The 72,089-nt window shown below is 40.6% G+C and overlaps 2 long non-coding RNA genes and 1 pseudogene across 2 annotated transcripts; 2 read left to right on the top strand and 1 right to left on the bottom strand.

Annotated features, from left to right (window-relative positions):
* Nucleotides 1–11,955: 11,955 nt before the first annotated feature.
* LOC124975259 (uncharacterized) lies at nt 11,956–36,852 on the top strand. The gene is made up of 3 exons (XR_007106879.1): nt 11,956–12,294; nt 33,975–34,045; nt 34,639–36,852. It is a non-coding gene; the product is annotated as an uncharacterized LOC124975259 (long non-coding RNA).
* A 19,106-nt stretch (nt 36,853–55,958) lies between these two features.
* On the bottom strand, nt 55,959–62,014 carry LOC124975260 (uncharacterized). The gene is made up of 3 exons (XR_007106880.1): nt 61,810–62,014; nt 61,537–61,719; nt 55,959–56,003 (listed from the first exon to the last, which is right to left on the bottom strand). It is a non-coding gene; the product is annotated as an uncharacterized LOC124975260 (long non-coding RNA).
* A 3,972-nt stretch (nt 62,015–65,986) lies between these two features.
* Nucleotides 65,987–66,433, top strand: LOC124975267 (protein mago nashi homolog 2-like; annotated as a pseudogene).
* Nucleotides 66,434–72,089: the final 5,656 nt, after the last annotated feature.

Raw genomic sequence — 72,089 nt, forward strand, 5'->3', positions numbered from 1 at the left:
AAAGTAGAAAAAGATGCATTTTGTCTGGGTATGGTGGTGCATACCTATAATTCTAGCAACTCACATGGCTGAAGCAGAAATACTGCTAGTTTGAGGCCAGCTTCAGCAATGAGGTTGCTGACCCAGACAAGCAAGTGGGCAGTGTGAGTGGCCAGTGGAAATCAGCTGGTGTGCAAGGAAGAGTGATGCACACTGAGGAAGCAGGCAGTGTGAGAATCCTGGGGCAACCTGCATGTGTGTAGGAAAGACTGACCCAGTGGGACATTAAAGAAGTGTGCAGGGGGTGCAGAAATTGTTGGAGTGCAGGAAAGGCTGACCACAGTGACCAAGCAGGCAGTTTGTGGAGCATGCAGTCACCTGCTGGCTAACAGGAAATACTGACCCAGCTTATTAGGCAGGGCTTGTGTGGGGCCTGTGGACATCAGGAGTGGTGCACAGAAGACTGACATAGTTGGGCAAGGAGGCAGTGTGAGTTGTCATTGGAAATGTGCTGGCGTGCAGGGAAGACTGAACCATCATGAGTAAGCAAGAAAAATGTGTGGTGTATGGATACCTGCTGGGTGAAAAGGAAGAGTAACCCAGCTGAGCTAGTAGGGAGTGTTCTGTGAACACAGAAACCTGTTGAGGGGAAGGAAGTCATATCCAGAGTTCACAAGCAGGCAGTGTGAGGAGTCTGAGAAAACCTGCTGGGTGCAGGGAAGACTGACTCACAGTGAGCAGGATGGCACTGTAGTGGTTTGGGGAATCCTTTAGGTTGCAGGGAAATCTGAACCCCAGTGAGTCAGCTGCCATGTGTGAGGGGTGTGTGGACAAAGTTTGGGGTTCAGGCAAGACTGACTCAACTGAGAAAACAGGAAGGGTACTCAGGTGTGGGTGCCACTCACCAATCACAAGTAAGTTGGTAGTGTGTGGGGTTTGCAGACTTTGTTGGGGTGCAGCAAAGACTAACCCAGGTGAGAAAGCAAGTAATGTTAGATACTATGTAAACCAGCTGAGATGCAGAGAAGATAGATACACAGAGAGCAAGCAAGCAGTGTGTGGAGCCTTGGACAGCCTCCTTGCATGTAGGCAAGACTGATCCAGCTGAACAAAAAGGCAAAGGGAGGGGCATGCAAACATGATTTGGGGTGCTTGGAACACTGAACACAGTGAGCAAGCTGGAACATTGGGTGGCACGTGGACACTACTGGCGTACACGAAAGACTAACCTACAGTGTGCAAGCATTCATTTTTAGGGGCCCAATGCAACCTGCTGAGGTGCAGGGAAGACTGAACCAAAGTGAGAAAGCCAGCAAAGTGAGGGACATTCAGATCCCTGCTGTGGTGAAAGGAAGACTGACCCAACTGAGCAAGCAGCCTGTGTGAGGGGCCTGTGGATATGAGCTGGGGTGCAGGAAGACTGACCGGAAGTGAGCAAGCAGGTAGTGTGAGCGGTGCACATCCATCTGCTGGAGATCAGTGAAGAAAGACTCCAATGAGCAAGGAGAAAAATTTATGGGCGTGGTTTAAATGGGTGACTTTGGGAGAGAATGACCCATCTGAGCAAGCGGGCCATGTAACTACCTATGGAAAATTGCTGGTGTGATTTGAAGACTTACCCAAAGTGAACAAGCAGGCAGAGTTACGGTCTGTGGGAAACTGCTGGAGTTCAGGGAAAACTGACCCACAGTGAGTAAGCAGGCAGTTTAACTGACTCACAGAAACCCTACTGCGGTGCACAGAAGACTGATACACATTGAGCAAGCAGGCAGTTTGGGGGCATATAAGCACCTGCTGGGTAGCAGTTTGTGGGACATATGAACACCTGCTGCTGTAAAAGCAGGTCTTGTGGAGATGTGGAGACATCTGGAGTGGTGCAGGGAAGAGTAACATTTGACCAAAGAAGCAGTGTGTGTTTCCATTGGAAACCTGCTGGTGTGTAGGAAAAACTGGCCAACATGAGGAAGTAGACAACGTGAGGGGCCTGCAGAAACCTCCTAGGGTTTTAGGGAAGACTGATTCAGCTGAACCAGAGGCAGGTTTTGGAGTTTATTGCAACCTCCTGGGGTGAAGGGAAGACTGATACAGTTCAACAAGCAGGAAGTGCTGGGGATACATGCCCAGGTGTAGAAAAACTTCCCCACAGTTGTTAAGCAGGCAGTCTGATGGTAACACAAACATCTCTTGGGCATAGGGAAGACAGACCACAGTGAGCACGCAGGAAAAATTAGGTTTTGGTGGAAAACAGTGCAGTGAAGCAAGGACTGACCCAGCTGCACAAGAAGGCAGTGTTAATGACTAGTGGAAATCAGCTGGGGCAAGGAAGAGTGACCCACAGCAAGCAAGCAGGCAGTGTGTGGAACCTGTGGCAACCTGGTTGCATGCAGATAATACTGACCAATCTGAAGGAGAATGCAGTGTCAGGGGCAGGCAGGTTTCTGCTGGGGTTCAGATAAGTCTGACCCATTTAAGCAAGTTGGCAGTGTGAAGCATATGTGGAAACCAACTGGTTCAAGGGAAGCCTGGGCCGCAGTGAGCAGCAAGGTAGTGGGGAGTGGTGCCGATTCCTCCTGGGGTGCAGGAAGCAATATACAGCAGAGCAAGCAGGTAGTAAATAATGTCTGAGGAAACCTGCAGGAGGCAGGGAATACTGACCCCCAGGGAGCAAGCTGGCAGTGTGAATGGTGTGTAGACACATTTGGTGTACAGGTAAGATGGACCCAGCTGAGCAAGCAGGCAGTGTTAAGATCCTGCTGTGATGCAGTGAAGGCAGACCCACAGCATGCAAGCTGGAAGTGTGAGAGGAATGGGAAAACCTGGTAGAGTTGGAGGATGAATGACCAAATTGATCAGGCAGAGAAAATAGGTGGCATATACCCGCTGAGAAGAAAGTCCAAGGGTAAGTAAGCAGGCAGTGTCTGGGGTGTCCCAACACCTGCTGGCATCCAGGAAAGACTGAATTTGCTGAGTGTGTGGTTTGAAAAACTTCTGGGTGGAGTACAAGACTGGCCCAGAGTGAATTAGCAGGAATTTTGACAGACCAGTGGAACCCTAATGGGTGGAAGAAACTATTGACCTGGCTGAGCCAGCAGGCAGTTTTTGGAGCTTGTAGCAATCTCCTGAGGTGTGAGGAAACTGATGCAGCTGATCAAGTAGCAGTGAGATGGCCTTGCAGACAACTGCTGAAGTGCTGGAATGACTGACACAGTGAGCAAGCATGCAGTTTGAGGGGCATGGGGAAACATGCAGGGGTGCAGAAAATACTGACCTTGGTTAACAAAAAGACATTGAGAGGGACCTAGGTGAATCTGCTTGGGTGTTTGGAACAGGACCCCTAACAAGCTAGGAATTAGTGTGAGAGGTGTGGGGACACCTGCTGGATGAAGTGGAAACTGATCCACAGTGAGCAAGGAGGCAGTGTTAGGAGCATGGGAAAACTTGCTGGAGTGCAGGGAGTGACCAGTGGAAATCAGCTGGTGTTCAAGGATTAGTGACCCTCAGTGAGCAAGCAGGCAGGGTGAGAATCTTGGGGCAACCTGTTTGTGAGTAGGGAAGACTGACCCAGGGGGACAAGAATGAAGATTGCACAGGGTGTGGAAACTTGCTGGAGGGAAGAGAAAGGGACCACAGTGAACAACCCAGCAATGTGAGGGGCATGCAGATTCCTGCTGGGGTGTGGGAAAGTATGACCCCACTTAGTAATGAGTCATTGTGAAGGTCCTTTGGATATCTACAGGGGTGTAGTGAAGATCAGACCACAGTGAGTAAGCAGGCAGTCTGAAGGTCATGTATATATTTGTTGGGGTTCTGTGAAGACAGACTAATGAGCAAGGAGGAATGTTTAGGGGCATGGGGGAAATGCTGGGGTAGAGGAGATACTCACCTTACTGAGCAATTGGGTGTACAGCAATTGTGAGTGGCCTGTGGATACCAGTTGGGATGCTTGGAAGACTGAACCACATTGAGTAAGCAGGCAGTCTTAGGGTCTGTGGTAAGTTACTGTAGTGCAGAAGACTGACCAAAATTAGTAAGCAGTGTGATGAACTCAAAGAAACCTGCTGAGGTGCAGGCAAGACTAACACACAGAGAACACACACACAATTTGTTGGACATGTGACAATCTGCTGGGTAGTAAAGAATACTGAACCAGCTGAAAAAGCAGGCAATGTGGGGACATGTGGACATCTGGATGGGTTCAAGGAAGACATATTTGACCAAGGAGGCACTGTGAGTTGTCACTGGAAACCTACTAGGGTTCAGGGAAAACTGACCCAGTTGAACAAGTAGGCAATGTGTGGGGCCTGAGAACACCTACATGGGTGCAGTGAAAACTGACCCACATTGAGCAATCAGGCAGTGTGAAGGGCCTGTGGAAACCTTAGTAGGGAAGACTGAGCAGGCTGAGCCTGCAGGCATTTTTTGTAGGTTGTGACATATTGCTGGGGTGCAAGGAAGACTGATACAACCCAATAAGTAGGCATTGTGATGGCCATGTGGACAACTGCTGAGGTACAGGGAAGACTGACCCAGCTGTACAAGAGGGCTGGGGTTACATGCTTGGGTGCTGAAAAACTGACCCATCATGATTAACAAAGCAGTCTGATTCACAAGAGAACATTTGATGGGAGCTGGAAATTGGGACCACAGTGAGCATGAAAGAATGCTTTGGTTTGTGGAGAAATGCTATGGTACTGGGAAAATCTGACCCAGCTGAGCAAGCTTGCTCTATGAATGGCTGGTGGAAATCAGTTGATGTGCAAGGGAGACTGATTCACAGTAAGCAAGCAGGCATTGTTTGAAACCTGTGGCAACCTGTGTGTGTGTAAGGAAGTCTGACCCAGCTGAACAAGAATGCAGTGTGAGGGGCAGGCTGGCTTCTGCTGGGGTTCAGGTAAGACTGACCCATTTGAGTAAGATGGCACTGTGAGGGATATGTGGAAACCTTTTGGGCAAAGGGAAGACTGACCCAGAGTGAGCATTGAGAAGCAGTTGAGAGGGGTGTAGATTCCTGCTAGGGTGCAGGGAAGAATGACATAGCTGAGCAAACAGGTAGTATTTAAGTTCCAAGGAAACCTGCAGGAGGCATGGAATACTGACCCCCAGGGAGCAAGCTTGCAGTGTAAATTGTGTGTGGACCCCTTTGGGGGTGCAGGCAAGACAAACCCAGTTGAGCAAGCAGGCAATTTTAGGATCCAGTGGCTACCTTCTGAATTGCTGTGAAGATGAACCCACAGTGTCAAGATAGCAGTGTGAGAAGTATGGGGATAACTGGAAGTGTTGGAGAAGAACTGACCAATTAGAGCAAGCTAGCAGTGTCAAGGACTGGTATATACCTGCTGGGATGCAGTAAAGGGAGACCAAGTATATGTAAGCTGGCAATGTGGAGCATGTGCCAACACCTGCTGGGGTCCAGGGAAGACTGAACTGGCTGAGCAAGCAGTGAGTGTGGGGGGGCATTTGAAAAACTGGTGAGTGGATTGGAAGACTGACCCAATGTGAGCAAGCTGGCAGGGTGGTGTGTGGTTACTTGCTATGGTGCAGATAAGTCTGACATAGCTGAGCAAGTAGGCAATGTGAGGGCCCTGAAGAAACCTGCTGAGGTATATGGAAGACTGATCCCCCATGAGTAAGTTGGATGTGTTAGGGCTGTGTGTACACATTTTGGGGTTCAGGAAAGACTGACCCAGATGAGCAAGCAGAAAGTTTCAAGGGTTGTGGAATTCTGCTTCGTTGCAGGAACCACTCAGCCACATTAAGTTGTGAATTTGTGGGTTGTGCAGACACTTCTGGGGTACCAGGAAGACTAATTCCAGTGAGCAAGCAGAAAATGTCAGGGGTCTGTGGGAAGCTGGTGGGGTTTAAGGGAAGACTGAAGCACAATAAGCAATCAGGCAGTGTAAAGGGTATTAAGATTCCTGCTGTAGTTCAGGGAAGAATGAACAAACTGAGCAACTTCACAGTGTGAGGGTCCTGTGGAAACATACTGGGGTGCACCAAGCCTGGTTCACAGTGAGCAAGTAGGCATGTGATGGATGTGCTGAGACCTATTTAGGTGCTGAGAAAGCATGCAGTGGGAGGGGTTGCAAATTTCTGCTGGGGTACAGGGAAGGCTGACCAAGCTGAGCAAACGTGCAATGTTGGGTCCTGTGAACCCAACTACTCACTTTGGTGAGCAGGGAAATCTCACCCACAGTGAGTAAATAGGTACATGATTGACCTGGAAATCCTGCTGAAGTGCAGGGGCAACTGACCAATCTGTGCAAGCAGGCAATGTTAGGGGGCTGAGAAAATCCACTGTGGTTCAAGGAATAATAATGCACAGTGAGAAACTGATAATGTTAAGGGGATTGTGGAAAGTGTAGGGTATATGAAAACTGAACCAATTGAGCAAGCTCTGGAAAACTGAAAGAGAAAGGGAAAATTGACACCTGACAGCAAGATGTCAGTGTGAGTGGTATGCAGAAACCAGTGGAGAAGAGGCAATACTGATGCAACTTAGAAAGCAGTGTGGGGGTCTGTGGGAAGCTGCTGGGAAGGCACTGAAGACTGATACACGGTGTTGTCAGACAGCGCAAGGGGCCTGTGTACAACTGTTGGGGTGTAGGGAAGACCGAACAACTGTGAGTAGTCAGTGTGAGGGGCCTGTGTTCACCTGCTGGGGTCCAGGGAAAACTGACTAACACTGAGTACTCAGGAAGCATAAGTGGCCTATGTATACCAGATGGGGTACAGGGAAGAAAGACCCACAGTGAGTAGTCAGGCAGCATAAGGGGCCTGTGTACACCTGCAGGGGTTCATGGAAGACTGACCCACAGTGAGTAGTCAGGTAGTTGGAAGAGCCTGTGCATAGCAGTTGGGGTGCAGGGAAGACAGACCCACAATGAGTAGTAGGGCAGTGAGTGGGATCTGTGCACACATAAAGTTGGGCACAGAAGACTGAAAGATAGTAGGCAAGCAGGAAGCACGAGGGGACTGTGAACCCCTGCTCTGGTATACAAAGGACTCATACACAGTGAGTAGTCAGGCAGCATGAGAGGCCTATGTACACCTGCAAAGCTGCAGGAAAGACAGACCCACAGTGAGTAGTCACACATCGTGAGTGGCCAGTGTACACCTGCCCGGGGGCAGGGAAGATTGACCCACAGTAAGTGGTCAAACATGTGATGGGTCTGTGTACACCTGCAGGAGTGCAGGGATCAATGACCAATGATGAGTGTTCAGGCAGCATGGTAGACTTCTGTATACCACCTGGTGTCCATGGAAGACTGACTCAGAGTGAGTAATCAGGCAGTGTGAGGGGCCTGTGTATACCTGCTGGGGTACAGGAAAGTCTGACCAAAAGTGAGTAGACAGGCAGTCTGAAGGACTTGTGTACACCTACTAAGGTACAGGGTATATTGACTCACAGTGGGTAATCAGGCAGTGTGAGGGGCCTGTATATACCTTCTGGAGTGCAGGGATTTCTGACCCAAAGTGAGTAGTCAGGCAGTGTTAAGGACCTGTGGACACCCACTGGGGTGCAGGGAAGACTGACCCACAGTGAATAGTTAGGCAGCATGAGGGGCATGTGTATACCTGCTTGTGTGCAGGGAAGACTAACCCACAGAGAATATTCAGGCAGTATGTGAGGCCTGTGTATAACTGCTGGGATTCAGGGAAGATTGACCCACAATCAGTAGTCAGGCAGCAAGAGCCAATTTTGTACACCTGCTGGGTTGCCTGGAACATTGACCCACAGTGAGTATTCAAGCAGTGTGAGGAGCCTATGTATACCTGCTGGGATGGAGGGAAGACTGACTCACAATGAGTAGTCAGGCAGTGTGAGTGGCCTGTGTGTACATGCTGGGGTACAGGGAACACTGCACTCAGTGACACACAGTGAGTATTCAATCAGCAAGAGATGATTTTGTATACCTGCTGGGTTATGTGAAAGACATACCTGCAGTGAGTAGTCATGCTGTGTGAGGGGTCTGTGTATACCTGCTGTCTTGCATGGAAGACTGACACACAGAGAGTATTCAGGCAGTGTGGAAGCCCTGTGTACACTTGCTAATCTGCAGGAAACTCTGACCCACAGTTAGCAAGCAGGAAGCTCCGGCCTATGCATACCTGCTGGGTACAGGAAAGACTGACCACATGGTTAGTCAAGCAGTGCTGGGGCCTATAATTTCTGCTGGTGTGCAAGGAAGATTGACCCACAGTGAGTAGTCAGGCAGTGTGAAGGGCCTGTGTACACCAGCTGGGGTGCAGGGAACACTGATCCAGGGTGTGTAACCCCTCAGAATGAGGGGCCTGTATACACATGCTGGGGTGCAGGGAAGACTGACTCACTGAATAGTCAGGTAATGGGAGGAGCCTGTGCCTACCTGCAAGGGTGTACATAAGACTGACCCACAGTGCAAGGGACCTGTGTACATCTGCTGGGGTACACAGAAGACTGACCCACAGTGAGTAGTCAGACAGCATTAGGGGGTGATGTACACCTGCTCTGGAGCAGGGAAGACTGACCCACAGTGAGCAGTTAGGGAGCCAGTGGGGTCTGGGTACACCTTCTTGGGTGCAGAAAAGTCTGACCCACAGTGAGTAGTCAGGCAGTGTCACAGGCATGTATACACTTGCTGGGGTGCAGAGAATACTGACCCAAAGTGAGTTCAGGCAGTGTGAGGTGCCTGTGTACACCTGCAAGTGTATGTGGAAGACTGTTAGAGAGTTTGTTGACATGCATTATGAGGGCCTTGTGTATACTGGCTGGGGTGCAGGGAAGACTGACCTACCATCAGTAGTCAGGCAGCAAGGCACACAAGAACGTGTACAGAGGACACTCATTCTGCCTCACTACTCCTTGTGGACCAGTCTTCACTGTACACCCGCAGGTGTACACATGCCCTTCACACTGCCTGCTTGCTTACTGTGGGTCAGTCCTCCCTACACCCCAGCAGATGTACCCAGGCCCCTCACATCCTCTGACTTCTCTCTATGCATCAGACGTCTGTGAACCCTAGCATGAATACACAGGTCCATCACACTGCCTGACTACTCACTGAGGGTCAATCTTCCCTGCACCCCAGCAAAGTGTACACAGACCCCTCTTGCTGCCTGACTACTCACTATGCATTAGTCTTCTGTGCACCCCAGCAAGTGTACACAGTCCCCTCACACTGTCTGATTACTCACTGTAGGTCAGTCTTCCCTGCACCTCAACAGGTATTATACAGTCCTCTCATCCTTCCTTCTTGCTCACTCTGAGTCAGTCTTCCTTGTACCCCAGCACATATACACAGGCCCCTCACACTGTCTCACTACTCACTCTGGGTGAGTCTTCCCTGCACCCTAGCAGGTATACACTGGCCCCTCACACTGCCAAAGTACTTATTGTGGGTCAGTCTTCCCTGCATCACAACAGGTGAATACAGGCTGCCCATACTGCCTTGCTACTCACTTTGCATCGGTATCCCTGCACCCTAGCAGGTGTACACAGACCCCTTTTGCTGTCTGACTACACACAGTGGTTCTGTCTTCCATACACCCTCACAGGTGTATACAGGATCTTCTTGCTGCCTGGTGACTTACTGTGGGTTAGTCTTCCCTGTAACCCAACATGTATACACAGGGCCCTCACACTGCCTTACTCCTAACTCTGGGTCAGTCTTCCCTGCACACAAGAAGGTAAACACAGGAGCCTCATTCTGCTTCACTACTTCCTATGGGTTAGTGTTCACTGTACCACAGCAGTTGTACATAGGACCATTACACTGCCTAATTGCTTGCTGTGGTTGTTTTCCTAGCACCCCAGCAGGTGTACACAGGCAACTCTTACTGCCTGATTACTCACTGTGAGTCTGTCTTCCCTGCACCCCAGCATGTGTACACAGACCCTGTTTGCTGCCTGACTATTCAATGTGGGTCAATTTTCCCTGAACCCCAGCAATATATACAAAGGCCCTTCACACTGCCAATCTTGTCACTGTAGTTCAGCCTTCCCTGGACCCCAGAAGGTGTACTCGGACCCCTCACACTTCCTGACACTCACGCTGGGTCATTCTTCCCTGTACCCCAGCTGATGCTTATGGGCCACAAAATGCCTCATTACTCACTGTGGGTCAGTCTTTTCGGCACCCTAGCAGGTGCAAACAGGCTTCTCATGCTTCCTGACTCTTCACACTGTGGTCAGTCTTCCCTTCCTTCCTGCAGATATATATAGGTCCCTCACACTGCCTGACTACTCTCTGTGGGTCTGTCTTCCATACATACCAGAAAGTATACACAGGTCCCTCACATTGCCTGAATACTCACTGTGAGTCAGTCTTCCCTGCACCCCAGCAGGTGTACACAGGCCGCTCACACTGCCTGGATACGCATTGTGAATCAGTCTTCCTTCCACCACAGCAGGAGTACACAGGCTCTTCACACTTTCTGTCTACTCACTGTGGGTCAGTCTTCCCTGAGCCCCAAAAGGTATACAGTCCCAACACAATGACTGACCACACATGGTGGGTCAGTCTTTTTTGGACTTCAGCAGGTTTACACAGGCCCCTCACACTGTGTGACTACTCACTGTGGGTGTCTTTCAGGTAACCCAGCAGGTGTACACAAGTCCCTCTTTCTGCCTGACTACTCACTGTGTGTCAGTCTTCCCTGCACCTCAGCAGGTATACACAGGCCTCTGATGCTTCCTCCTTACTCACCTCTGGGTCAGTCTTCCTTGCACCCCAACACATACACAAAGTCCCCTCACACTGTCTCAGTACTCACTCTGGGTAAGCCTTCCCTGTACTCTAGAGGGATACATAGACCTTTCACACTGTATTGCAACAGGTGTACACATGTCCCTCACACTGCCTGACTACTCCCTGTGGGTCAGTCTTCCCTACACCCTAACAGGTGTACACAGGCCTGTCCTGCTGCCTGACTACTCACTGTGGGTCAGTCTTTTCTGCACCACAGCAGGTGTACAAGTTACCCACTTGCTCCCTGACAATTCACTGTTGTTCATCTTCCCTGAACCCCAGCAGGTATACAAAGGCCCCTACACAGTCTGAATACTCACTGTGGGTCAGTCATCTCTACAACCCAGTATATGAACACAGACCCACCAACCCACAGTGAATATTCAGGCAGTGTGAGGGACCTTTGTATATGTGCTGGGGTACAAAGAAGACTGACCCAGAGTGAGCAAGTAGGAAGCATCAGGAGCCTGTTTATACCTGCTGGGGTGCATGGAATACTGACCCTCAGTGAGTAATCAAGTGGTAAAAGGGCATATGTACACCTGCTAGGGTGCCCAGAGGACAGACCCAGTGTGAGGAGTCATGCAGCATGAGAGGTCTGCATACACCTGCTGGGGTGCAGGGATGACTGACCAACAGTGAGAAAGCAGACAGCATGAGAGTCCTGTGTACACCTGCTGGAGTGCATGGAAGAGTGAACCACAGTGAGCAAGCAGGCAGCATGTGGGCCTGTGGCAACATGCTTGTGTGCAGGTAAGAGTGACTCAGCTGGAAAATGCAATATATTGGGCATGCAAATTCACCTGTTGGATGCAAGGTAGGCTGACCCCAATGAGCAGTCAGTGTAATAAGCTGTGGAAACCAGTTGATGTAAGGGAAAGATATACCTAAATTGAGCAACCAGGAAGTGTGTGGGTGTGCAGACTCCTGCTGCAGTATTGGGAAGACTGATCCACTGTGAGCAAGCAGGTAGTGTGAAAGTCTGTGGAAACGTGTTGGGGTGCAGGGAATACTGACTCAAGTGAGGAACCAGGCCATGGGATGGGCCTGAGGAAACCTGCTTCAGTTCACAGTGTGCAAATATGCAATTTGATGGGCATGGGAAACATGCACAAGTGCAGTAAACATTAACTCAGCTGAGCAAGCATACAGTGAAAGGGGCCTGTGGAAAGCTCCTTGGGTGCAGGGAAGTAATCCACAGTGAGATTGCAGGCAGTGTGAGCATACAGGCAGTGTGAGGGGTGTGGGGACATATTTTCAGGTTCAGGGAAGACAGATTACTGAGCAAGCAGGCAGTTTGAGAGGCATGTGGAAACCTTCTGGGGCACAGGGACAACTGACCTTCAGTGATCACACGGCAGTGTGAGAGGCCTGTGGAAAATTACAGAGGTGTAGGGAAGACTGATTAAGCTGAGCCAGCAGGCTGTGTGTGAAGCTCAAGGCAAGCTACTGGGGTGAAGGCCAGACTGACATGGCTGGACATTCTGGCAATGTGAAGTGATTCCAGACATCTGTGGTGCAGGGAAGACTGAACCACCATCAAGAGGATGGCAGTGGGAGAGTTATGTTGACACCTTTTCAAGTGTAGGTAAGACTAACCCAGGTGAGCATGCAGGTAGTTTTAGGGACTGGTGACAATCAGTAGGTACAGGGAAGACAGTCAGAAAGCAGGCAGTATGAATGGTGTGCAGACTTTTCCTGGTGTCAAGGGATGAATGACCCAACTGAGCAAGTAGACAGTGAGGGGTCTGTGGAATCTTGCTGGGGTGCAGGGAAGAGTGACCCAGAGTGAGCAGGATGGCAGTGTGAGGAATGTGCTGAAATATATTGTGGTTCTTGGAAGAATGACCCACATTGAGGATATAGGAAGAGGGAGTAGGGTGTAGATTCTTTCTGGGGTGCAGGGAAGTCAGACCCATCTAAGCAAGTAATCAGTGTGAGGGGCATGTGAAATCTGCTGGGGTTTAGGGAAGACTGACACAGTTGAATAAGCAGGTGGTGTATGCTGCTTTGGAATCTTGCTGGAGTACAGGTAAAACTACCCCACAGTGATTGAGGAGGCAGTGTGAGGGGCATGGAAAAATCTGCTGGAGTGCAGGGATGACTGATCCAGCTGTGCAAGCACACATTGTGATGGGGCTGTGGATATATGCCAGAGTGCAGGAAGATTGACCCACAGTGGGTAAATAGGCAGTTTGAGGGGCTTGTGTACATCTGCTGGGGTGCAGTGAAGATGGACCACAGTTAGCAAGAAGGAATATTTAGGGGTGTGGGGAAAATGCTTGGGTGCAGGAAATATGAAACCAGCTCAGCAAAGGAAAGTGTGATTTGCCTTGTGGAAATCAGCTGGGATGCAAAGAATAACCCACAGTGAGCAAGCAGGCAGTGTGGGGGGCCTTTGAAAAACAGCTGGTGTGCAGGGAAGACTGACCCATAGTAAGCAAGTTAGCAGTGTGACTGACTTGCACACACCTGAGGTGTAGTGAAGATGGATCCACAGTGAGCAACAGGCAGTGTTGGGAATGTGTCAATCCTACTAAGATGCATGGAAGACTGACACACTACTGTGTCAGTAGTGTGATGGGCATGTGATATGGGTTCTGTGGAAATATGCTGTGGTTCAGGGAAGATTAACCCAGCTGAGCAATAAGGCATTAGGAGGGGATTGTGGAAACATGCTGTGTTGCTCTGAAGACTCATACACAGTGTACAAATATGCAGCGAGGATCCTGTTGAATGCTGCTGACATTTCAGGGAAATTGAACTACAGTGAGAAAACAGGCAGTGTGAGAGGCATGCACATTTCTGCTGGGGTGCAGGGAACACTCAACAAGCTGTGCAAGTAGGCAGAGTGAGGAGTATGTGGAAAACAACTGAGGTACAGGAAAGTATGAGCCACAGTGAGCAAACAGGCAGTGTGAGTGACCTTTGGAAACCTACTGGGGTGTAGGGAAGACTACTCAGCTGAGCCATCAGGTAATTTGTGGAGCTTGCAGAAACCTGCTGGGGTTCAAGGAAGAGTGACACACCTGGATAAGCAGTCACTTATCCAGGGATTGAGAATGCTGACCCACAGTGAGCATTTTAGCAGAGTGAGGGCCTGTGGAAATCTTCTGAGGTGCATGTAATACCCACAATGAAAAAGCAGACAGTATGAAGGGTGCACATACACCTTTTGGGTTGCAGGGAAGACTGGTCCACAGTGAGCACACAGGCATTGTGAGAGGTGTGGGGATACCTGCTGTTATACAGCAAGAATATCCCACAGGGATCAAGAGGGGTGTTTGGATTCATTTTAGAATGCAGAAAAGACTGACCCAGGTGAGCAAGAAGGCAGTTTTAGGGGCCAGTGGCAACAGTCTGAATTGCAGGGAGGTTGACCCACATGAGCAACCAGGCAGTGTGAAGGATGTGCCAAAACATACTTAGGTGTTGGGAAGACTGACCCACAGTGAACATGCCAGCACTGTGACTGGGGTGCAAATTCCTTCTGATGTGCTGGCAGGATTGACCAAGTTGAATATGCAAGATATGTGAGGGGCCTGTGGAAACCTGCTGGGGTGTAGAGAAGACTGACCTACTTGAACAGGTAGTCATTGTAAGGGGAGAGTAGACATCTTCTGGGGTTCAGGGAAGATGTGTGTTAAGGCTGCACAGGAAGGATTGACTACCCAGCCAAGAATCCACAACGTATGCGAGAGCTGTGGCCAGCAGCTTCCAGGAGCATCTAGGTGAGGACCACAAAGGAGGGATGGGTTGCATTACACAGAATCCTCAGGGGTTTGTGATGGGCATGTGATATGCAGCTTCTTGGAGATTCTGGGTGAGGGCCACCAAGGAAGGATGGGCTGTGGTACCCAGAATCATCATTGTGCTTAATGAGCATATGGACGAAGCTCCAAGTATCATCTTGTGAGCACTGAACAGGAAGGAGAGACTGCACTACCCAGATCCACAGGATGCCTATTAAGTCTATGATCTGAAACTCCCAGGATCTTCTGTGTGAGGCTGTAAAGGTGGGATGGATTACACTACCCATAATCCTCAGGGGTTTGTGGAGGGCATGAGGTATGAAACTCTTGAGATCCTCTGTTTGAGTGCCACACAGGATGAATGGATTACACCGGTAGAATCCTGAAGGGTAAGAGGTGAAAATGTAGCATGCACTTCCTCGAAGCCTCTGGAAGATGGCTGCCTGTGAAGGATTTGTTATACCATTCACAATTCTCAGAGGTGCCTTATGAGCAGGTGACATGCAACTCCCTGAAGACTATGTATGTGACCACAAAAGTAGAATGGACTGCACTATCCAGAATTTTCAGGGGTAAGCATGTGGCCAGTAGTTGTCAGGAGCCTCAATCTGAGGGGAGCACAAGAAGGTTGGATGGTACTACCCAGAATACTGAGGATGTGTAGTGAGCACGTGGCCTGCAGTTCCATGGAACCTCTGGGTAAGGACTGTACAGGAAGTATGAGAATCCTCGGAGGTGAGTGGTGAACATGTGGACTGAAGAGCCTAGGATACTCTGGGTGAGGGTCACAGAGAAGGAATGGGTTATATTACAAAGGATCCATAAGGGTATATGATAAGCATGTGGCCTGCAACTCCCAGGAACCAGTGTGTGATTACTTCCCTGAATACAGTGTGTGTGATGAACCTGTTGCCTGAAGTTCCTAGGAGACTCTGTGTCAGGACCACACATATAGTTTTGATTACGCAGCTAGAATCCTCAGGTGTATATGGTGAGCATAAGGCATTCACTTCACAATAGCATATGGATGAGGGCTACATAGGAAAAATGTGCTGTACTACCCAGAATCCTCAGGTGCCTTATAAGCATGTGACCAGTAGCTCCCAGGAACCTCTGCATTAGGACAGCACAAGAGAGATAGATTGAGCTACCAGGGTGCATGGTTAGCACGTTGCCAACAGTTCCCATAAGCCTATGGGTGAGAAATGCAAAAGAAGACTGGGCTTCACTACCCAGAATCCTCAGGGTGTCACATGAGCATGTGGTCATCAGCTCCCAGGAACCTGTGTGTTTGTTTGTACTGCACAGGTAGCATGGGTTATGTTGCCCAGAATTCCAGGGGGCCTTGTGAGATTGCAGTTTGCTGCTCCCAGGAACCTCTGGGTAAATGTCTCAAAGGAAAAATAAGTTACACTACTCAGAATACTTAGGGGTGGGTGGTGGGCATGTGTCATATAGCTCACCAAAGCCTATGGGTGAGGTCTGTACTGGAAGATTGGTTTGCTCTACTTAGAATCCTCATGGGTATGTGTCATATATACAGCAAGCATATTCTAGGACCCTACGTACGAGGGTCACATAGGAGGGATGGTTTACACTGCTATATTCCTTAGGGTAATGTCCTGAGCTTGAGATATATAGCTCCTAGGAGCCAATGGGTGAGGGCTGCACAGGAAGTATGGGCTGCAATACTCACAATCGTCTGGTGCTTTATGGGCACGTGACTTACAGCTCCCTGAGTGTGTGAGTGTGTGTGTGAGCACTGTGCATGAAATGTAGATTACATTGTCCAAAATACACAGGGTACCTCATTACTCTGTGACATACAGATCCCAGTAGTCTCAGAGTGTGATCTGGACAGGAGGAATAGGTTACACTATCCAGAATTCTCAGGTGTGTGGGGATGCATGTGGCAAGCAGCTATTAGGAGCATCTGGGTGGTGTGTGCAAAAGAATAGGGTAAACTACCCATAAACCCCAGGTTCCTGATGAGAATATGACCTGTAGCTACTGGGGGCCTCTGATTGAGAGGGTCACTGGAAGGAATGGCTACATTACCCAGAATCCTCATTGTGCTTGGTGAGCATGTGGCCTGCAGTTCCCTGGAGTCTCTGCATTAGGGGCCCCCAAAAGTATTTAGGTACATTATCCAAAACCTCAGGGTTGTGTGATGGGCATGGGACCTGTAGCTGCCTGAAATCTCTGGGTGAGGGTTGCAAGGAGTGATGGTTACACTACCCAAAATTCTCAGGGGCAAATGGTGAGCTTGTGATGTGCAGCTTCCAGGAACTGGTGTGTGAGGATTCCAAAGGGTGCCTGGTGAGCATGTGGCCTGCAGTTCCCAGGCCATGTGCTCTGTGGCCCTCATGCTGAGGTTCCAGGAAGACTTTGGGTGAGGGCCTCACAGGAAGGATGGGCTGTAGTGCCCTGAGACCTCAAGATGGGTGATAAGCTTTCAAACTTCAGAAGCCAGGAGCCCCTGGGTGGGGCCTTTAAAGGAAAAATAGTCAACATTTACCAGAATCCTCAGGGGGCTCTGTGATTATGTGGCCTGCAACTCCTGGGTACTTCTTTGTGAGTTTCTAATAGGAAGTATGGGAAGCACTAACCAGAATCCTCTGTGTGCATTTTGAGCATGTGGCCTATAGCTACCAGAAGCTCCCAGGTTTCAGCCATTCAGGACAATGGGTTACACTACCCAGAATCTTCAGGGGTGTGTGGTGAGATTTGGTGTGAGTCTCTCAGGAGCCTTTTGGTAGGGGCTGCAATAAAAGGATGTTCTGCACTATCCCGAATACTCAGGGAGTCTAATGCAACACACAAGTACCTGTGTGTGAGGGCTTTACAGGACAGACTAGTGACATTGCTAGAATACACTGGGTGCCTGATGAGCCTGTGACATACACATCCCAGAAGCCTCTGGGTAGGGTGACACAGGAAGGATTGTTTACATTATCAATAATTCTCTGGGTTGTGTGATGGGCATGTTGCATGAAGTTCCCAAGAGCCTCTGGGGAAGGCTGCACAGAAGAGACTGATTACACTACTGGAATTCTCAGCTAAATGAGAGAGATGGGTAACACTGAGAAATGGTTTGGTCACAACAAATAAATTAAGAAAGAATTCTAGGAATGAAACAGTCCCACCTCATGATTGTAGAGGTACACTATGACCAGAATATGGTTTCATGAAGCATTTTCTGTTGAATGGTTATCTTGTTCCTTAAATAATATGATGACATTTTTTGCACCAGAAGATTCATGTCCTCTTCCTCCTCACAGGAGCAAGTCAGTGCAGCTGCACATTCTTCAGTCTGTGAAGTCAGCACTTTCTGTTGAGACAATCATTGGACTGATAGACACGCTCAACTGCTTCCAAGGGGAGAATCAGTCTGTTGATGGGACCACTGTATAGTGTCCTTCAATAATGCTATTCTCTGGAATTTATTTTCATTTATTAAACCTTAATATCACAAAAGATAATGGCCTTTCAACTGGTATTTGTTATCACATTTAGTAATCTGGACATCATGATTAAATAAGGAAAAGATAAGTGAAAGCTGTTATAATTAATATGATTCATACTGTAGGTACAAAATCCATTTAATAAGTCAGACAGAATTACAAATTAGTTTTGGATGTTCCCATTTGAAATTAAGTGCATTTAGTAATGGAAACATTTACAAACTTACCTTAAAATGTCTTTGTAATTGAATTTGTGATGTGTATTGTATTGCATATTATATAGTAAATGCATTAATTTAATATATTAAAATACATGACAACAACAATAACTGAGAGCAGTGAGCAATACTTCATGAGCATCAGAAATAAAACAATTGGTGGATGATGGGGCAGCATACAAATTTCCATGGTATACCTAAATAGGAACCATAGCAAGTAGTTATTTCTTTGAACTTAATGGCAATGCAGACCTCCAAATACAGTTTCTTTCCTTTACAATGTCCAAATTTTAGGAGTGTTTTAATTGTAGTTGGGCACTTGTTTCTTCTGCAGGTATTCTGGAAACCCTTGAGTGCAATATATTCCAGCCAGCATTACCCTTCTACTACTGCCCGCCCCCAAATGAGACTCAAGTAGAGCTTATCATCTCATGGGAATTTTAAAATTGATTTTCACTAGAAAATCAATAGTGGATATTTCCATCAAAATGCCATAAGCAATCATAACCACAGGGTATTTGATGATGTGAGAAGTCTGATGTTTGGGCATGTCCATCCAGACACATCTTTGAATTCTAATAGGTCTAACTATTTTCCTGCATGGGGAACACAATATTTCAACCCTGAAAATATTACTGGCAATTGGATGTAAATAATTCTTTAGACTGGGCTCTAGCAATCTGTAAGAATTCCTGGACAATGAAGAAAGTTACAGTGATTGAGTGATTGAATCTGAAGATGTATTTCTCCTCCTATGTGTGTAGGAGGATGATCACCACAGGTCTTTGACTACCTACCAGTGCTTCCTCACTACATAGAGAAGACTCAGGGTTAGGTTGTGATGTTACTTTATTGATTGTGGAAGTGTGAGTCTTTTGAATACTGCCAAGAGTTTCCTTATGTGGTGGTACCCTGTTGGTTCTTTTAAGTTCCCCATCAGGCATTTTGTTCAAACTGGCCATAAATGAACAGAGATTTGCGGGGGCGTCCGGAATTCCATCCAGTGCTTGACAAAGATCCTCTGGAGGATGATTGCAAAGGCTCATCCTAAAAGGAATTGCCGGATGTTTTGCTCCGGAGCATGGTGTTTTCTCTGCTGTGTTTTTCTGATAATATATTACTCATTTCAGTCTGAACGGATTGCTTAAGGGGATGAAGGGAATACAACAAAAATTCTAGAAAATATTACCTACAATCTGAAAAACAATGGGTCTTTACCATTAACAAAATTAAAAATAATTTTGCAACCGTGCAATGAGTCTCTGAAAGCCTCTGGAGAAAATAGTTATAAATCTGCCTTTCTCTCCAACAGGCTGTTTAAATTTTAACAATGGTTTTGTTTATGTGTGGTAGTGAGGTAAGAGAATAAGGTTCCAAGACATTCCTTCCTTCCTACAAAGAATATGTCACCCCTATAATAAATGTTGGCACACAATATCCATTGGCACCGCTGCCTTCCTGTAACCCTTAACTCAGCAATTTAGATATTAACCAGAGGGACCTAATAGAAATGGTCACATGAGATTACTTGTCTATTGTTTTAACCACGAGAATATTAAGAATAGTCTTAGGTCACATAGAGTTTAGATATTAAGGAAGTAAATATTGTATTAGCTCATCAATGTAGTTAGATATTCTTAAAACAATTGTGATTAGGTAAGAATGATCTGTAAGGTTGTTGTTTTCTGCCTATGCTTTGGAAACCTTCTTTAATATTAACCACAAGACTGTCATTATAGCCTGAAGAAAATGTATATAAACCCAGCCTTCCCCAGAATAAAGTGGGATTGATTGCACCAGAACTAGAGTCTGTGTCTTTCATTCTCCATCCATCGCCGACGCTGTCTCCCCACGCCCCGTTTACCGGTGTGGAACCCATGGACTCCTGCTAGGGCTGGACCCCGGCAAGTGGCGCCCAACGTGGGGCACTCTGGTAAACTCCCCATTTATTATTAATTTCTTTCCTTTTCGAGACAGCTAGGATCCTGCCTGGGGTGCCGCGGACCCCTCCGTAGAGAAGGCCGAGAAAGGATAGGCAGGGATAGAAAGAACAGCTACCATGGGAGGTAGTGAAAGCAAAGAAAGAGCATTATTTATTGATATTGCTAAGCACTTATTAACTAAAAGAGGAATGCACGTAGGAACAGCTCAATTAAAAAGATTTTTTCATTTTGTGCAAGAATGTGCCCCTTGGTTTCCTGAACAAGGTACTTTAGATGTTAAAACCTGGAAAAAGGTAGGTGATGCTATGCATGCACATCATAGATTATATGGCAATGAAAGAGTCCCCATGGATGCTTTTGCATTGTGGAATCTTTTTAGGGACTGTTTAGACCCTAGACATGAAAGTGAGCAGCTAAGTAAAAGGGTAAGATCACCAGATGAAATTTCAGAAAAGGAGCCTTTGCTGACAGCCTCGGTTAAAAAATATACAGAGGAAACTCAGAGTGAAAGTGAAGGTGAATCAGACGATGATGAAGACGGCAAAAAGGAGAAAGGTCTACCTGATCAGCTCTTCCCGTCTGATGAGGAGGACTTGGAAGAAGCCGCTTTCAGATATCACAATGAGGATCCACCTTTGGTGGCTCCTGTTGTGCCGGCCCTTCCTAAACCCCCAGATAAAATAAAAAGGAAAGTCCAAAAGGTAGGATTTCTAGGTGCTGTTCATGAGGCACAAAAACAGGGAGATGTTGGTATTTGTTGCCCCATAGTATGGGCTATAGATGAGGGAGGAGAGCCTCATTGGGAGCCTCTCTCTTTTAAAATATTAAAAGAACTAAAAACAGCTGTAAAAGATTTAGGACCTACTTCCCCTTATACTCTGCAGCTAGTGGAGAATGTGAGCTCACAGTGGCTGGCGCCTTTTGATTGGCAACAAACTGCAAAGTCGTGTTTAACACCAGGGCAATATTTACTTTGGAAAACAGAATATGAAGAATTAGCAAAAGCCTCTGTACAATTACAGATGGGCAGAAGAAGAAATAGAATAACCTTAGGACAGTTAACAGGAACAGGGGATTGGCTTACTCCTGCAGAACAGATTAAACTTCCTAGAAAGGTTTTAGAGGAAATTTCTAAATTTGCTCAGTTGGCATGGAGGCGATTGCCTTCTGCTGATGCTCCTACAACCTTTCTTAGTAATATTAAACAAGGTAGCATGGAACCCTATGAAGACTTCTTAGCAAAATTAGAGGAAAATATTTCTAAAATCATTACTAATTCAGAAGCAGCTGAAATATTACTTAAGCAATTGGCCTTTGAAAATGCTAATCCTACTTGTCAGGCTCTATTAAGACCAATTAGAAGAACTGGCTCTCTTTCAGACTATATTAAAACCTGTATGGACAGTAGCCCATATTCAAGGAATGGCTATGGCTGCTGCCTTACAAGGAAAAACTTATTCACAATATCTTAAAGGTATTAATCAAAATGTTAATGCTTCTAGGACTGCTGGTTTTTCTGGCAAGCCTCAAGGTAATTGTTTTTCTTGTGGACAACTTGGGCATTTTGCTAAGGATTGTCCTAATCTTAAGAATCCAATTGTGCCAGCTCCAATGGCCCCTCAGAATACTGCTGGGGGAACTGGAGCTCCTCCTAAAACAATTTGTCCTAAATGTCAAAAAGGATTTCATTGGGCTCGTGAATGTAGATCCAGATTTCATAAAGATGGTCATTTGCTTAATGGACTAGAACAAGGAGTTTCAAGTATGCCTCCTATAAAACAGTCAAGGCAAAATTATCCGGGATTTCAAGCCAATGAATCTTATCCAAAAAACAGGATGAGGGGCCTTCCCCAGGCCCCTCTAAACAATTGGGGATCCCCCAATCCATTTGTAGGACAACAATTAATGACCTGGCCAGAGGAACCCCAGGAAGTGCAGGATTAGATCTGCCTTCCTCTCAGCATTTAATTATTACTCCAGAATCAGAGGTTACTTTAATCCCAACAGACATATTTGGCCCTTTGCCTGAGGGACATATGGGCCTAATAATAGGAAGAAGTTCTATAGCAAAAGCAGGGATCCAGGTAATACCTGGTGTAGTAGATTCAGATTATTTAGGAGAAATAAAAATTATGGTCTATCCCCCATATAAGACAAAACAGATTTTTCCTCAACAGAGAATTGCTCAGTTATTGTTAATACCCTATCTTAAACTTCCAAATCAAGTACTAGCTCCAGAAAGGAAAGGGGGTTTTGGATCAACTAATACTGTGGCCTGGGTACAAAAAATTTCAGAACAAAGACCTATGAAAGCTATAGAAATAAATGGCAAAAGATTTAAAGGACTGCTAGACACAGGAGCGGACGTAACTTGTATTGCAGCTCATGATTGGCCTCCTAGCTGGCCAACTACTAAATCCCCTTCTACTTTGGTGGGGCTAGGATTAGCCTACAATGTGGCAAAAAGCTCTGTTATGTTACATTGGAGAGACAAAGAGAAAACTGGGACTTTTCAACCATATGTTATTCCTTCTCTCCCCTTTACATTATGGAGAAGAGATTTAATGGAACAACTCTATATTACTTTAACTGATGAACAGGAGGAAAGTACACATTTTTCATAGGGGCCTCTGTTACCAAACAGGCTGACCCAATTATCTGGAAGGACAACCAACCAGTATGGGTGGAACAGTGGCCCTTATCTAAAGAAAAAGTCGAAGCAGCCACAAAATCAGTACAGGAACAATTACAGCTAGGACATATAGAGCCATCTAATAGCCCATGGAATACACCTATATTTGTTATAAAGAAAAAATCAGGAAAATGGAGATTACTGCAGGATCTAAGAGCAGTTAATAATACAATGGAGACTATGGGGGCACTTCAGCCTGGCCTCCCTTCTCCTGTGGCTGTCCCTAAAGGCTATCATATTATAGTCATTGATTTACAGGATTGCTTCTTTACTATCCCTTTGGCTAAACTAGATAGACGGCGTTTTGCTTTTAGCTTACCATTGCCTAACTTACAAAGGCCTTATCAAAGATTTCAATGGAAAGTATTACCTCAAGGAATGAAAAATAGTCCTACATTATGTCAAAAATTTGTAGATCAAGCTTTAATTAATTGTAGACAAAAGTATCCAGACTGCTATATGATTCACTATATGGATGATATATTGATTGCACATTCTCAAAGCCATTTGTTACAAATAATATTACAGGATTTGATTAAAGATTTACAGAGGTGGGGTCTGATAGTGGCTCCTGAAAAAATTCAACAGGAACCTCCTTATAATTATCTAGGAAGAACTATAAAAACAGGTTGTGTCAGCTCTCAAAAGTTACAAATTCGAAAAGACAAACTATTAACATTAAATGATTTTCAAAAATTATTGGGAGATATAAATTGGATTAGACCTTATTTAAAACTCTCAACTAATGATTTAAAACCTTTGTTTGAAATACTAAAGGGTGATTCAGATCCTAACTCAAGTAGAATATTAACTAAAGAAGGAGAACAAGCCTTACAAGTTGTTGAAACTGCAATTCAAAAACATTACTTGCAACAAGTTAATTATAACTTGCCTTGGGTTTTTATTGTGCTAAAAACGAAACATACTCCAACAGGTTGTTTATGGCAAAATGATCCACTTGAATGGATACACTTACCAGTATCAGGAAAGAAAATATTAATGTCTTATCCTACTATGGTAGCTTCTTTGGTATTAAAGGCTAGATTTAGAAGTAAAGAATTGTTTGCTTGTGAAATGCATGAAATAATTATTCCTTACACAAGAGAACAATTTGACCAATTATTACAAATTGATGATCAATGGGCTATTGCATTTCTAAATTTTACAGGAAAAATTTCTTTCCACTTGCCCAATAATCCTTTACTACATTTTTTACTTCAAACAGAAATAATATTTCCTAAATGATGCTCCTCAACTCCAATTAACAATGCTATGTTAATATTTACAGTTGGGTCATCAAATGGAAAAGCAGTTACAATAATTAATTCTCAACCCACAGTTCTATGGACACAAGAAACTTCTGCACAAAGAACTGAATTAGAAGCAGTCATCTATGCTTTCAAGACTGTTGCTCAACCCTTTAACTTGTACACAGACTCACTATACATTGTTAAACTGTTTCCAACCATAGAAACAGCAACACTCTCCTTTTCATCTAAAATTATACATAGGTTACAAGAACTTCAATATTTAATTCATAACAGAACTTCACATTTCTTTATAGGTCATATTCGGGGACATTCCGGATTACCTGGTCCCCTTGCTCAGGGGAATACCCATGCTGATCACTTAACTAAAAATTTTATTTTAACAGCTATAGAAGAAGCTATTATATCACACAAAAATCATCATCAAAATTCATCTGCCTTACAAAAACAATTTCATATTTCTAGAGAAGAAGCCAGAACTATTGTTAAAAATTGTCATATTTGTCCTAAATTTATTCCTTCTCCACAGATGGGAGTTAATCCTCGAGGACTTTTACCTAATGTCTTATGGCAAATGGATGTAACTCATATATCAGAATTTGGAAAATTGTCTTATATTCATGTTACAGTCGATACCTTTTCTCATGTTATTGTGGCCTCAGCCAGAACTGGGGAAGCCTACAAGGATGTGATTCAACATTTATTCCTTTGTTTTTCTGTTTTTAGGAATGCCTAAAAAATTAAAAACTGATAATGCTCCTGCTTATACATCAAAACCATTTAAAGATTTCTGTTCCAGGTTTAATATTTCTCATTCTACAGGAATTCCTTATAACCCACAAGGACAAGCAATTGTAGAAAGGAGCCATCAAAGATTAAAAATACAAATAAATAAGCTAAAGGAGGGAGAGCTTAAATACTCTTCCCCACATCATATATTACAACATGCTTTATTTGTTTTAAATCATCTAAGTACTGATAAGGAGGGAAATACTGCAATGATGAGACATTGGGAAAGTAAAAGGTCAAAACAAAGTTTAGTAAAATGGAAAGATTTATTATCTGGTAAATGGAGAGGACCTGATGTCTTGCTGACATCCGGTCGAGGCTATGCTTGTGTATTTCCACAGGATGCTGAAACACCTTTGTGGATTCCAGACAGATTGATACGTCACTACAATGAGCCCTATTTGAAGGAGGAAGAACAAAGAGTTTTGGATCCCTTATCAACCCAATCAGACAGACGAAAATGGGCTAGTATTTAAGATGAGATGGTTGCGTCTTGCACAATCATCTGCAACTCGCAACTCAGACCTGCCGACTTGGGGACAAGTGAAACGTCTGACTGCCGCTGCTGAACACATGGTGAACAGCTCTGGAAAACCTAAAACCCCAGAGGCTTTGTTTTTTGCATTGATTGCTCTCATTTCAACTCAGGTACTGCCTATTCATGCTTATGATAATAAAGGGAAAGCTTACTGGACCTATTTTCCAAATCCTCCCTTACTGCATCCAACTACTTGGAGCAGATCTAATATTAAAGTATTTACTAATGAGCCTCAACTACTTGGAGGGATTTCAGATTCTTTAATACCACATAAAATAGCATTTACAATTACATTTCATGGAATTACTGAAGAGACACCAATGTGCTTTAGTACAGATAATCTACATGTGCCATTGGGATGTCTCCCTTTAAGTTATAGGACTTACATTACTGATTCTCCAGGAGAAGAAGACAATGAAAGAGATATATGGTCCCTAGAGATAACCTCACTTGGATATGCTAATTATAATGATACAAATATTTCAGTAGCTTTACCGCCTCCTTTTAAACCGTGTGACGACTTTAACAGTCGTAAAGACAGCTCTTGGAATCTACTCAATTTAGAAACAGATTTCCCAAAATGGTTTGAATGTGGTTTTCATCATACTGCACTACAGTTTAAGCCACAAGGCTCTGCTACTACTATTACAGATTATTCTGTGTCTTCTCCTGATTTTGATTATAAACTTTGGTTAAAGATAAGACGAAATAAAACAGTACATTTTAATTTTAACCCTTTTCTTACCAATGAGCCTATTCATAGATGGTTTACTCCTGGATGGGTAACACCCATCTATCGGAGTGACCTTATAAATGGTAAATTCTCTTACTTTCCTGACTTGTATAAATTATTAGCAGCTACTAATGTAGTATTACTACAAAGACCTAAGTTAAGTAAACCTAATGACTTTGCAGTTCGTGCTTGTATAAATGCTCCTCATGCTATCCTTATGTCTACCATAAATAATTTCAATATCACTAAAAATAAGGAAGCTTATAACATTTATTGTCATGATTGTGTTCTTACTAATTGTATTAATTCAACCATGTCTAAAGATTTAAAGGTGTTTTTAATTGTACATCAGCCTAATTATGTTATATTGCCAGTCAATCTTACAGAATCTTGGTATGATGATCCAGGTGTTGAAATTTTAAAAACAGTTAATGAACTTTGAAGACCAAAAAGATTTGTTGCAGCTTTGATCCTAGGAATAACAGCTTTAATCAGTATAATCACTTCCTTAGCTCTCTCGACCACAGCGCTTGTACAGGAAATTCATACCGCTTCACATATAAATGATTTATCTCATAATGTCTCTGTGGCTTTAGCAGCACAAGAACAAATTGATAAAAAATTAGAAACTAGAATTAATGCCCTTGAAGAAGCTAATCTCTTTATGGGAAATGAGATTCAAAATATTCAAACTAGAATGACCACTAGATGTCATGCTAATTATAAATGGATTTGTATTACTCCTTTAATGGTTGATAATAATACTAATTGGGAACAAGTTAAAACTCATCTTAGAGGAGTTTGGAATAATACTAATATAGCACCAGATATCAATGCTTTACAACTACAAATAAGAATGTTGAGTCAGGCTCATCTCTCGGTTGTTCCAGCAGATAATTTGGCCTCCCAAATGTTTCATAATATAAAAACAACTATATTTAATAGTACATTCCTAAATACAATATTACAATATGGCTTGATTGGAGTATGTATTTTAATTTTAATTCTTTGTCTTCCAGTCGTCCTCCGAGTAATCCTCAGACTAGTCAAGAAAATAAAAATTCAAGAAGGCCTCTTCACATTACAAAATAAGAAAGGGAGCTGCGGGGGCATCTGGAATTCCATCCAGTGCTTGACAAAGATCCTCTGGAGGATGATTGCAAAGGCTCATCCTAAAAGGAATTGCCAGATGTTTTGCTCCGGAGCATGGTGTTTTCTCTGCTGTGTTTTTCTGATAATATATTACTCATTTCAGTCTGAACGGATTGCTTAAGGGGATGAAGGGAATACAACAAAAATTCTAGAAAATATTACCTACAATCTGAAAAACAATGGGTCTTTACCATTAACAAAATTAAAAATAATTTTGCAACCGTGCAATGAGTCTCTGAAAGCCTCTGGAGAAAATAGTTATAAATCTGCCTTTCTCTCCAACAGGCTGTTTAAATTTTAACAATGGTTTTGTTTATGTGTGTTAGTGAGGTAAGAGAATAAGGTTCCAAGACATTCCTTCCTTCCTACAAGGAATATGTCACCCCTATAATAAATGTTGGCACACAATATCCATTGGCACTGCTGCCTTCCTGTAACCCTTAACTCAGCAATTTAGATATTAACCAGAGGGACCTAATAGAAATGGTCACATGAGATTACTTGTCTATTGTTTTAACCACGAGAATATTAAGAATAGTCTTAGGTCACATAGAGTTTAGATATTAAGGAAGTAAATATTGTATTAGCTCATCAATGTAGTTAGATATTCTTAAAACAATTGTGATTAGGTAAGAATGATCTGTAAGGTTGTTGTTTTCTGCCTATGCTTTGGAAACCTTCTTTAATATTAACCACAAGACTGTCATTATAGCCTGAAGAAAATGTATATAAACCCAGCCTTCCCCAGAATAAAGTGGGATTGATTGCACCAGAACTAGAGTCTGTGTCTTTCATTCTCCATCCATCGCAGACGCTGTCTCCCCACGCCCCGTTTACCGGTGTGGAACCCATGGACTCCTGCTAGGGCTGGACCCCGGCAGAGATTAAGTCAGGAAACTATATGCCTGGGAACTCTAAATCAGGCAGTCCTGAGTTGAAGCTAACAATACTGTACATTAGTGTTTTTTAAGTAATTAATAGGCATGGTAGTACATACCTATTAATTCCAGGAATTCTACTAATTTGGGAGGCTGATTATTGAGGAACTAAGTTTGAGGGCAAGCCTGGACAACTTAGAAATACCCTGCCTCAAAATTTAAAAATAAAAAAATTGGGCTGGGAATGTTGCTCATTGTTAGCACACCACTTGATTCAATTCCTAGTACAAAAAAGGTGCTTTATTGAATATGATTTTGTTCAGTTTTTAAATGTGAAGACTGTGTCAAAGACTGTATGAAATGTAAAATTGTGTTGACTTGATTTTCTTTTAATGAGATCACCTTCTGTGGCACATAAAAAATTTTCAGCCCATGTATTCCACCCACTGTATGTGCTGCAGTTGCTTACATGTTTTGTGAATTAATAAAATTATATGATTTTATGATTCATGCTTCATACTATTTTGTTGAAAGAATTCTCACATCAGGCAAAAGTGTTTGTCCACCATAGGCTATAAGTTTAATGTTTTCACCTTTCTGTTGATCTAAGAAATTCTAATATATTCATCCTCTGGGAATGAGGAAAAGGAAATTCTTTCCCACACTCAGGACAAGGACTCAGGACTCATTTTTTAGTGAAGACAGTAAAGTTGGCCTTTTCTCTTTACCTTCAATTTCCTTAACATTTTTAAACCACTTTTATATTAACAGAAATATTGATAAGAAAAACAAAATATGTGTACTCTCTCCTCTCCCTACATACAAGTGTATAGCCTCTCTCTTTATCAATATTTCCCCATCAGAATTATACATATATTTTAACCCATGAACCTAATTTGATAAGCACTATGTGGATACTGTATACTTAAAATATAATAACAAGAGAAGTTTGATTCTGTGTTCTTCCTCCCAGAACCTATAATTCTAGTCTATTCAAGAGAAAAATTCAACATACCAAAATTGAGGTACATTTTACAAAAGATGCAGCAAGTATTCCTGAAAATTGTGAAGATCATAAAAAATCTAGAAAAATTCTTTCAAACGAAACCAAAGGAAACATGAAGGTGAATTCATTGATGCATTTTAGTTTGGATCCCATGTAAAAACTTGAGAGATCTAAAAATATCTGACTTCAATCAATGTATCTCCTCATCATACACAACCCCAAGAATGGGAAGGTATTCTCCAAGTATGTATGATATGTCAAAATACATCTACTGTCTTGTATAATTAAAAAGATCAAATTTTTAAAAAGTTCTAAGATTTTGAAAATTATATTACCTTTGAGCAATATTATTTTAAAGACATATTCAATAAAATCAATAACAAAGCTAGAGAAAAACTGAGGATCCACAATGTTTAAAAATTTGTAGACATCACACTCCTAAGGATGGCAGCTGATACAGCCTGAAGGTCACTGAGAGTTCACTCTTTTGCTTTTTATAAATTATGGGCATTCCATAACACTGATACTTTTTCCTCAATTGTATCTTTTCAACATGACTATTTCTAATTCAGTGGTCACACTGATGTCCACAGCATGAAAGAATGTTGATTGAAAACCCACAAGGAGCAATCCTGAAAGTGGTGGGAAGACATGCAGAAGAAGGGGACATGACTAGTTTTGAAACTGCATCTTACAACTTCAAGGGAAACATTTGGGAGAGGCAATCCTTAATTAGATTTACCTTAACAGCATCCAAGTTGTTCAGTGTTGACTTTGGATGCCATGGCTGATGAGATAATGTGTGATGAGGCTGTGGGATGGATGTTTTTCCCACCACATAACAAGAGAGCTGTCCTGTGGAGATGAAGTGCTGAGCTCCAGGTGTAGTGACATGGCCTCCACAGAGATTTGGCTGCCTGCATTTTCCATGACCTGGATATGTTTTCTTCTGGAGGGACAAACTTCACTACTTACAATAAATTTTAATTTAAAATTGGTTGTTTAATCTTACTTCAGGTACTGGGTGGCAGAGTCTTTGAGGTTAAGTTAGGTTGTTGTGGAATTGGAATTTCTGAATTTATATGTCACTGGTCATATTTGACCAATGACTAGGGAAGACTGATGCTCCCAGTATAGCTGCCTGGATAAGCAGACACACTAGAAGTCAGGTGTGTGTGTGTGTGTGTGTGTGTGTGTGTGTGTGTGAATTGTTGGTCCAGGGTGGTATCTTTTGAAGTGAGTAAATGATGATAAATCTTGGTGTTAAAGATGATGAAATTTGGGGACTGAAGGACACAAGTTCTGTTCAGTGAACCCTGTTCGTGTGGCACAATATAGACATGGGAAGATATTCTATGAACAGGAGAAGAGGAGAAGGCTGTGATTACTGGAAGAGACTGATTACATTTATCAGAAATGTTCATTCATGGCAATGCCTGCGAGAGAATTCTCCCCTCAAGGGGAAATAAGAATAGAAGTAACAGCTGGACTGTAAAGTTGAACCATGTAACCTTGTCATGTCACTAAGGTCTCCTGTTCCCATATTCTCCTCATTAAAGCAGTTAAGGGATCAGAATCAGCAGGGTTGTTGCAAGTACTATGTAAGTCTATGTAAGTCTGAAAGCAGAGGTTCATATTATATAAAACCTTTTATATCTGAACCCTAGATACTTCTGGATCTGTGCACAGACAGACCCACACCAGCCTCAGGAGTTGGGGAACAGCACTTGGGACCTCACCATGGAGTAAATCCCCATGCACCACCTGTCAATGGAGAATTAGCAGGAGCCCACACAGTTACATCAGGAACAAATTCCAGTTTTGACTCATCCACCCGTAAGCAACCTCAACTAGCAACTCAGGAGGAACTGAGGAGGAACAAGTTAGAGTAGCTCAGAGAATGAGCATCATAGAGCAGCCTAAAGAAGCTTATGACCCAGCAGTAGGTGAATCAAAAGTAAAGGAGCCCAGAGTGTGTGATCAGCTGGACAGACCTTATTTGCAGGGACTCCCACCAACATATGCCATGCAAACATATGTACCAGCAGGACTGCATAGACAAGTGACTAATGAAGTCCTCCATGTGCCCCCTGAGCAACTACAAAGGAATTCCTTTTTGGGGGGAAGTTTCCATGTTTTTGTCACTGAGAGAAAAGAGCTAGTGTTTAGGAATTATGAAAATGAGTACAAATTACTTAAAATTCCTGAATGGATACAGATATTGGTATATGGAAAGTTATATTTTAAAACTTGGGAGGAAATCCCAAAGCCCATAAGAAGAATAAGCAGCTACTTCCCTTTCCTTGTGTCCTTCTCTTCAGAGAAATCTGTGAGTTTGTTACTTTGGCTCTTACATTAAATCTTTCAGCTTCCTATTCCTTTTCCTGTTCTTCAATACATTGCTAGTAGACAATAAATCCAAACCCCTACATAGTAAGAGGTACAGATGTTTGTATATAGAAAGTGACATTTTAAAAATTTATGTCACCATTTGCAGTGGCACATAATTATAATGCCAGTGACATAGGAGGCTAAGGCAGGAGGACTGTAGGTTTAAGGTCAACCCCAACAAATTAGGGAGACACTGTTTCAAAATAAGAAATAAAAATCTGGGGATGTAACTCAATGGTAGAGTTCCCTGGCTTCAATCCCTTGTACCAAAAAAATAAATAAAATAAAATGAAAAAATCTTATGGAAAAAATAATGTAATATGTAAAACCTTGGCCCAATATCTGTAAGTATAGTGTGACTAGGTTGTGCTTTTGCTCTAGTGCATCAGAATTGTGCATTTTCAGAGCAGTTTTATGTAACTAAATAATTTTTCTACCAAAGTAATTACTTTAATAGTATTAATGTCTTTGATTTCCCCATTTCCTTCATCCTTCATACTACTGTTAACATGATTCATATTCTACTTTTTGTTGCAAGAGAGTTTACAGAGAAAATCTACAAGATGGCAGCTCCATCTTGATCCATTCAAATGGGATAACTCACTGAATTCATTAAGCACATCATGAGATGGTTTCAAGTCACTTAGTTGATGCTTTTATCCATGTGGGACAAACCTAGAAGTCAGGTTTTGGAGTAACATTCCAGGAGACCCCTGTAAAGGACCAAAAATGGCCCAGGACAAGTGTACCCAGAGGATAGGATGATGGGCAGACATCATGAGAGGCTATAGAGAGCCTGGATGAATGAAGGTGAAGATGGCTTATGATCAAAGCAGTAATGAGCAAATATTAGAAGTCCTGTGCTTGTCAAAGGTGTAGGCCCACACCCCCATGGCGAGAGTCAGAGACCTCCATGTTTTGGAATCCTGGTGGGAATTGAGTTTGTCAACACATTGGGCTAATAAAAATATCAAGCTCTAGTTTTTACATTCCTTTATACAAAATGAAGGAGCTTATATCCTTACTGCAGCAAGGGACACAGACTTACTCTGCCCTGGGACTGGAGTGTTATTCCTGTTCTGATCCTTCATATGTCACGTGTGGTTTGGGTAGGAGTCATCACCAGACCAAGGGTCAGGTTTTCATACAGGTGGATGACTTTCATACAGGAAGACCAGGGACTCCTTGCACATGTCCAGCTCTGCCTCCTGAGTTCCTGGACTGCAGGATTCTCCCTTTAGGTAGAAAGCTGGAAGCTGAGCTATGACAGTACAAACACTGGCAGCAGGGCTTTCCTGGTGCTACTGATTTTGTATCTCTGCTGGGTTCACAAATGAGCAGGTGTGTAGGTGTGTTCTGGGAGCACCCAGAAGCAATTAAGGACTTGAGCTCCAATTAAGACACTCCAGGACTCCAGATGGGTCATGCTGGGTTTGGGACACACTGAAATATAATCTTCTACCAACATTACTCTGCGGTTTTCTGGCCTGTGTATTCATGGTGATAGGGTTTGTTTTTCCCATTCAGTCCATGCCCTCTTGACAAAAGAATTTACTCAATAACCATGTCATTGGCTCTAATGGGTTTAGAACTCTGTGAGCACACATTATTGAGATGAGCAGGCAGGAGGTCAGTACCAATGGGAAGAAGGGTCTTTCTCCAAGGAACACAGATGACCCAGCACTGCAGGTACTGTGGAAGGCATGTATGTTGAGGGGAAAGAGCTTGGGCCAGAGAAGAAAATGAGGAATCATTTATTTATCTTTCCCTATTTCAAACTTATTAATTTTTTTAATAGAATATATGTTTGCCTTTTGAAAATTCTAAAAAATGGTGAATTTTCACTTTTGCTCATGTCCTCAAACATGAATTTTTCCCTTTTATAACTTGGTAACTGGGGTGGGAGACATAGCTCAGTAATAGAGCACTGACTAGTATGTGTGAAGCCCAGGATTCAGTCTTCAGTAATGGAAAAAATAACTGGAGGAAATGTATAAAGGGAGTATATAGAGGACTTATTTGTTTCCTTGTTTGTTTTTAACCATAAATACAGAGAAAAGATAAAGAAATGAAGAGATGGTGATGAATGGTGTCTGCAATTTCCAGAGACCTGAATAAGGGGGCCCTATGAAGGCAGGAAGGGCCAGGCAAACACTGTCCTCTATGGCACCAGACTTAAGCCCTGGCTTGTTCTGCCTGGAGAGTTAACCTGATGTACTCAGTGATCACCTGTGTGCAGAGGTCAGGGGCTGCTAAACTAATGCCAAGTCCTGTACAAATGTGTTCAGTCAGCAGAATCCTGGATAGCGCTTGAATACTGTCTGTCATTTATTGAAAATATACTTGTCTGACTTGTACTTAAGAAAAGTATGATAGGGAGCCCAGTATACATTAACTCATTGACTCTTTTGGAGATCATAACATGTTGCTAAACCATTTCACAGGTAATCAGACTGAGGTCCATCTCCAGGGGAGGTTTTTCCTGCAGTGGTGACTGGGATGTGGAAGACCATGGGTACTGCATGCCTGCATCATGCTGCAGATTCAGTTGAGACTGGTGGAACTTACTTACATTCTCTCACATGTACCTTACAGTGATGATCACGCCATGATTGCAAATGTACTGAGGCCTTCTAGATCATGCATGTCAGACCTCATGTGAGAGTCTGTGGTTAATGAAGTCCCATGTATTTAGGGTATACAAGTTGTTATGGTTTAGATATGAGGGGTCTCCCAAGAGCTCATGTGTGACAAAAAACAAGAAATTTAGAGGTTAAATGTTTGGGTTAGAAGTGTCTTAACCTAATTAGTGAATTACTCCCCTGATATGGATTAATGTGGTGGTAATTACAAGCAAACTGGGTGTGGCTAAAGGAGGTAGGTAACTGGAAGCATGCCTTTGAGGTTTATATTTGTAACTCTTTAGTGAAGTTCTTTCTAGTCTTCCTGTTGCCACTTACCCAGCTGCTTTCCTCCTCCACGCACTCTGTCATGATATTTGTCTCACCCCAGGTTCAGAGTAATGTAGTTGAGAACCTATGGACTGAGACCTCTGAAACTATAACCCCCAAATAAACCTCCTCCTCCAATTGTTTATTTTTTTCACAGAAGTGAAAAGACTGACTACATCAAAAGTCATTGATCACTTCCAGAACCTGGATGCCAGATCTGCACTGAGTGGGAGGCAGATGGATCAGCACTTGAGGTCCAGGGCACACAACCTGAGCTAAGGGCTCAGCTTGGCCACTTTGCTCAGAAAGCAGAAGATGCAGCCCTGTCTGAAGCAGAATTTCCACAGTTCTTTGGAACCTGTTATTTTTACCAATGCAGCTGCACTGATGAGTGGATGGGTCCCTCCTGGACACATCCCAAAGAAAGCTGTTTTCAGAGATGTGATGCTGGACATCAGTATAACCTCTTTGGTCTCCCTTCACTCACTCACTTGACAGATGTGTAGGGTCATGCCCCATTCCTAACTCTGAGTTTGTCATATCTCTCACAACTACCACAGAGCAACATGCTGGTTCACCTCTGACTTGTGTAATTTTTCATCCTGCTAGAATGCAGTTCTCATGACCACAACTTCACACCTCTTGCTACTCAATCTACACCACTCAGAACAGTGCTGGTTATTCAATATATGCAGGGATAATTGAATATTAATTTTTAAAAAGTAGTCCTTCTGCTGCAAAGACTGTGGTTATCTTAGACCTTAGGAATGGAAACAATGTCATATTCTTCCCCATGTAGAACCTGGATTCTGATATGAAAGACTTCAGGTAGGTTTCATGTCAGAAAATTGAATCTGGTAAAATTCTAAACATGATTGAGGCACATTTCAGGAAAGAAGCCAAATTTTGACCAAAGACTTGCAATTTTAATGGGCATATGGTACTAAGGCTCAATTGTGTTGTTATTTGGGAGTATTGAATGCACATTTTGAAAAAAGTAATAAGAGCTAAAATGAAACTCAATCCATTATTCCTAACTAGTACATAAGCAGTAAATTTTGCTAAAAATAAATTTTCTTGTCAAGTTTTAATATTTTATTCAGTACTAAACACATATTTAGGCCAATCAGAAAATAACTTAGTGTAATGTAAAGAATTTAGAAAACTGAATCTCACACCTAACTTTGATAACAATGGTATATGTGTAAATTGCAATGTTGAAAACCAAAGGTGGATTATAAAAAAAATCCCTTTATGAGTAAGACCTGATAACATATGCATAAATGTCATCCTTTTAGAATGCCATTAAATATTAGAATAAAACATTAGTAATTCGGAATGAATTTATTTAATTTTAAGAAGAAGTTAGTTCTGAATGACTTTGGGTACATCAGGAAGAAAATTTCCCAGAAACTATGGAGCAGATACTCCCTACAATGGATGTCTTTTGCAAAGAGTGATGTGGGGGCCCTGACCCTGGAAACTGACTTGAGGGTTTAGCAATTACATGTGAAACCTGGTGAGAATATTGGCTATCATTTATTCAGAGTTGATGATATCATCAGCCAGTCCCTGAATCCATTTTCATAGAAACTTTTGATAAATAACTCAAACTAAGAAGGCACACTGCCAAGAAGTTACATGGGGGGGGCACATTCTCACAAGTTAATGTTTATGAACTTGAGTCTATATGCTGAATCAGTGTTTCTGGACTTGATGATTCATTACATAGCTAGTTCCCTACCCTGGCTATACACTGAGAACATAACTTAGTTCACTGGACATCTCCAGGTGAGAATCTAACTACAGACATGTTTGGACCTGCCTAACACCAAGCAGCTCTTGTCACCAGGATAGAGCAGTCAACAGGAACCAAAGAGCACACAGAAGACTGAAGGTTGTTGGGGGTCCTACTTTGAGAGTGCCTTAGCACTTAAACTAAGTGACGCACATCAGTGATAACTTACCTTGACTCCTGGAAATTGCTATTTGGCAAAGAAGTGAGAGCAGGTGACAGAGAACCTGATCATCTCTATTTCCCAGTCACCTCAGTCATGAATCCCAACTCACAAGCCCCTCTCAGAAACACAGGCAGAGGCTGAGGAGCACAGGTGTATTTCTTCTGTGCTTGGATGCATAGAAGTTTGCATGCATTTGGCAATAGGAACCCTGTATCACACAGGGAAACAAAGAACTGAATGTGCTTTTATCATTTCTGTAAGAGTTATTTTGCTGAATGCAGTGGTGCTTGACTGTAATCCCAGTGGTTTGGGAGGCTGAGGCAGAAAGACCACAAATTTAATGTGAACCTCAGCAACTTAGTGAGGCCTTAAGCAACTTAGTAGGACCCTGTCTCTAAATAAAAAGTGACTGATGATGTTGCTCTGTGGTTAAACATCTCTGAGTTCAATCCTAGGTATAAAGAAAGGAGGAATTTTGCAGTGTCTCCTTTATTTCCCCAATTGACTACTTATAAATTGACATCTCACTTTACTGTGTCTTCAATTTCACTCATTTTGTCTTTGCTACTAACGTGCAGTCTTCTATGACCTTCCACATTGATTAAACAATGAGTTTCCCAAGCTGGCATGACCGAATTTCTCTAACTTATTTCTACCAATTAACTCAATTTTATGTAACACATATACAATAATTACAAATCTCTTTGATCCCAACTCTAGCAATTCCTCTGCATTGTCAGTGATGCCTCTTCTTTCTTTGTTTCAACATCACTTAGCCTGCTGCATTGCACAGACCACATTTTTAACTGCAGGGCAGTCACTGGCTTAAAGTCAACAACTGAGGAAAGAATCCCTGCACCTGAGGCAGAGAGCCAGGAAACATGGCTTCCTTGGGTAAAGCAGTTGCCAGACTTTCTGCTTGGGTGGCAATTCTTATTCAAATCAATCTGTTTTGCATGCCCTGAGGTCTGCTCTTCCGTGTCTCTGCAGGCATCTTCATGCAGTTGGAAATGGAAGGTGAAGCAGAGACTCTATAGTCTCCCCTTTGCAACTCGCACATGAGGTTCTGAAGGGAAACCTGTGACCATGTTATACCTACTGGTGCTTACCTCTGAACAGTGTCTATTTGGTTTCTGAATGCCTATCATATTGCTTATTTCCTCACTTATGTCAGTCTTCCATGCACCATGCAGGCTTCCACAAGTCCCTCACACTGCCTGCCTGCTCACTCTGGGTCAGTTTTCTCTGCACCTCAGCACTCAACAAGTTTGCCCATGCTCTTCACAGTGTCTCACTGCTCACTGTGGTTCATTCTTCCCACAACCCCAACTTCCCACAGACCCCTCTAACTGCCCTATTTCTCTGTTGATCAGTCTTCCTGACCCCCTAGTGAGAGTTTGCTTGCCCTGCACACTGCTTTCTTGGTCACTATGGGTTGGTCTACCTATGCCTTAGCAGGTTTAGACCTGATGGTCACACTACCTGCTTGTATACTCTGTGAGACACTGTGGAGTTCACACTTTGAAATGAAAATGTTGAGAGATAAAAAGCAGCCTGAGTTTGTGTTAGAATGCTGTCACCTACCCTTCATCTCTTTGTGTTCACATGGTTCAGGTGATGGGCTCTAGTGCTTTCAGCTATGAGGATTCCTCTGTACCAAGTCATAGATCTATTTTCTACAGATACAGTTACAGTCTCAAAAGAGATATTCAGAGGGAGTAATACCACTCTGTACAATGTAAAAATTGGTAGCAAAGTTTCCTGTTTAGGAACTGTATTCAATATAAAAAAGGTATTGATTATTTAACATAGTAGAATTCATACTGGTGAGAAGTCCCACAAATGTGTAGAATGTGACAAAGTTTTTAATCAAACATCAAATCTTATTACCCACAGCAGAATTCATACTGCAGAAAAGCCCTACAAATGGAAAGAATGTGGCAAATATTTTACTCAAAATCAAACCTTATTCGATATCAGGGAATTCATCCTGGAGAGAAGCCCAACAAATGGAAAGAGTGTAACATAGCTTTTAATGAAAAATCAACTTATTCATCACCAGTTAATTCATCCCAGAGAAAATCCCTACAAATGTAATGAATGTGAAAAAATTTTTATCAAAGATCATACATTATCAACACCAGAGAACTCTTACTGGTGAGAAGCCCTACACAGGTAAAAAACTTGGCATATCTTTTCATAAAAAAAAATGCCATAATCACCACCAGGAAAATCATACTGGAGAGAAGCCCTACAAATGTAAAAAATGTGTCAAAGCTTTTAGTCAAAAATCAAAATTTACTCACAACCAGAGAATTCATACAGAGAGAAGCACTACAAATGCAAAGAATGTAGTAAATTTTTTAGTAAAAAATCAGGCCTTATTTACCACAGCAGAATTCACACTGGGGAGAAGTGCAGTAAATGTGAATTATGTAATAAAACAATTAAAGAAAGTCAAACCTTATTAACCACAGCAGAATTCACACTGGAAAGAAGCTCTATAAATGGAAAGAATATGGCAAGGCTTTTTGTCAAAATCACTCCCTTTCAGCACTAGTGTATTCATAGTGGAGAGAAGCCCTACAAATGTAAAATATGTGACAAAGCTTTTTCTGGAAGATCACTATGTGCTCAACACCATACAATTCAGTCAAAAGAGGAGTCCTACAAAAGTAATATTTGTGGCAAAGCATTTAGTCAAAATTCAAGCCTTATTTAACACAGCAGAATCCATACTGAAGAGAAGCCCTCAAATATAAAGAATATGGAAAAGCTTTTGCTCTAAAATCAAAACTTATTCACCTCCAGAGAATTCATACTACAGAGAAGCCCTAAATACAAAGAATGTAGCAAAAATTTCAATGAAAATCAAGCCATATTCACCACAAGATAATTCATACTGGGAAGAACCCATGAACCAAACACAGACACTTCTGTTATGAGTAGGCATAGTTATTTCCAATTTTTTTTCTGTGAAAGGCAAGGTGGTTTAGTTTTATATTGGCAGCACACACATTTCTTTGAGATCTGAATCAAAAATACTGAAATAGAATATTTTCTCACAAACCAGTATTGTTTTCTAGTGAAACTACATTTAGTTTTCTCTTTCAAAATTTTGTAAATGTCTTTGTAGTCTAATTCCCTACAAAAGGAAATCACATGGCAAGACTGAAACATTTAACTTTCAAGATAATGACAACAAAGCACATGATCTGTAACAAAATGCTACTTTCAATGAACAGAATATCATTTTTAAGTCATACACATAGGTGCTGCAGGACAATATATTTTGTGTATTTACCAAGAAGAAAGAATCAATGTTATAAATCTACCAGGTTATTTTATACACCAGGGTACTCTGGTGGAAAAGAACCAACAATATATGTTTAAAAAAGGCAAGGTATTAGCTTAGTTCACATGATTGGAATTTGAATAGTCCCATAATGTTCTTCACAATAGAAAGATGGAAGAACCAGTAGTTCCTCAGCCCAAAGAGCTAAAGCCTCAGAAAAAGAAGGACAAAAGTGGCAGCACCAGGTTATTGCTGAATGCTGGAAGACTAACTGGACCACCACAGGTGGGGGGTCCCTATTGGAAGAGTGAGGAAGCTGGAGTGAAATAATCATGAGCAATTATTGCAAATTTTATACCCACTCTACTGTGGTCAATGAGCTTTTATTTTTTCTTTATAAGCTTTATCACATTCCTCACATTTGTAGTGTTTCTCTTCAGTGTGAATTCTGCTGAGGTAAATAAGGCTTAATTGTCAACTAAAAGCTTTGCTACATTTTTTACATTCATAGGGCTTCTCTTTAGTCTGAAACATCTGGTGTTGAATAAAAAGTGATCTTTCATAAAAAGCTTTGCCACATTCTTAACACTTGTAGGGCTTTTCTCCAGTATAAATTCTCTGATGATGATTAAGATTTGGATTTGATTAAAAACTTTGCCTACATTCTTCACATTTGTAGGGCTTCATTCCAGTGCAAATTCTGCCTAGATAAAAATGTTTTAATTTTCCACTAAATGCATTCTCACGTTTTTTTTTTGTTGTTGTTGTTTTTTACTTTCGTAGGACTCCTCTTTAGTTTGACTTGTCTGATGTTGAGTAAGGAGTGATATTTTATAAAAAAAAAATTTGCATCATTCTTAACATTCTCAGCACTTCTCTCCAGTGTGAATTCTGCTGATGTAAAGGTTTGGTTTTCGACTAAAAGCTGTGTTGAGTAAGGAGTCATCTCTAAGAAAAAGCTTTACCACATTCTTTACATTTGTAGGACCTCTCTCCAGTATTTCTCTAGTGATGAATAAGGCATTTTTAAAAATTTAATACTTTGTCACATTTTTCACATTATGAATTCTCTGCTGTTGAGTTAGCTACCAAATTTGAGAAAAGTGTTGCCACACTCTTTACATTTGTAGGGATTCTCTCCAGTATGAATTCTTTGGTGATGATTAAGGTTTGCATTTTCAGTAAAACTTTGCTACATTCTTTAGCTTCGTATGGATACTCTTCAGTGTTAGTTCTCTTGTGGTAAATAAGGGTCAATTTTTGACCAAAAACTTTACCACATACTTTACATTAGTAAGGCTTCTCTTCAGTATGATTTCTCTGGTGGTGAATATGCCAAATTTTTTAATGAGTTTTGCCACATTATCCATATTTGTAGGGCTTCTCTGCAGTGTGATTTCTGTGCTGTTAAGTAAGGTATAATCTTTGATAAAATGTTTGTCACAACCTTTCCATTTGTAGGGATTCTCTCCAGTATGAATTATCTGGTGGTGAATAAATATTCATTTTTCATTAAAAAATTTACACTCTTTACATTTGTAAGCTATGTTATATTCTTCATATTTATAGGGTTTCTCTTCAGTTTGAATTCTCTAGTGGCAAATAAGGTTTGATACTTTATTAAAAGCTTTCCTACATTCTTCACATTTGTAGGGTTTCTCTGCACTATGAATTATGTAGTAAATAAAACCTGATTTTCAACTAAAAGTTTTTCCACAGTTTTTATATACATAGGGCTTCTCTTTTGTCTGAATTTTTTGGTGCTGACTAAGGCATGATCATTGATAAAAAGCTTTCACACATCATTGCATCTGTAGGGATTCTCTCCAATAAGAATTATCTGGGACCAGAACAAGCTCCGAGTCCAGAGCCAGTGCAGCTCAGCGTACTCTGGCACGCAAGCAGATTCAGGGTCCAGACAGGGCAGCCAGAGACTTCCCCAAGTAGTCTGGACCCCTGCGGTGGGAGGTGCCGTTCAAGGCTAGCCTCTCGGAGCTGACCGCCCAGTGAGAGACTTTCTACATAGAACCAGCCACAAGCCCCTGAACCAACGGAGAGCCTCGATCCGCAAACAGCCTCTGGGATCAGGGCAGGGAAGCCAGACACCTCTTCAGGCGGCTCTGCCCACTCCGGCTGCAGGCTCTCTTCTTGGGGTGATCCAAGATGGCGGCCTAGATGGAGACTGCACCCCCTGTTGCTCCAGAACCCAGGAGTTAAGAAGGGGAGGCATTGAGAGACTGGGACTGAAATAGAGCCACAGGTGAGTCTGCCCACTGGGTAAAGCTCGGCCCGGGTGGCAGGCCCAGATAGAGGTGGCTTATCGGAGCCAGGCAGGGCAGCTAGAGTCTTCCCAAGGTAGCCTTCCACACTCCGGCAGTGAGCTCCTCCCACACGGCCAGCTGCACGGTGCAGGCCCACAGTGAGAGCATTTCAGCACAGAGCCAGTTCCAAATCGTGGAACCAGTAGGGGGCTAGGGGCAGTTTTCTTCGGATACACTGCTTTATCAGATTCCTCCAAGACATCAGGCTACTGAAGGCTGGAAGGTGATACACTGGAAATCTACTGGGACACTATAAGCCAATAGCGGAAAACTGCAATATCTCAGGGTCCCACTGACAACTGACCAATATGAGAAAACAAGGGAAGAAAATGTCCCAAACAAACCTAGATACTACATCAATAAAACCCAATGGCAGCACAGCAGAAGAAATGTCAGAAAGGGAGTTCAGAATGTACGTAATTAAAACGATCAGGGAAGCAAATGAGGAGATGAAAGAGCAAATGCAGGCATTGAAGGAGGAGATGAAAGAGCAAATGCAGGCATTAAATGATCGCACCAATCAACAGTTAAAAGACCAAATACGGGAAGCAAGAGATCATTTCAATAAAGAGTTAGAGATACTGAAAAAAAACCAACTGAAATACTTGAAATGAAGGAAACAATAAACCAAGTTAAAAACTCCATAGAAAGCATAACCAATAGAATGGAGCACCTGGAAGACAGAACCTCAGACATTGAAGACAAATTATTTAATCTTGAAAGCAAAGTTGGCCAAACAGAAAAGATGGTAAGAAATCATGAACAGAATCTACAAGAATTATGGGATATCATGAAAAGGCAAAATTTAAGAATTATTGGGATTGAGGAAGGCTTAGAGAAACAAACCAAAGGAATGAACAACCTATTCAATGAAATAATATCAGAAAATTTCCCAAATCTGAAGAATGAAATGGAAAACCAAATACAAGAGGCTTATAGAACTCCAAACATACAAAATTACAACAGACCCACACCAAGGCACATTATTATGAAAATACCTAACATACAAAACAAAGACAGAATATTAAAGGCCGCGAGAGAAAAGAATCAAATTACATTCAGAGGGAAACCAATAAGAATATCAGCAGATTTTTCAATCCAGACCCTAAAAGCCAGAAGGGCCTGGAACAACATTTACCAAGCCCTGAAAGAAAACGGATGCCAACCAAGAATCTTATACCCAGAAAAACTTACCTTCAAATTTGACGATGAAATAAGATCCTTCCCTGATAAACAAAAGCTAAAGGAATTTACAAAAAGAAAGCCAGCATTACAGAACATTCTCAGCAAAATATTCCATGAGGAAGAGATGAAAAACAACGATGCAAATCAGCAACAGGAGGCGCTAGCCTAAAGGAATAGCCAAATAAAGGAGAAACCAAATCATGCCAAAAACAAATATGAGTCAATTGACTGGGAATACAAATCATATCACAATAATAACCCTGAATTTTAATGGCCTGAATTCATCAATCAAAAGACACAGACTGGCAGATTGGATTAAAAAGAAAAATCCAACAATATGCTACCTGCAAGAGACTCACCTCATAGAAAGAGACAGCCATAGACTAAAGGTCAAAGGATGGGGAAAAACATACCATGCACACGGACACAGCAAAAAAGCTGGAGTATCCATCCTCATCTCAGATAATGTGGACTTCAAACCAAAACTAGTCAGAAGGGATAAAGAAGGACATTACATGCTGCTTAAGGGAAGCATAAATCAGCAAGACATAACAATCATAAATATCTATGCCCCGAACATTGGCTCATCCACGTACATCAAACAAATCCTTCTCAATTACAGAAATCAAATAGACCACAACACAATCATACTAGGCAATTTTAACACACCTCTCTCACCACTGGATAGATCGTCCAAACAAAAATTGAATAAAGAAACTATAGATCTCAACAACACAATCAGCAATTTAGACTTAACGGACATATATAGAATATACCATCCAACAAAGAACGAATACACTTTCTTCTCAACAGCACATGGATCCTTCTCTAAAATAGACCATATTTTATGCCACAAAGCTACTGTTAGCAAATACAAGAAGATAGAGATACTACCTTGTACTCTATCAGATCATAATGGATTGAAATTAGAAATAAATGACAGAATAAAAAACAGAAACTTCTCCAATACTTGGAGACTAAATAATACACTATTATACGATGAATGGATAACAGAAGACATCAGGAGGGAAATCAAAAAATTCTTAGAAGTAAACGAGAACAAAGACACATCATATCAAAATCTCTGGGACACTATGAAAGCAGTACTTAGAGGAAGATTTATTTCATGGGGTGCATTCAAAAAAAGAAGTAGAAATCAACAAATAAATGACTTAACACTACAGCTCAAAGCGCTAGAAAAAGAAGAGCACACCAATACCAAAAGTAGTAGAAGACAGGAAATAGTTAAAATCAGAGCCGAAATCAACGAAATCGAAACAAAAGAAACAATTGGAAAAATTAACAAAATAAATAGTTGGTTCTTTGAAAAAATAAATAAAATTGATAAACCTTAGCCACACTAACAAAGAGAAAGAGGGAGAAAACTCAAATTACTAAAATTCGGAATGAACAAGAAAACATCACAACAAACACGAGTGAAATACAAAACATAATTAGAAGCTATTTCGAAAATCTATACTCCAACAAAACAGAAAACCTCGAAGACATCAACAAATTTCTAGAGACATATGAATTACCTAAACTGAACGAGGAGGACATACACAACCTAAATAAACCAATTTCAAGCAATGAAATAAAAGAGGTCATCAAAAGCCTACCAACAAAGAAAAGTCCAGGATCAGATGGGTTCTCAGCCGAGTTCTACAAAACCTTTAAAGAAGAGCTCATTCCAATACTCCTCAAACTATTCCATGAAATAGAAGAGGAGGGAACCCTCCCAAACTCGTTCTATGAAGCCAATATCACCCTGATACCTAAACCAGACAGAGACACATCGAGGAAGGAAAATTTTAGACCAATATTCTTAATGAACATCGATGCAAAAATTCTCAACAAAATTTTAGCAAATCGCATACAAATATATATTAAAAAGATAGTGCACCACGATCAAGTGGGTTTTATCCCAGGGATGCAAGGTTGGTTCAACATTCGGAAATCAATAAATGTCATTCACCATATCAACAGACTTAAAGTTAACAATCACATGATTATTTCAATAGATGCAGAAAAAGCATTTGATAAAATACAGCATCCCTTCATGCTCAAAACACTAGAAAAAATTGGGGTAGTGGGAACATTCCTAAACATTATAAAGGCAATCTACGCTAAGCCCATGGCTAATATCATTCTAAATGGTGAAAAACTGAAAGCGTTCCCCCTAAAAACTGGAACAAGGCAGGGATGCCCTCTTTCACCGCTTCTATTCAACATCGTCCTTGAGACTCTAGCCAGAGCAATCAGACAAACCAAAGAAATTAAAGGGATACGAATAGGAAAAGAAGAACTCAAACTATCCCTGTTCGCTGATGACATGATTATATTTTAGAGGAACCTGGAAATTCCACCAGAAAACTTTTAGAACTCATAAGTGAATTCAGTAAAGTAGCAGGTTACAAGATCAATGCTCATAAATCCAATGCATTTTTATACATAAGTGATGAATCTTCAGAAAGAGAAATTAGGAAAACTACCCCATTCACAATAGCATCGAAAAAAATAAAATACTTGGGAATCAATCTCACAAAAGAGGTGAAAGACCTCTACAATGAGAACTACAGAACACTAAAGAAAGAAATTCAAGAAAACCTTAGAAGATGGAAAGATCTCCCATGTTCCTGGATAGGCAGAATTAATATCGTCAAAATGGCTATACTACCTAAAGTACTATACAGATTCAATGCAATTCCAATTAAAATCCCAATGATGTACCTTGCAGAAATAGAGCAAGCAATTATGAAATTCATCTGGAAGAATAAAAAACCTAGAATAGCTAAAGCAATCCTCAGTAGCAAGAGCGAAGCAGGGGGTATTGCAATACCATATCTTCAACTCTACTACAAAGCAATAGTAACAAAAACGGCATGGTATTGGTACCAAAATAGACAGGTAGATCAATGGTACAGAATAGAGGACATGGACACAAATAAATACAATTTTCTCATACTAGACAAAGGTTCCAACAATATGCAATGGAGAAAAGATAGCCTCTTCAACAAATGGTGCTGGGAAAGCTGGAAAACCATATGCAATAGAATGAAATTAAACCCCTATCTCTCACCCTACACAAAACTCAACTCAAAATGGATCAAGGACCTTGGAATCAGACCGAGACCCTGCATCTTATAGAAGAAAAAGTAGGTACAAATCTTCAACTTGTTGGCTTAGGATCAGACTTCCTTAACAGGACTCCCATATCACAAGAAATAAAAGCAAGAATCAACAACTGGGATAGATTCAAACTAAAAAGCTTTCTCTCAGCAAAGGAAACTATCAGAAATGTGAAGAGAGAGCCTACAGAGTGGGAGAATATCTTTGCCAACCATACCTCAGATAGAGCGCTAATTTCCAGAATCTATAAAGAACTCAAAAAACTCTACATGAAGAATACAAATAATCCAATCAACAAATGGGCTAAGGAAATGAACAGACACTTCACAGAAGAAGATGTACAAGTAATCAACAGATATATGAAAAAATGTTCAACATCCCTAGTAATAAGAGAAATGCAAATCAAAACTACCCTAAGATTTCATCTCACCCCAATTAGAATGGCGATTATCAAGAACACAAGCAACAATAGGTGTTGGCGAGGATGTGGTGAAAAAGGAACACTCATACATTTCTGGTGGGGTTGCAAATTAGTGCAGCCACTCTGGAAAGCAGTGTGGAGATTCCTCAGAAAGCTTGGAATGGAAACACCATTTGACCCAGCTATCCCACTCCTTGGTCTATACCCAAAGGACTTAAAATCAGCATACTACAGAGATACAGCCACATCAATGTTCATTGCTGCTCAATTCACCATAAGCAGATTGTGGAACCAACCTAGATGCCCTTCAGTTGATGAATGGATAAAGAAACTGTGGCATATTTATACAATGGAATATTACTCCGCAATGAAGAATGATAAAATTATGGCATTTGTAGGCAAATGGTCGAAATTGGAGAATATCATGCTAAGTGAGATAAGCCAATCTCAAAAAACTAAAGGACGAATGATCTCGCTGATAAGCGGATGAGGACATATAATGGGGGTGGGAGGGATTAGCATTAGGTTTAGGGTAGGTTTAGAGTTAGGCTAAGGAGAGCGGTAAGAATGAAGGAAAGAAGGTCTGTATAAAGGGAAAAGGGTGGGAGGGGTGGGGGGGAAGGGAAAAAAAAGAAACATCATTACCCTATGTAAACGTAAAAAAAAAAAAAGTAATTGAAAAAAAAAATAAAATCCACAAAAAAAACCCAAAAAAAAAAAAAAAGAATTATCTGTTGGTGAATAAGTATTGATTTTTCATTAAAAGATTTACTACATTCTTTATATTTGTATGGTTTCTCTCCAGTATGAATTATCTAGTGAAATAAAAGGTTTCTTTTTTTATTACATCTTTGCCACTTTCTCTACTTTATAGAGATTCTGTCCTGTATGATTTATGTGATGTTAAGAGGTGACCTTTGAGGAAGTGTGTTGCCACCACAAGGGAAGGTAGTAAACTTTCCCTGAATATGGGTAGGTGGGCAGACTGATCCAGGTAGAAGATGGACTGAACTGTTTGTCTCACCCTTTCCAAGAAGAACACTTTGCTCTGGATCTTTACAAGTGTCTTCTCAGAATAGGTAACATCCTGCTACTTAAGCACATCTCAAATTCAAGGGGAGAATTTTCCTATTATTGACCCATTTTAATTTTTCTAAAGCTTGCTACTCCTCAGTCAGGGTCCTTATCTAGAAATGACCACAACACACATAATTCATGGGGACAGATTTGGAGAGAGACCTGGAGAAAATATTGATGAAAGAATAGAGAATTTCCCTTGAGGTTTCATGCATCTGTCATCCCCTGAACCATTCCTCCCCAAACAACTCTTACCCTGTCACATGGTTGTGTGAGTCAGAACATTGAGGTTACAACTGTCTGTAACAAAGCTAACCCCCACTTTTTCCAGTCTGTCACATTCTAGGCTGTGATTTAGATTGCATCAACCTGAAATTTAGAGAAGAAACTCTTTCCATTATAGGAACATAACTTTTGGTTGTAATGAATGCACTTCCCCTTATCATGTTCTTATCATGTTAGAGGATGAAGGAAGAGGATCCAGAGTGTTTACTACTCATGGACAAATGTCATTTTAAATTGAAAATAAACTTGGCTGTTGACTTTTTAAAAATCATTGAGATATAATTCACATACCACACAATTCAACAATTTAAGTTGTAAAATTCAAGAGTTTATAGTATATTGTCATAAAAAATTATTTCACAGTTTTGAAATATTGCCATTACCCCCAAAAGAAACCTTATGTAATGGTCTAATTTCTCCCCAACATTTCATACCCTCCCTATCAGTCCTAATTTATAATTAGCTTCTTTTTGTATCTTAATATTTGCTTTTCTAGGAAATTCATGCATATGAAAACATACAATTTGTGATCTTTGAGGTTGTCTTCTTTCACTTAGAATAATGTTTTCCAGGTCCATGCATGTCATAGCATATACTAGTACTTCACGTTTTATGACCAAATAATATTACACTACATGAACACATACCATATTTTCTTTTTTCATTAATTAGTTAGTTAGCATTTCAGTTGTTTCTAACTTTTGAATGTTATTAATAATGCTGTTGTGAACTTATTCTACTTGGTTTTATGTGTAATTTCCTTGGGAAATATACATATATATGGAAATATATGTACATATATATATATATATATATATATGGAATTCTGAGGTCATATGTAAACCCCTTGTTTAACTTAATGAATAACTGTGGGAGTGTTCTGTAAAGTGAACCATTTTATATCCCCACCATTAGGGTATAAGGATATCAATATCTCAACACCCTCACTAATACTAACTGTTGTCTCTTTCTGAATAGAATCAACCTATTAGGAAATAAAATGGTATCTTACTGTGGTTTTGATTTGCATATCCCTAATGACTAAAGATATTGAGCCTCTTTTCATGTCATGGCCATTTGTATGTCTTGTGTGAACGACTGCCTATTTAAATCTTTTGCCCATTTTTGAAAATCAAGTTATTTGCATTTTATTTAACACCTCAGCTTCCACTGCAATACCACAAATTTAATTCTATCCATCCCCCTTTCTGCCTCATTGTAATTTACCTCCAACATTAAAAATGGTCCCTCTTATTATGCACCACATATTTTTTTCAATCCTAGGACTTAAAAAAATAATTTCAGAATTTGTAACTCCTGTAAACTGGGAGAAAAATTTACAAATTAGAGTGTATATAGTTCTTATTGTATATATATTGTATATAGTTGTATATATATTGTATATAGTTCTTTTAGTATTTAGACTTGTAGTGTACAACAAATGCTACAGTACTTTCTAAACATCCTCAGCTTACTTCTTTTCTTCCTACATCCTTCAGTGTAGTTAAGTCATTAACCTATGAGACAGTTAGGCTCACATTTTTTAACTGCTTGCACTTCCACTTTTAGTTCTCACCATATCATGGTTAGCTTTAAATGTTTATTTATTTTGAAAAATGTGAAATAGTATCATGGTTCTGAGAGTTAGTTATACAAAACCTTTACACTTTGAGAAGTTTCAGTACCCCAATCTCTACTACTTGCTTTACATTTTCCTTTGTTTCCACTCTGCTCTCATCTATCTCTCATAGAAAACAATCTATTTGCCTTCTGTTTTATACTTATTGCATTTATTTTGCAAAATACACATTGACAGGATATTTTGTTTTTCATTTTTTTTTGTTATTTGCAGGAAGGTTATGTAATTATACTTTTGACCCTCCCCATTTTAACAGGAGGGAGATTTCTTATACTGGTTCACAAAATACCCTTGTTTAACTTAATGAATAACTGTGGGAGTGTTCTGTAAAGTGAACCATTTTATATCCCCACCATTAGGGTATAAGGATATCAATATCTCAACACCCTCACTAATACTAACTGTTGTCTCTTTCTGAATAGAATCAACCTATTAGGAAATAAAATGGTATCTTACTGTGGTTTTGATTTGCATATCCCTAATGACTAAAGATATTGAGCCTCTTTTCATGTCATGGCCATTTTTATGTCTTGTGTGGTTATATTATAAGGTATTCAATCCCTTTTCTATAAATGGATATTTATCTTGTTTCCAATAATTTATAATTACAAAATAATCCACAACAAATTGCCATGTATATTTGGATTTTCATATAATTGAAACTTTTACTCAAAGTTGATTAAAATCACCATTTAAGAAAATGTGCTCAAGTAATGGCTATTAAGAAAGCATCAAGAAAAAGTGATAGGGCTGAGGATAAAGCTCAGTTGGTATAGTACTTGTGTCACATGCACAAGGCCCTGAGTTCAATCCCAGTACCAAACAAAAAGAGAAATAGTGACACTCTGTACCACAGTGAGCACAGCAGCATCTAGACCTTCTTTTCTAAATATCACTGCTCTGGGGGTGGACCTCGGTAGGAGGGTGTGACACTGTTATTTGCCTCAACTTGGGCTATGATGCTGACCTTGGTTCATCCCTTTCTCCCCCTTCCCCCCCCACTCCTTCCCACTAGCACCACAGCAACATCCTCAGAACGTGAGCCAATGGTGCCCAGGTTGAGCACTGAGAACCTCCCATCTCCAGCAACCTGCAGTCAGAGGGAAGACAGGGAGCAAGTTAGCAGCACCTTGTCTCCACTATCCCACCAACCTCCATGACCAAGACCAGCAGGGACAGAAACAGTTGGGTAACAATTGGTAACATCTGAAACCTACATGGATCTGGCCCCCCGCCTTCTGCATCTGGAGGCAAGCAGGGCCCAGGACTGATCAGTGCCAGCACTCGCAGCTGGTAGAGGGCCACTGCTGAGCTCCCCTCAGGAATGATGACCAAGCAGTGCTCAGGCAGGCAGGGAAGAGCAAGTACAGTGATGTGCCACCATTCACAGCCCCAACCACTCTGCTGCTCCAAATCTGATTCTGGCCAATGTGTGGGCACAGGTTGTGAGTCCTTTTGCCTTGGGCTCCAGATTTCTAGCAGGCAGAGTGTGTAACTCCCCAGCATTTTAGGAACCAAAACCCTCAAAGATCTTTTATTATCTAAACCAGTGTGGATCCCAAGCCTCTGTGGCACGGTGGATAGAAAAACAAGTTCATTAAGCTTATGAATTGTTACTTTTCTAAAAGTTTGCACCCACTAGGAGTTCATGGTCACTTAATTCTATTTCTGTGTTTAAGTGAGATGTCTTCTGTAACAATATAATCAACTTGGTCATTTCAGTTTACTATTATCAAAAGACCATCCATCATCTTGCTTTTGATGGTTCAGATGGCCACAGGATCAACTTCACCATAAGTGGTCAAGGTTTGCTTTGTGGAGGTTACCTGCAGCTTGTGATAGATGTGGATAGTTAGTTGGAACAGGGAGGTCTGACATTATTTGAATGAATTTAAGAGAACAAAGTTCAACTTTTTGAGATCACCCAGTCCTAATTTTGGTAGGTGTGACATGTGAGAAACAGTTTATTTTGCTTCTTTAAAAATCTTGATAAATATTTTCAGGGTGTTCCCTTTCCTTTGGTCTCTAGAATAGGAATTTCTTGATCACTTACCATTAAGGTGCATATGTTCAGGTTAGTTATGGTCTTGATTTCATCAACCCCACCCTGTTAAGAGACAGGCACATGAAACTCTTCTGAGGATTAACATCTTTCTTGTTTGTAAAGCTTTGAATCATTATTCTTCAATATTAAGTTAAGATGTTCTTACACAGTGGATTTTTTCCCTAGATTTTCCTTTTCTCTTGGGAATGTGGTTCTTAAATAGGATTTGTATAAAAATCACATTGGGGACTTATTAGAAATGTAGATTCACACATCTTCCAACCAGAGATTTTGAATCTATAAATCTGTACTCTAGGTTCCAGGAATCTGTCTTTAAGTTACCATAATAGGTGCTTGAGAAGCAGATGGTCTGTGGATTTTATTTGAGAGACACTATGTTAGCTCACTTATGTTTGATGGAAGCATACTTTGGTTTACTCAGTAGTCATTGGGGCAATTTCAGCTCAAGTGACAGATTAGGAAAAGAAATGCCAGCCACTATGTGCTCACTGGAAGTTTTCACAGAAAAGAAATAGTAAAATTGTAGAGTCTTTTCTTGATGTTTTATGCAAAAGATTTACTAATTAGAATTTTATTTGCTTTGAATATGGATGGCAAAAATGATTTGGAAAATTTAGAATATGGAGTAGGAGTTAGTTAGAAATTTTAGCAAAGATGTTAGCCAGGTCTATCCTAATTCCATTTTATTATCAGCACTTAGTAAAATGCCTAACAAACAATATGTATTTAATGACAGCAACAGAAACTGACATTGAACTATTTTTATGGAATAAGTACTCTAACACTCATTTTACACACCAAAAGTAGAGTTAGTAATCGATAAAGCCAAGAATGCATTTGTCAGTGGAGTTGAGATTCTTTTGTCTTTATCACTATTCCATACTGCCTCTTTATGGAATTTGTAATACTCTTTACATAGCATAGAACTACAGTTGTTAAGACACATTCACCTGCATGATTGCATGTGTCCTTAGTCTCTTAAATAATTATATAATCTTAGCACATATTATTCCTTTTTTGTGTGAAAAAAATCTAAGTTTTAGGTAGGATAAATGACTTGATGAAAGCCAGATATTTAGTAAGTGTGAGGATTGAGGTTAGAATCTAGGGATTTACCACCCTAATGTATTTTCTATAACATGATATTGTGGAATATTTTTATAAAAATGGATTGGGCTCTGAGGCTAATAGAGAAAACAGACCCTCATAGTAGCCATCAATCTCTGATGAGAAAACAGAATAACTTAAGAAAGATGATGGCAAATTGCCATTATCATTCTAGATAAGGAAATGATTTTCAGAAAAGTTTCAAAGAAAAAGGCAGGGAGTTAACATAGACAATCCAGTATTGGAAAATAGTGCTTTTCCCTAGAAAAGAGAAAACAAGATGTCTGAAGTATCTGAACAAGAAAGTTAAGATTTGGACAAAGACCTTGTATGACCACAGAACAGGCATTATTTTTAATGAGTGGTCAGAGACCTGTTAGTTCTTGCCAGGATCATGGAAGTTAGAAAGCAGAAAAACATCTCTGCTGTCCACCATAGTTTGGGAGTCGTATTTAGTATCACACTCAGAGACACACCGGGAAGCAGTTCTGGGAATATAACCAAGATCTCACCGCCTGTACCTAAATCTACATTTAAGAAGTCTGAATATCTTTACACACTTAATAGTCAACTCTTCTAACATAGGTATCTTTTTCTTGTTTTAATGTATTAGGAACCTGAGATTCAGAGAACATAAAGAACTTGCCAGAGGCACCACAATTTATATCTCAAATTTAAATTCAGAATCAGCTGCTTCCAGCATCCACATAATGAGGACAGAAAATTACAATAACATAACAAAAGGTGTCACCACAAGCCAATTTAGGTTTGAGATGTTTTAAAAAATTACTGCTCTATAAACTTGATCACTCTGAACTGAAAAGTAGGCAAAGAATGTGCTAAAGTGGGAAATAAATGGGACAGATGAGTATCAGAAGCACTAGCCCAGAAGGCAGTCTTTCAAGGCTGTACAAGAACTTACTATAAGAAATAAAAAGAAACACATACTTTTTTATTTCTTTCTGTTAATTAAAGTTGGTAACAACGTGTGATACCACATGGGAATTTGAGTTTTCTACAATTTACAGAAACCAATGGTGCATTATTTCTTTAGAAGAATGTTTTCACTAAAAATATCAGCTTTGCCTGCTTTAAAGAAAAAAAAAAGGCAAACTTAGCTTAGATTCACAACAAAAGGCATTTGAGGAAATTAATTTTTAGGTTTCTGGGGGTTTCCTAAAGAGAGGTTAAAAACAATCTGGAGAATAATATATTTGACTCTGTTTTTTTTTTTTTATTTATTTATTTTGAAGTGTTGGGGATTGAACCCAGGGCCTTTTGAGAGGCAAGCACTCTACCATCTGAGCTATACCCCTGGCCCCTAAATTTAATTATTAATCTTCTTCCTTTTCTAATTGGCTATGTTCTGTTTTTATTAAAATTAGGCTATTTAATGTTCTTTTTCCTTATCTAAATTTCTTAATACCTTATTGCCCTAAAACAAAATGGAATTTCTATCAGCTCCTACACTTACTGTGTGACAAATATTTTATGTGTGACATTGACTGTGGATCTCCCTCTTCCACATTTTTTCTCAATAATTTTCCTTCCCTGAATATTCTTTTTTAATGCATTTATTATGTACATTGTGTGTGTCAGTGTATGGGTTTTTGTGTGTAATCCACACTTGCTTATACTTTGCCTTGGTGACTCCTGGATTATACCTATACTACATTCCCATATTCTACAACCTTAATAAAAGTTTAGAAGAAAACTAGAATAAGCTAGTACCTGTGATCATTGGGAAAAAGATAAAAAAATTTTAGTTTTGGAGGATTTTATTCTTTTACATAAAAATTCTTATGAATCATATCTATATACAAAAGAACATATAAAATAGTCATTTTCAGTTTAAAAAAAGTAATAATGTCCCCAACTCTGCAGTTGAACAAATAGAGCCTTATCAATACTTCCCTCACTCTTTCTGTGACCTTCCATGGCAACCTTGCCTCACCCTTCCAAATGAAGGCACATTAAAAAATTTGGTATTCTCACCCCTGTCCTGACCCGCGGGACATCAACACAGGATGGCAAACCTAAGAGAGAAGGAATGAAGAGACAAAAGACACCGGGAGTGACAGCAAGACAGGAATTCTGATCAAGCTGTAAATTTTTATTGTTCTCACAGGTATTTATGCTGCAGGAATGAGGGGTATGATGAGACGCAGGCTGGTTGGCTGTGTTTTTCTTTTGGGCTCCTGATAAGGTGCAAGTTCACGCCAGCGGGAAGGTGAAATCCCAGAAGAGAAGCAGGGTCAGGCCATAGGCAGAACTATCAGCCAGGAGTGGGAGGGGCGTGCTCTGGGAATCTGTCAGCCTTCAGCTGCAGGGTGCCTGACTCAGCTGCAGGGTGTTTGTGCAGGGGAGGCAACTGCAAAATGCTCCCTGGGCTGCTGCTTATCGTAAAGGCCAGAACGTTCTCAGAATGAGAACTTCTTCTTGGTCCCTGACATTTCCCCCTTTCTTATATAAAATTATTGACCATATCCTGATAGCCATATTTTAAGGAGGTGATAGAGGCTATGTGGCGAGGCGGGGTCGTGGCCTGCCCAAACAGGTACAGAACTGGAGTGACAATCCCTCAGGAACTGCGCCTGCCTTAGGTTGTCCGTGACAGAGTGACATCCTTACCTGTCATTGGATAATGAGGCTCTAGCCCTCATTTCCTGTCAGGTTGGTATGAGCTCTCACGAATCTTACCTGTCATTGACTGTCCAGTTCAGCTCACAGGGGTGATGGTCTTTTAAGATCACCATCGCGATCCATCATCTCCAGTCGATGGTAATGGACCTGAATAGGTTTCACCAGTATAGCCTCAATATGAGCTCTAAGAAAAGCCATGATCTTGTTGAATATCAAAGGACCTATAGATACGATAAGAAGCAAGCAAAGGAGGGGACCTTAGCAGGGTCCTCAAATCCTGCGTGGCTGTTGGAGAGCAGTGAACAGGCAGCCATTATCCAGAGATGGTGTGCAGTGGTGTGCAGTCACAGGGTTTGCCACTCAGGGGATTTTTCGCATAGATTGTCAGCTGCATCTGTAAGAGAGGAAGATTCATCCTCTTGGGGAAGGTTTCTGTCCCTGGGTTGTGGTAAATCATTGACCTGTTTGACCAGGAGTTCTGGTAACCATCTTGGGGATGCTTGTTCTTGATCTAAAATGCAAGCTGAGCCTTGTCCCCAAATGAGGAGGGGATCTGTGCCTTTCCATTTATTTGTTAAAGGATTGTGCCACATAACAGATGGGTGAGCAGAATTAGAAGAGGGATGCCAATGTCTGTCCATGGCCGAATGTCCTTCATTGTCTAGGGTAAGAAAATTAAAAGCAAATAATGCATGATTAAGGTGATCCCTGGGAGTGGTAAATGCAAGGGAAGAGGCCTTAAGGCAGGTAAGCCAGGTTTTTAAGGTGAGTTGTGCACGTTCCACAATGCCTTTACCTTGAGGGTTATATGGAATTCCAGTAGTACGAGAGATTTGAAGAGTGGCACAAAACTGTTTGAACTTGGTACTGGTATATGCAGGGCCATTATCTGTCTTAATATGTGCTGGCTTTCCCATTATAGAAAAGGCTGAGACAAAATGAGAAAGGACATCCTTGGTAGCTTCTCTGGAATGTGGTGATGCAAAAATAAAGCCACTAAATGTATCTATGGAAACATGTTTGTACTTTGCTTTTCCAAATTCAGGAAAGTGAGTAACATCCATCTGCCAAATCTGATTGGGCAGTAATCCTCGAGGGTTAACACCCAGATGTTGTATAGGAAGGGAGACAATGCAAGCAGGACACGCTTTTACAATTTCCCTTGGTTGTTGCCTGGTAATTATACAAAGTAATGGAAGGCTCTGAGAATTTAAGTGGTGAAGGTTATGTAAATCTGTGGCCTCTTGGATGGATCCAATAAGAACTGGGAAAAGGGACCTAGTGGCTGCATCAGCCTGAGCATTACCCCATGATAGGGGACCGGGAAGATCAGAATGTGCTCTAATGTGTCCTAAGAAAAATGGATGTTTTCTAGTCTGAATTAGTTGTTGAAGCTGGTTAAACAAAAAGGCTGCATTGGAGGAAGCCTTAATGGCAGGTGAAATCTCCAATAGGGGCACAGAATGGGCAAATTAAGCACTGTCTGTATAAATATTAACAGGTTTATCAAAAAATGCCATAAAGATTTGTGTTATAGCAAACAATTCTACAAGCTGTGCTGATGGATAAGCAATGTCAAAGGTGGTGGGCTGATTATCAACAACAAAGGCTGCATGGCCATTGCTGGAGCCATCTGTAAAACAGTAAGGGCTTGTGGAATAGGAGCCTTCCGAGTAACCTGAAGAAAAATAAATGGATGTAATTGAGCACAATGCAAAAGGGGGTCATTGGGAAGGTGGTTATCAATTGTTCCCAAAAAGCCTGATAGGGCAATACCCCATTCATCCCTTGTCTGTAGTAAAAATTGGGTCTGATCCTTAGTGTATGGAATCAAAATGCTATCAGGGTCTTTGCAAAAATGTTGTCGAGAAAGCAGGCAACCTTTAATAATGACAGAAGCTACCTGAGCAGGATAGACAGCAATATATTTAGAGGATGTGGCAGGCAAATGAACCCAAAGCAAGGGGAAAACTTTATTTTTAAAATGTGGATCCCACTGCCAGAATAGTCCTGTGGGTGTATGAGGGGTGTGTAATATAACCAAAACCAAAGGAAGGTTATAAGATATTTGTGTAACAAATTGTCGAGCAATGGCTTCTGTGACTTGAATTAATGTTTGCTTGGGAGTAAGCTCTCGAAGAGATGGGGGTCAGAATCTCCCCCTAAAATATCATTAAGAGGCAAAAGCACATAGGTAGGTAGTTTTAAATATGGTCTTAGCCATTGGATATCCCCTAGTAATTTTTGGAAATTGTTAAGAGTGTGGAGATGGTCCACACGCAATTGTATATTAGGAATTTGAATTTGATTAGTTTGAAGTTTGAGGCCCAAGTAGGTGTAGGGGTCCTGTGTCTGAACCTTATCAGGGGCTATCTGAAGTCCCAAGGCAGTGAGGGCCTTATAGAGATCCAAATAACAATTGTTAAGATCATAGGTATTAGGTGCAGCGATTAACAAATCATCCATATAATGTAATATATAAACTTGTGGCCACCACTCTCTCACAGGGTCTACTGCTTGAGCAACATATTTTTGGCAAAGACTAGGGCTGTTAGCCATACCCTGGGGAAGGACCTTCCATTGAAATCTTTGCATAGGGCCCTGAAAATTGATGCAGGGGAGGCTGAAAGCAAAATAGGGTCTGTCCTCAGGATGTAAAGGAATAGTAAAAATGCAATCTTTTAAGTCGATGACCATTTTATAATAGTCCCTAGGAATAGCTACCGGTGTAGGGATGCCTGGTGGTAGTGCCCCCATTGGGCGCATAACCTTATTGATAGCACGCAAATCCTGTAAAAGGTGCCATTTGCCTGATTTCTTCTTAATAACAAAAATAGGAGTGTTCCAGTGTGAGGTTGAGGGTTCCACATGACCGACTGTCAACTGTTCCTGTACTAACATGGAGGCAGCCTCTAATTTTTCTTGGGTAAGGGGCCACTGATCCACCCACACAGGAGTTTGAGTTTCCCAAATAATTTTGTCTGCATGGGGTACAGGAGGGTCAGGGACCGACACTAAAAATCCAAATACCCAAGTCCAAATTTGTCTGTTTTTTCTATGGACTGTACAGGCTCAACCTGTCCTTGTCCTAGCCTCGCAAGGCCTGTACCAGGGATAAAGCCCATACAAAGCATTTGATGAGTGACTAAAGAGTTGGGACTAGCAAGAATAACTTTCATTTGGCTTAGACTGTCTCATCCCCAAAGGTTGACAGGAAGATCAGGAACACCGAAGGGGGTAACAGTTCCTTTATTTCCTGTGTTATCTTTTGTGTCAGTCCAATTGAGTGCCCTGGAGCTAATAAGGGGTTTTTTGATTGCCTTATTCCTTTAAGGTCAGTTAGTGATGAGGTGAGGGGCCATTCTGATAGCCAATATTTTTGAGAAATAACTGTGGCATCCGCACCAGTATCTAGAATCCCTTGGAATTTCTTTCCTTCAATAAATAAGGTAAGAGTGGTCTTTTGTGGGAGATAGGTTGGATAAAATACACATCAGAGGAACTTAAAGGGGCCGTGTTTCATGGTGAATTTTGGGCAGCGGGAGTGTTTCCTGAATTGAGGGGAAGGAGTATTAATTGTGTAATTCTTATTCCTGCAGAGATGGCCGCTATTCCGTTAACAGCTGTGGTCAGTATTTTAATTTCTCTAGTGTAATCATTATCAATGATGCCAGGGAAGACCTGAACACCTTGTAAGGTGGTAGAAGCTCTCCCAAGAATAAGAGCACACATATGAAGTGGAGGGGGGACTACAACCCCAGTAGATATTATTTGGGGTCCTTGCATAGAGTCTAATATTGTATCGGTGGAGGCACAGAGGTCCAATCCTGCACTGCCTGGGGTAACAAATTGGAGGGAGGTGATTGTGGAGAAGGACAGGGGGCCTGGATTGGGTTGGGAGTCTGAGAGGGAACAAACCTTATTGGCCCTGGGTTTGTTCTGGGGGCAGTCGGGGCCAGGGGCTGGCCCCAAGAGGAGTTTCCTGAGAAGTTAGAGGGAATAGGCTGTCCAAGGGCATTGGTCTTGGATCTACACTCCTTGGCCCAGTGGCAACCTTTACCACATTTAGGGCAAAGGGTGAGCCGGAGGTGGTTTAGCCCCTGTTTGAGGAGATATGGGTCCTTGACCCAGTCTCCCTGTTGGGCACTCTCGCGCAAAATGGCCAGGTTGTTTGCAAGTAAAGCAAGTACGTGGGCCAAGGTTGTGAAGGGCCTTGGTGAAGGTGATGCCAATGGCGAGACCCATGGCATGGGCCGTTCCTACCCCGGCACACAGCCTAATGAATTCAGAAAGGTCCCCTTTATCTTTATGGGGCCGAAGAACATCTTGACATATTGGGTTGGCATTTTCAAAGGCAAGATATTTTACAAAGGAGCTCTCGCTTTCACTTGGTCCAAGTAAGCGCTCTGCAGCTCGATTAAGCTGGGCAACAAAGTCACTGTAAGTGTCGTCAGGACCCTGATGAATTTTTGCTAGGGAGGTGGTGGCTGAGCCCTTTTGAGGGAGCCATCTCCAAGCATTCAAACCAGCAGTTTGAACCTGTGCTAGGAGCCCAGTAGGGAAGTGCACCTGTTTAGGGTTAGTATCAAATGGCGCTTTACCTACTAGTTTAACATAGGTCCAGGATTTAGAGGAAGACTTGGTTGAATTTTTGGGGGCAGTTTCCCGACAGTATTCCCTAAAGTCTGCGTTCCACAACAGAAAGTCACCCGCACTGAGGGTGGCTCGAGTCAAAAATTTTGAATCATTAGGGGTGAACCATTGTGTACTATGGTTCTCTAGAAAGGCCAGTGTATAAGGTGCAGTGGGGCCATACTGAGCACAAGCCTTTTTAAGTCTTTCAAGAAAGCGGAGGCTCAACCTTTTATCAGAACCAAGGGCTCCACTCTGTCCGGAGTTGGGCTCCTCCTCATCCCCTGATTCCTGGTCCTCCTCTTGTTCTCCCTCTGGTTCTACCTCTTGTTCCTCCCCTGATTCCTTTTCCTGACCTCCTTCTAGACCCTCTGCCTCAGTCTGTGCGAGCTGATCTGCTTGACTGTGAGTAACTGGAAAGGCAAGAACAGGCTGACAACGCGGCTTCGCCTTACGAGTATTAACGGGTTTTCGGCCAGTTTGTGTGAACTCCATGCCCAAGGCTAGTGAGCGAATTTCAGCATCAAGGGCTTTTAGTTCTTTTAAAAGTTGGATTTGTTCCCGCCTATGTTGGAGAGACTCACATAAAGGGTTTAGAATAGGCAAGGGAATAGGGGAAAAATGTTTGGGGGGGGCAGTAGGTCCCTGAAGGGCCGGAGCATGAAAGGCAGGGGGTGTATAAGAAGGAAGTGGATTTTTAAGAGGTAGCAGGTCTGGAGAATGGTATTGAGTCACTGCCTCCTCCAGGGTAGCCTCCACCTCTGGGGTCACCTCATCATAGGGATTTAAAACCGGATAAATCTTAGGGGGATTTTTAGGGGACTCCTTTGGTAAGGTGGGGTCTGGAAGGGTCCCAGGGTCTGGGAGAGTCCCACGGTGCTGAGAAGGCTGAGTAGGGGGCATTTGAATACTCATTGAAGGGCATGCCAAGCGGGGGCAAGAGGTGGATTACATTGCCTGCTCCCCAATTTTTACAAGTTTTAAAGTACCACTATCAAAGGGTGAACTTTTAAGAATCTCATTAATTAAATTTCAATGAGAAAAGGCAGTGATGGGCACCTTTTGAGGACCAAAAGTCTCATAATAATCTTGGAGGCAGTCTCCTACTCTGAGCCACTTTTTACCATCAATTGACCCCTCGAGGGGAAACCAAGGACACAAATCCTCTATGTATGAAAAGAATAATTTTAAGTCCTTTTTCTTAACACACACTCCCCGAGTCTTGAGGGCCTCCCTGAGACTCATCAGAAACAAATCATGTGACGAAACTGCTTGTCCCATGGTGTGTCACTCACCTTGCTCTGGCCTCACACTCCTCCTGGATCTGACTCCCGGTTGCATTTACCGAGGCGATCCCGAATCCCACTTGGCCAAGGCTTCCCCAGAGGGTGGCATTCGCTTCTCAGGCAAAGGCTCCAATCAACCACGTTGGGCGCCAACTGTCCCGACCTGCAGGACATCAATGCAGGATGGCAAACCTAAGAGAGAAGGAATGAAGAGACAAGAGACACGGGGAGTGGCAGCAAGACAGGAATTCTGACTAAGCTGCAAATTTTTATTGTTCTCACGGGTATTTATGCTGCGGGAATGAGGGGTATGATGAGACACAGGCTGGTTGGCTGTGTTTTTCTTTGGGGCTCCTGATAAGGTGCAAGTTCGTGCCAGCAGGAAGGTGAAATCGCAGAAGAGAAGCAGGAGCCAGCCATAGGCAGAACTATCAGCCGGGAGTTGGGAGGGGCGTGCTCTGGGAATCCATCAGCCATCAGCTGCAGGGTGCCTGAGTCAGCTTCAGGGTGCCTGAGTCAGCTGCAGGGTGCCTGAGTCAGCTGCAGGGTGTTTGTGCAGGGGAGGCAACTGCAAAATGTTCCCTGGGCTGCTGCTTATCGTAAGGTCAGAACGTTCTCAGAATGAGAACTTCTTCTTGGTCCCTGACACAACCCCTTATCATTTTTATCATTTTACTATAAATAAATATGCATCCTTAAGTAACATGTTAGTTTTATACTTTCAGGAACTTAATGTCGGTAGACTCTGGAGGAAACATATTCTCCAAACTTATCTTGTTCACTCCACATCCTCACCCACACTTGGTGTTGTAGTTTGTGTCATGAGACCTCATTGTAGTTTCAATTTGCCTTTTACTTATTGCCACTGAGGTGTGAGATATGTTCATTTATTTATAGGTCATTCATATTTCCTACTCTATACTGTAATCCTTTACCTTTAAAATTAGATTATCCTTCTTTTCTTGTTTTGGGTTAGTTATTTAAAATTTTTTGGATATAAGTGCTTTGTTAAATGTAGTGCAGACCTCTTTTGCCATTTTGTGACATGACTTTTCTCTGTGTGATATATTTTAATAAACAAATACCTAATGTTTAAATGTAATCAATATTTTCCTTATGAATTCTTTTTTGTATTTTAAGAAATCTTCCCCTAAAAAGGCACACTCATACTTTGCTGGTGGAGTTGCAATTGGTGCAGCCACTCTGGAAAGCAGTATGGATATTCCTCAGAAAACTTTCAATGTACCCACCATTTGACCCAGCTATCCCATTCCTTGGTTTATACCCAAAGGACTTAAAGTCAGCGTACTACAGTAAAGCAGCCAATCAATGTTCACAGCTGCTGAATTCAAAATAGCTAGATTGTGGAAGTAACCTAGATGCCTTTCATGTGATGAAGGGATAAAGAAACCATGGTGTATATATACACAATGGAATATTACTCAGCCATAAAGTAGAATAAAATTTTGGCATTTGATGTAAATGGATGGATTTGGAGAATATCATACTATGTGAAATAGTCAATCCCAAAAAACCAAAGGCTGAATGTTTTCTCTGATAAGTGAATGTGATACATAAAGAGGGGGATCTTGGGGGGGTAAGAGAAGAATGGAGGAACTCTGAATTGTGTAAAGGGAAATGGGCTGAGACAGGGTGGAGAATGGAAAGATAGTGAACTGAGATAGTCATTTTTACCCTATGCACATGTATGATTACATGAGTGGTGTGAATCTACATTGTGTACAACCATAGAAATGAAATGTTGTACCCCATTTGTGTAAAATAAATCAAAATGCAGTCTGTAAAAATAAAAGTTTTAAAAAGGGGAAAAAAAGAAGTCCTCCCATATTCCAAGCTGTATTTTATTGTTTTGCACTTCAGGTTTGTTAATAATTTTATTGTGGTCAAAAGCACATAAAATGAATTTTATTGTTTTAATGCTTTTAAGTGTACAGTATACTGATATTAAGTACATTCACATTTTATGTATCCATCAACACCATCCTCCTCTTAAATTTTTCATCTTGCAAAACTAAAACTCTGTACACACTAAACAATAACTTCCCAAACTTTCTTCACCCAGTCCGTATTCACCAACATTCTACTTCATTTCTCTATGATTGACTCCTCTAGGAAGTTCACAAAAGTGGAATGACACACTATTTTTATTCTTGAGATTTACTTATTCACTTGAAATATTGCCCTCAAGAGTCATCCATGTTGGAGCATATGTCAGAACTTACTTCCCTTCAAAATACAATTCCATTGTATATATGCATCACACTTTGCCTCTCCATTCACCTGTTGATGGATACCTGGGTTCCTTTCACATTTTAGCTATTGTGAAGAATGCTTTTGTGAAATGTGTGCACAAATATCTCTGAGACTGCTTTTAGGTATATTCCCAGAAGCACAATTGCTGGTCCATGGTAAATCAATCAATTTTTAAAGAACTGTTACATTGTTTTTCACAGCAGATGTACCATTTTACGTTCTTACTAAACATGCTCTTAAATTCCAAATTTCCAACATTCTTGCCAACACTTTTTTAAAAAAGATATATGAATGAGTACTACATGGCATCTCATTGTGCTTTTTGTTTTTATTTTTTATTTGTTCTTTTTAGGTATACATGACCAAGAGTATTCTGACATAGTATACATACATGGAATATCACTTATTCTAATAAGGACCCCATTCTTGTGGTTATACATAATGTGGTGTTTCCCTGGTGGTGTATTCATATGTGAACATAGGGAAGTCATGTTAGATTTATTCTACCATCTTTCCTATTCCCACTTCCTTTCCCTTTATTCCTCTTTGTCTAATCCACTGAACCTCTATTCTCCTCCCTGGCCTTTATTGTGTATTAGCATCAGAAAAAATCAAAGGTAAATGTTCTCTTTGATAAGTGAATGCTAACACTCATAGTGGATTTACTTGTATAAGATTTTCAAAGTTCACGTTGGTTTTTCATGTTGTTTTTGTTGTTTGGTTTGTTGAGTGTTGTTAATTGACATAAATTTGTGGATTTTATAGTTTTTCTTCAGTTTCTAATTTCTTAATTTTTCCTTCTTCCTCTTCTTCATCTCCTCTTTCTTCATATATATATATATATATATATATATATATATATATATATATATATATATTGTGTGTGTGTGTGTGTGTGTGTGCTGGGAATCAAACCCAGGGTCTTGCACATGCTAAGCCAGGACTCTACCTCTGTGCTACATCCCTAGCTTTTGTTCTCAGTTTGGAACTGCCATGCTTTGGGTGAAGAAGACAGTTGGTAATATTTCTGTCTTTTAAAATGCACTAAGATTTAATTTGTGACATAATATATGGCCCATCCTGGAGAATGTCTCATGAGTTTTTGTGAAGAATGTTTAACATATTGTTGGATAGAGTGTCTGTATATTTTTGTTAGATCTAGTTGGTACATTGTGTTGTTTAAGTTCTCTGTTTTCTTGCTTACCTCCTATCTTCCTATCTTGTTGTTCTAGCCATTATTGAGCTTAGGGTATTGATGCTTTCAACTACTTTTAATTTTGTAGAACTATTTCTCTTTTCTATTCTGTCAATTTTTGATGTGTATATTTTGATTGCCTGCTTTAAGGTACCCAGGTTTATAATTGTTATATATTCTTGCTACATTCATAAAGACTACATTTTTATTAAAATAAAAAGTTATTAAAATAGGTCCTTCTTTTGTCTCTTGAAACACTTGACTTCAAGTCTGTTTTGCCTACAGGGTAAAACATTTGCCTAGCATATGTGGGACCCTAGGTTTGACCCCCACCACTGGAAAAAATAATTTTTTCAATAGTATAGCCACTCCTGCTCTCTGTTGGGCACCATGAGGTGCATGGGATATCTTTTTCCACTCTTTTGCCTTCACTTTGTGTCTTTGGATCTAAAGTGATTCTCCTGTGGACAGCATATAATTCAATCATTTTTCCCCCTATTTGTTTAATTTATTCCCATTCTGACAATCTCTGTCATTTGGGGAGTTTAATCCATTTTCATTTGAAGTGATTTCTGACAAGGAAGACTTACTTCTTCATTTTGTCATTTGTTTTCTATATTCCTTATGGCTTTTAGAGGGCCCTCATTTCCTGTATTATTTACTTTGTGCTTAGTGGATTTCTGTAGCATAATATTTAGATTATTTTATTTAATTTTTGGCATAATTTATAACTATCATTCTTTGTAGTGATCATGGAAATTACTTTTACCTTTCTAAATTTGTAAAACTAATTTAAATTTATGGCAGTTTAACTTCAATAATATAAAATACTCTGATCCTTTACATTTTTCACACACCTGTTTTGATTATTATTGGCACAGAATTGTATATCTGTGTTATTACAAATAATTACACTATATGTTCAAAATCATAAACTAAAAATCATTTTGAAAATACAGAAGCATTCAGCAAAATGTCAGGAGTCAAAAAATGGCTATGGCTAGTGATTTCTATTCTTGCTACTATGTAGGGCACAAGGGCAAGTTTGGACACAAGTTTCTAGAGTTTGAGCTCAGGCTGGATGGAAAACTTAGATAAGCCAATAACAGCAATTGCAAAAATGATGCCATGATCAGGAAATAGGCATGTGGACATAAGAGTGTAATAAAAGAACTGAAGAGAATTATAGATGACAGTGACATTATGAAATATGATGATGCCCTGTTGCCTCCCCCAGACAGGGTTGCATAACAGGAGCTTGAAATTGTAATTAGAGATGAACACATTTCTTTTACCACATCAAAAATAGGTTCTCTTATTGATGTAAATCACTCAAAGGATCCTGAAGGTCTTCGAGTATTTAACTATTTGGTATAGGACTTGGAATGTTTAGTTTTCAGTCTCATTGGATTGCACATCAAGATTAAAGGAATGTAAATTGTGTTTGAAGCTCTTTGTGTATTTAATTAAGGGATAGGTAAGGGAGAGTTTACTTACCATTTCCAAAATTGGGATTTTTATGAATGTGAAAGAAAAGGTTTTTTTTTTTTTCTTTTTGGTACATAAACTAAATGTTGAAAATCATTGAATAAGTTTAATGGTTTTCTTACTTTGGGATCAAGTGGGTTACATGTCCCCACACACATTAAATTAATTAACTGAAAGTCACTTTGAAAATTTGTTCTAATAAAACATCAAAGTCTGAAAAAAAGAAAATTAATTTCTCTTAAATATGTAGAGAACAAAATGTGGAGTTACAAACCAAAGTTAATAATACTAGCTTTGAGACTAATAATTGCTTTTTAAATACACTAGTCTCTTAAGCCATGTGGAAAACAAGTGAGTCATTTCTGCCTTGTTGCTTTAAAAAATTATTTTCCTTTGGCATCTGTTTAATTATGTGTCTCATAGAGTTTATCCTATTTTGTTCATCTTCCTAGATATTTATATTTGTATCTTTCACAAAACATGGAAAATTTTCAGTCATCATTCTTCACATCAACTCTCTACTCCTTTATTTCTCTTTTCCATATGGAACTCTTTTGTGTACTTGCTGGTTCACCTGCCAGTATTCTATAACTCCTTTAGGATCTGTTCACTTTTCTTCAATCTTTTTTGATTCCTGGTCCTCAGACTCATGAATTCTAATTGTCCTATCTTCAATGTTGCTGATTCTTTATTTTCCCTGCTCAAAGATTCCTTCAAATTTCTCTCATGACTACTTTTTTTTTTTCATTTTAGTTACTGTATTTTTCAGTTCTAGAATTCTTGGTTTCTTCTACTCTTTATTGAAATTTCCTTTTTATTCATACATCATTTTCTTGGTTTTTGGCATATCTTCTGTTGTTTGAGTACAATGGGAAAATATTTCAAAGTAATTATCTTGTAGATCTGTTATCTTGTCATTATTGGGATGCGTTTTTTTTTAATTTCTTTTGAAGGGACTACACTTTCTTATTTCCTTGTATGCTTTGTGACTTGGTGAAAACTTGATATTTGAAACTAATAATAGGATAAACCTCTGAAATTTGGTTTGTCTCCCTCCCTAGGGTTTATTTTTTGGTTTATTTTTGTATTAATTACTAGAGGATATTTTCATGTCAAAGATCAGTCTGATGTGCAAACTAGTAATTTCAGGTCTTATTTTGATACATTATACTATGTATGTCTCATTAACTCAGACTTACTCAATATACTGTATGTTACTTTCCAAATTCTAGATGATGTTGGACTTTCTTCATTTTTTTTTCTTTTTGGAATTTTTGATCTACCAAATACTGATATCCAATAGATACTTTAAAGTTCTCAGATATGTTTAAAATGGCAATATGTTTTTCAATCTCCCCTTCTGTTTGTCAGACTTTATTTATACACTTTGGCCTATGTTATATACATACAAATGTGAAATGGTCATCTCTTCCTAATGAATTTAGTTTTTTATTGTTATGTATTGAATCTCTTTATCTTGAGTAACACATTTTGTCCCAAAGTCTGTTTTATCTGATTTTAACACAGACACTTCATTTTTCTTTTTCTGGTTTAGTTTGTGAGTAGGGGTTACTGGGGAGGAGGCTGACTGATGTATACAAAATAATTCATCTTATCTGCTTGATTATTAGAAACCAGAGCAGCGAATGACCTGGGGAGCATTCACAAGAGACTGAATATCTGTTCCATTCCAAAGTCCTTGAACAAACTTCCTCCAAACACCTCACCATCTGGCCAACGTGTTAAACTACTGTCCATGAATAGGTGACTTGGTATGTGCTTCAACCCTCCCAGCTGCTATCTGTGCTCATATCATTTTTAGTGGATTAGAATAATGATTTTTCCCTTAACTGTCTTTCAAATGTCCTAAGTGTCTTTCTTCAGCAAAATCTAAATCAGATTCCTGCTTAGAGAATACATGTAAGAATTTTATTATTGTATGTTCTAGAGTATCTGCAATATTTCTACTCTTCTGTGCAAAAGAGGAGAGCTTAGAATGATGGAGATAGATGCATCTAAGATAGCCTTTGAGAATATTTATAGCAAAGCATAACAATACATGTTTTGAATAGTTGACCCAGAGATGATCAAAGGATCAGATCATTCTTTAGAAACTACTTCTAAACAGACTTTTTCCAACACACTATGAATGCATGCGTATTTATTTGCATTTCTTACTGGGAATCATATTTTTCCATATCCTTTTTTTTCTTAAATAGATGAACATATTTTCTTATGATTAGGTATTTTTCTGAAACATTATTTCAATTTCTGAATATTTTTCATAATATTGCTGTTTAATTACAGCATTATTTACAGTATTCTACAGTTAGGTATTTAGATTTTTTCTGATTTGTACTATATAAATAATGCTGTTATGAACCTCTATTTAGATATACATCTGCCAGTTCCTACATTTCCTTAGGATAAATTTCAGGAAATGGAAATGTTTGTTAAAAAGAATATAATCTTTTGAAAAATTTTGCTGTAGTTTCCAAGACTGAGTATGTGTGTGTATGCATTTATGTATTTTTAATGGTTACTAGTTATGATAACCAAAAATGTTGCCTCCTTTTGATTAATGTATATTTGCTAAGAAAATTGAACATCCACTCATTTCTATCAGCCATTTATATTCTTTTTCATTATTACTTATTCATTGCCTTCAGTTCTACTAGCTGTTATATCATTGGACTAAATTCCTGGGAAAAAAACTTAGAGGAAAAAATTTATTTTGGCTCATAATTTCAGACATTTTAGTTCATAGTCAGATTGTTCCATTGCTTTTGGGCCTGAGTCAAGGCAGAAAATCATATCAAATGTGCATGGCAGAGGAAAGCTGTTCACCTTATGGCAGCTATGAAGCAGAGAGGAAAGACAAGAACAAGACAAATCCCAAGGGCCACTCCCAATGGACCACTCCCTCAGTCAGATTTCACCTCCTACAGTTTCCACTCTACACGGCTATGAATTCCTCAATAATTAATCCACTGATGAGGTAAGAGTCCTCATGAGCCATTCAGTTCCTCAAATTTCCATCTATGCATTGGGGACCAAACCTTTAACACAGTAGTCTTTAGGGGATATTTATATCTAAACCATAACAGCAGTACAGGGGATTGAACCTAGTACTACTAGACAGACATTCCACAACTGAACCATATCTCAGCCCCTTTTTAAAACTTTATTTTGAGACCTACATAGTATAGAAAAGGTGTAATATAGATTTTTTAACAAGCTTACAAGAAAATTAGTAATATACAGTCACAGCATTTCTATTATGTAAAATGATTGTTCTCCACATTCTCAGTTTGTAAGATTATCTTTCTATAGAGCTTAATTCAGTAGCTGAGTGCTGGCTTCTGGTTACATAGTACACTTTATAGAATGAAAAAGTCCCAGAGTTCCTATACTAATACAAGATCCTGTATGTAGAAAGGTAAAATGATGGCATTGTTTCTTGGTCTGTTTTATATTGCTGATACATACTATCAGAGACTGAGTGATTTATAAAGAAGAGTAGATTATTTTGGTTCACAGTTCCTGAGGCTGGGAGTCTAAGACCATGCATCCATGTCTGTCAGGGCCTTTGTGTTGTAGCATAGCAACATGGAAAAGCTGATGAGGCTGTTAAAAGGAGAATAGAACAAGGGTAGGTTTGCTTTATAACAACCCACTCTTGGGGTAACTAATCCATTCCTGAGTGAGAGGTAACTCAGATGAGTCCCCTGGGAATTAACACACTCCTTTGAAAAAGACATTAATCCATTCATAAGGGAAGTGGTCCCCATGACTAAATCACCTCCTAAAGGCCACAACATCATTAAATAATGTTACATTAGAAACCATCAGTCTTAGAGGGGACAAAGCATATTCAAACCATTAGCAAGTTGGTTCGCTCCTTGTGAGTCACACATTTTTATCCTAACCATAGTAAAATGCTTATTCCCAGCCAGTTTGCTTCTGACCTGATTTCATTTACCTTTTCTTTTTAGAATTTGGGTAGGGTTCAGGGAATTGCAACAAGTTTAGCAAAAATCATTTGAGAAGGCCAGAAGTCTGATGTTCAGCAAATTTGATATGTATTCCAAAGGATGTTTGATTTATTTAGGCTAATGAGGATAATATATATTGCATAATAATATATAATTTTGAAGAATGAATCAAGTATGTAACAGTTGCTTTTAGTAATACCCAGTATCTAATAATGTTCAGAATTTGTTTAAATATTTTTAATCTTTTCTAAATAGTTATACATGACAGAAGAATGCATTTTTACATTGTGATAGATCTTACATAATTGGAGTGTAATCTCTCATTTTTCTGATTATTTATTAAAGGAGCACATCACTCATGCAGTCATAAGTGTACATGTGGTAATAATCTGTTTTCACTCTACTACCATTCCTTCCTCCATACCCCTTTCTCCTCCCTTCACTCACCTCTACCTAATATAAAGTAACTCTATTCTTCCCTATCCTCACACCCTTTATTGTGAATTAGCACCTGCTTATCAGAGAAACATTCAGTCTTGTTTTTGGGTTTGGTTAGTTCACTTAGCATGATATTCACTAACTTTCCTAATTCATCCCTTTACCAGCAAATGCCAGAATATCATTCTTTAAAGATGAATATTTCATCACATCTTTATGTGTATATTTGTATATAGTACACATATATATGTACACACACATATATATACACATATAAAATGTTATATATATATATAAACATACACATATATATACATATATATAACATTCTACTTTATTCACCTGTTGAAGGGCATCTAGGTTGGTTCCACAGTACAGCTATTGTGAAGTAAGCTGCTATATAACATTGACGTGGCTGCATCCCTGTAGAATGTTGATTTTAAGCTCCTGGGTATAAACTGAGGAATGGTATAACTGGGTCAAATGGTAGTTCCATTCCAAGTTTTCTAAAGAATCTTCATACTGCTTCCCATAATTATTTCATCAATTTGCATTCCCTCAGCAATGTATGCATGTACCTCTTTACCTACATCCACTTCAACATTATTGTTGCTTGTAGTGTTGATATTGCCATTCTGATCACTGTGAGATGAAATATTACAGTTATTTGAATTTCTCTAATTGCTTAGAGATGTTGAACATTTTTCATGTATTCGTTGATTGATATATATCTTCTGGAAGTGTTGTTCACTTCCTTAGCCTATTATTGACTGGGTTTATTATATTTTTTATAATTAAATATTACTGAGGACCTACTGTATGTGAGTTTTTTATAACTTTTTAAGAAATTCAAGACAGCCTATGCTCTCAAATATATTTTTAGTATATATTTTGAGTTTTGTCTTTTATAGAAGCTAAAGATTTTATAGATATATTAATAGGTTTATTGAATATAAATCATATTCTATATAATTCACCCATTTAAAGCATCTAATCCAAGGATTTTAGTGTATTCACAGAATTATTTGTCTATCAGCATAACTTTTGAGTATTTCCATTAGTCTCCCAAAGAAACCTACAGCACTTAGCCATCAACCCCAGTTCTCACCACAAACCCAATCCCAAGCAACCACTACTCTACTTTCAGTCTCCACATACTTGGATATTATGGA

The sequence above is a fragment of the Sciurus carolinensis genome, unplaced genomic scaffold (assembly GCF_902686445.1).
Source record: "Sciurus carolinensis unplaced genomic scaffold, mSciCar1.2, whole genome shotgun sequence".
Classification (NCBI taxonomy): Eukaryota; Metazoa; Chordata; class Mammalia; order Rodentia; family Sciuridae; genus Sciurus; species Sciurus carolinensis.